Raw genomic sequence first — 68818 nt, 5'->3', positions numbered from 1 at the left:
GCTGTGGCTCCTTCTTCCAAGCGCTCAGTGGACGTCAGATGGTCACCGGTTAGATGTGATGTGTGTAAGGAGATCGGTCTGTCCACTCACGACCTAACCTGGCATTGAAGCAGAACCTGTCCTCCCCCTTCTCTTGCCTCTGGAAGAAGAGAAAGTGAAAGTTTCACATGCCCAGAGAAAAACAGATGCTACAGAGATGAATTTTTTTTTTTAAAGCAAGCTGAACTAATCTGGGGTTGGATCACCACGAAGAATGTGCTGCTGTTTCATCATTGAGTGTCTTGCTCAGCCTTCCAGCTCACACCTGTGCAGCAGGTGGCAGGCAGCTCCTTCATCTCTCAGGCCTTCTCCTTGCTGCCGGGCACTGTTCCTCATTCAGACTTGGGCTACTACATCCCGGGACACCCCTGTGTCCTGAACCCTCCCTCTGTACCTGCCAAAGGCAGAGGGATTGGGGGGGCGCTCTCAGGGCGATTCGAGGCTTCCCGAGGGCCACTTTCACCCCTAGCAAGGACTTCTACTTGGTGGTGTCTCTGAGGAGCCCGGGAGGTAACCGGTCGGGCTTCAGTTGGGAGGGAGCGAGCGCAGATTGCTGAGCTACCTGGTCCAGCTAAGTCGGCCCGGGGAAGGGCAGGTCTGTGTCTCCCACTGGTCTGGGGGTGGCAGAGTGGCACTGGGAACTTTGGCACCAAGAATTCTTTGGATTTTATAATGATTTCCCCAAGATTCCTTTATCTTAAGATTTTTGCCCGCCAACCAGCATGCACAGGAGTAGGGTTTCTCTTCTGTCCTGGTTATACCCTCAGAAGCGCAGCAAACCCGTAGCAACGAGCTCACGCAGGAGGCGCAGGCTGCTGGGGCAGATGCCGGGAGAGCCCAGCTGCTGCGGTGGAGGAGTCCGCCCTGGGCTGAGGAGAAAGCGGCTGTGTGACTGTCAGGGAGCAATTCCCTCTCCGTGCCCTCATCTGGGAGAGAAGGAATGGAACCAAGGACTTAAGTGGGAATGTATGTGGTTGCCCTAGTTATAAGATGGTTTGATTAACAGATAGTCCCGTGGTGTGGGTCACACATAGCCTGGGGCTCTGGAAAAGTGGAGACAAAATGTTCAGCAGCAGGCTTGTTCTAGCTTAGTCTCCAGGCTTGCCTGGATCGGAGAGAGTAAAAATATTGAAGTGGCGTCCCAAACATTAGTTCCCAAGGACAGACTGGAAGGGGAGAGCACCTTTAGACCCAGCCAGGTGGCCAAGCCCCAGGTGAATGATGTCACCCACGTGTGCCTCCCGGGAGCCCCTGCGGCTGTTTTGGATTTGTAGTCATAGGTGGGACAATACTGCTGACAGCTTGGCTTCCTGCGTTGGACTTACCCTGTCAGCAAGACTCTGTTTACGTTATTTGTTTGCCAAATTATGCTAAATGTACAATATCTTTTAAGTTCAATTAAATTAATGTTTAGAAATACTGTAGTTAGAAAAGGCTAGGACAGCGCTGCAGCGAACAATGATTACTGAGATTAGAGTGCTTTGAACTTGAGCACGAGAGAAGCTTGTGCATTTGTAGGAATTAGCCAGGACAGGTATCCATCTCTTGTAAGAAGGATGTGGGCTTCTAACGGGTATCAGCACTGTGTAAGAGCTATTTCAGGGAGCGGACTAAGGAGGGAGGGAAAGAGAACAGTCAGAAGACACCTTTGATACCAGAAGTTGTCATCTTCCTATAAGAACACTGGAGGCTGAATGTTTGGGTCAGTTACCTGGGCAGAAGGATAAACTGTGAGGAAGAAATGCGTGGGGCAGCCTCTGGAAGGATGACTGTCCAGTAGCAGCCTCTTTGATGTCAAAGGTGAAATAGTTGAACCCCAGACCTCAGTGTAAGATGTAAAGAGTCACTCCAAGTTTATAAGCTCATTAAACTCGTATTTTCGACTGTCTACACTTCTGGCTTTAGGGAAAACACACAGAAGGCTTCTAGCCCCGCCTTCCCAAACCACTTGGCTGACTGCTTTTTGTTCTAATTACTCTAGTGAGCGTCTCTGTTATTTACAAAGTTTGGGTAAGGCAGGGCAGGGGGATTTGTACCTTCGAATCCTTTCAAGAGGCGTCAGATTCAGCCTATCTTTTGAAATCAGCCTGAACACACACACACTCACACAATCAGCTATCTGTCTGATTTTCTACGGCAATGGGGCAGGGCCAGGGTTTTTGAGTTTGTGTTTCTTTATTGACTTTCTGGGTGAATAGCGGCTAGTTCGCCTAAAGGCTCCTCCTCTCCTCATTCTTTTGTTGTTGTTAAATCGGAAGGCTTCTAACTTTTTCCTTTCTTCCCTTTCTTGGATGTTGGTAAGATCAAGATGATGGTCATACAGTACTTTGCATGCCTTCAAGAATAGTGCAACCTGACTGGCTATTTCACTGGGGCAGTTCACAAACCCCCAGGTCCAGGGCTTCCGTCTGCTACCCTAGGGAGGCTGCCCAAGAGGAAGAAGGAGATGCTGTGGACACAGCACCTCACGGCCCTGTTGGTTGGAGTTGCTCATTCCTGACCTCGGCATCCACACTCCTATCTCCAGAAGTAGGTCAAACGGTAGTTGGGCCACTTGTGTCTCCTCATCATGCAAGCCCTCTGTCATCTTTAGCATGACCTGTTGGGCTGCATAGTTCCAGCCTGGTCCAGGAACTAATAAGAGGTAGAATGAAAATATTTCTTCCTCTGATGCACATTTACAAGATGTTTTCAAAGATGAGGCAAGCTCCACCTTCCCAGAGACCTCTTGTTCAGGACAGCCAGTTACATGGCCAGGAATCAGAGAACGTCAAGGTGACCACGAGCCACGTATGCTAGATCTTGTGCTGTGTAGGCTGGTGATGTGTAACCCACAGCAGGCAGCAGCTGACTGAAGGACACCTGTGGCTTGGGCAGGTGGCCCTTTCCACACCAGCTCTTCCTGGCTCTTTGCTAAGCCTGTGCTGTTTAGGGGCTGTCAAGCTTCTTTGCCCCAAGCACCTTTCCCTGTGGGTGGTAAAGGAGTTGGGTTTTTATGGGAAGAAAGTTAGGTCCCTGCGCCCAGAGGAGGAACTACCGTGCCCCATGATTATTCACCCAGAGGAGAGCCTCAAGGACAAAGGCTTGCTGGAGACCCTGTGGGGGAGGGGACTGGAGTGAACTCAGTCTTGGTGGGTCGCATTCAGCCCTTGCTGAGAGGAGCCCGGGGGTGGTTTGAGTGAGGAAAGGGGAACAGCAGTGGCCGTGGAGCATGACAGGAGGAGAAGTTTAATTATGCTAATTATTAGACTAACTGCAAGGGAATATAACATTCATTTGGTTGCCAAAGGAGTTCTTAGCAGAAAAACTTGTGAATTCCCGCCCTGGGGATTGACGAAGGCTTGGTAACCAACATACTGAGAAGGAGAGAGACAGCAAACTTTGCAGCTATAAAAGGATAGTCTCTGTCTCTGCCACCCGAATTTGCCAATTTGATGTCAGGTGACTCAGTGTTTGTGTGTGTGTGTGTGCTATTAGACGACTGCCTTGTGAGCAATTCTGAGCTTTAAGAAAATGGGTGAAGTCAACAGCCGACAATTCCAGGAGCCCAGGCTCCACCCAGGCCTGCTCAGGGAAGATGAGGCCCTTCCTCCTGCCATTCACTGTGTGGCGCTCCTGTCATCCTTCCACCCGGACACTTGTCCTTCCTCCAAGAGAACTGGGCTCCTGCCCTGGCGCACGCCCATGTGCGTGCGTGCGTGTGCATGTGTACGTGCGCACAGTAGAGGTAGGAGGGAGGAGAGAGGGTTGTCTCCTCTGTGATGATGGCCACCAAGTCTGAAGGCTTTGAGCTGAGTCAAGGTGAAGCAAGAGTGACACCAAGTGCCAAGAGCAGGAGTTTGCTCTGGTGTCAGGTGTTCCTCTCAGATTGGAGGAGCAGAGAGAAGGGCTTTGTCCGAGTCCACAGCACTCACCTCAATGAGAGGGTGACGAGAGCCTCAGGCCGGATTGACATCCACCTTCCACTCTGCTCATTTGGACGAAGGGGTTGGCTCTCTGGGACTTAGTTGCAGAGCTGGGCTTTGAATCGATTTTAAAAATAAAAATCAAGTAGACTGTCTACCTGGCTAGAACATGATGTCGAGACCCAGGTTGCTATTTTGACCCCAGGCCCCAGCTGGGACTACAGGCCGACCCTCCTTGCTGGTGAGAGAGCTCTCAGGTGACCAAGGCAGGTAGTCAGGGGGTCACCTTTGTATGCAGGGAACACCCGTTTTCCTTGGTTCAGAAAAACACTGGCCCACTTCTCTGTGTTTGTTCTAGAGCAGTGGTTCTTAACCTTCCTAATGCCGCCACCCTTTAATACAGTTCCTCATGTTGTGGTGACCCCCAACCATAAAATTATTTTTGTTGCTACTTCATAACTGTAATTTTGCTACTGTTATGAATCGCCATCGGAAATATGTGTTTTCACAGGGGTCTTAGGTGACCCCTGTGAAAGGGTCGTTCGACCCCCAAAGGGGTCACAACCCACAGGTTGAGAACCGCTGTTCTAGAGGCTGCTCCTGGCTCAAGGTCCTTATGGCCAGTAATCCACCCCGTTAAGCCATGGGCAGGAACTAAGTTTCGTGTTCCTATGGAATGGCCCCCGAGAGGGACTGGGCACCTCTGAGGACAGAGAATGCCATGGGCTGCCGGGAGAGGACTGTCCGGGTGCAGCAAGCCCCCCACCATCTCCCCAGGGGAAGAGTATGGCCAAGTTGGTGTCTGCCTTCCAGCCAGTTCCTGTTCTCTGCTGGGAGCCTGCCTGCTTTCTTCCTTCATGGGAGATAAGGAAGGAATGTTTGTCCAGGTGTCACTGACTGTCTCGGGCACAGGAGTGTCTTCAGGGTGCAGTGTCAGAACCGGTCCCCCCTGACGTCTATATTCCTGATCTGGGTGTGCTGTAAACAGCAAGTTGATTCAAAGCTGAGAGGTGTTGGGAAACCCCTTGGGCAGGAGATTTCGAAATGAGATTCAGATTAGAAAAAACACAGTGGGGTGAGGTTCTAAGGAATGAAGGAGACGGAAAAAGCCCCATCCTGGCACTTGGCTGGATAGCGGGGACAGACAAAGAGCCTAGGATGGGAGGGAAGCAGCTGAGCTGAGCACCAGCTCCTGTCCCCACTGCCAATAAAGACAAGGAGGCCCGCTGTGCTCTGTTCATTGGGTGAAACCACACCCCGAGCGGGCTCAGTCTAGGGCATGTCAGCACCAGCAAGGTGTAGCTAAATCAGAGGGCTCCGCTGGAGGGGGAGGGGCCTGGGGGCTGGGGAATAGGGTTGGCAGGAATAGTTAGAGGAAAAGTTAGTTACAAAAAGATTTTGAAAGACTTGTTGGATAATCGAGGAAGGGACTAGTGAGGAAACGAGGAATAAATCGCAGGAAGTCAAAGCCTTGGTGGCCCAGGCAGGAAGGGGCAGCCCCTCACTGCTGACCAGGGCCATCCTGCTGTCTGCACCCCTCATCACGTAGCCCTCCTCTGTGTCCAGCTCGGGGCACCCGGCATCGGCTGGCTCTGACTGGCGGTGCCTGTGGCATGAAGAGCACAAAGGCGGATGTTGGCTGGATCTAGAACCAGAGAGGGGGCATGAGGAGAAGGAAAGAGAAACTGAGGATCAAGGAGAGGAAGAGCAATGAAAACAATCTGAGAAAGACAAGGGAAGGAAAAGTGGAGGGGAAAACCTAGAAGGTGCAAACAAGGAGGACAAGAAGAGTGAAGATTACGCATCTCATCTGGTGGACAGATGGACTTGGAGTGGTGCAGTCAGGAACGAGTCTCCAACGTGGTCCATACTTAGAAAGCTTGTCACCAATGAATCCCTCTCATCTAGTGGAATAAAGACAGCAGTTCTCTTTGAGGGCGTTTGGGGACATGCTGCGTGACAGCCGTGAGTGGCACTGGAAGAAGCAGCTAACCAGTTAAGAACAAGAGGGGCTCATGATTCATGAGCATGCCTACCACCTCCGCCCAGAAGCCATTTCTTCCCCTGTGTTGTGCAGGGTGGGGACCCATCTAACCAGAATCACCACCTAGCCTCTCCCTGTCTCCTGAAATGACAAGCTGTGGCATCCTTGGTGCACCCAACTCAGCCCCCAAACATTTTGCCAAAACATCAGTAAACAAGAATAGGTGAAGGGGGTCACGGACCTCTACATTTTGTACCATTGTCTCCTCCTTCCCAGAGCCTAGCATGTGACTATCCAGGGATTTCTCATCACAGGTTATATATTCTTTCCTAAAACAGTAGTCAGAAGGTCTCCAAACACCTACCTCTAAGCTCAGGGTAAGTTTATTTTATTTTTTCTATTACTATGAACCAGGAAATCCAAGGCTTTTCCTGAACCTCCAGCACATTCGGAATTCTCATCAGCCAGTGCAAACTTGGCCACAGCAGATGGCCACCTTTCTTGCTAAGGTTGATTCAGAGATTAACGTTATTAACTACAACATCTAACATTTGTTTGGGGCTTTATTCCATGCAAAGCAAATAATTTTTGTATTTAATCCTCACAATAATTCTCTGTTACTGTTACTTCCCTTTATAGACACGGAGTTTCAGAAATTAAAGCATCTTCCTCAGTGCCAACTGGTAGACCTAGGATTCACTCATGTCCTCTGACTCCCAGTCCTCGGTGCCTTCTATGCAAGGTCATGGCTCCCCTGTAGATTTCAGAGTATTATCAGAGTTGGGATTCCTGGATCTCTTTCCTCACCCCACCTCTGCACCCTAGGTGACCTCAGACCCCAGCCTTCCTCCCACCCATTCCCATCTCACCCCAACTTCTATGATTAAGAGGGAGAAGACTCTTCACTTCCTGGAGAAGAATGTACACATAACACAAGTGATTCTTGCATTTACTCTGCCAGGGAAAGACTCTTTCAAAGTCACCAAGGTTTCTTTTCATTACAAAAGCAATGTGGGATTATTGTGGGGAAAAGTACAAAATATGGACAAACAAATGAAAATAAAAATCATAATTCCACCACTGAGTAATGACTTAGTATTGTGAACATTGCGGTATTTAGTCTTCTTTAACGTCTATGATGTACACATGGACTTACTTGTATTTACAAACATGGAAAATGTGCATACCCATAACACTGTTTTGGGACCTGCTTTTAAACTTAATGTATTGTAAACATTTTCCTGTTGGTAAATATTTTTATAACAACATATTTAATGGATACATAATATTTCCTTTTCATTTTAATGGCATTCTAGTGTTAAACATTTAGATTGTTCCTATTTTTCATTCTTATAATGTTTTATGATAGACTTCTATATCCAATTTTTAATTTTAATTTCTTTGATTATGAATGAAGTGGAATTTTTTTCATATAATTTTGATCATTTGAAGTTCTTTCATGAAAAGCTTCTCCACACCATTTGCCAATTTTTAATGGTATATCTATTTTCTTATTGATATGTAAGAACTTTATCTAAAGCTAAAATTTTACCTGCCAAAAACTCATTTTGACATCACATTATAATGCACTATGTTGAATTTGGATACATGTTGACTTTCCCTGACTCTCCCATTCAGACCACGGATGCTTTACCCTTTTCCCTCGACTTTCTCTTTAACAAGTTGCCCCCAAACAAAGCAGACTTTGTAGAGGCTCTTCCTCTGGTGCTCACCGTCAGAGCACCTTGGCCTCCTTAGGGAAGCCAGGGTCCTCCCCGCCTGGGCACCAAGCCTGTAAGGGTGACTCCCATCCCTTCTGCCCCGACCTGCAGAACCTCATCTCCTCCTCCCCTTGCACCAGCTGCTGCCTGGGGGGTGGGCGGGGGGGCCCTCGAGGCTCCTGCTAATGCTGCAGACACGCGTGTCTCAGAATTCCTGAGAATGGTGGCAGAGACGATGAGGGGTTCGGGTTAGAGGAGATCGTCTTGTTGGGGAGGAGCAAGCCCTAGTCAGGTCTGTGATGGCCGGAATGTAGAGAACCTCATTCTCCAAGGCCGTAATGGCAGGGGCTCTGGCATGGCTGTTGGTGGCCGGCCTGCCCTCCTCCCAGGCGGGTCCGCTCCTTTGCCCTGTTATTACCGCTGGCAGGTTCCTCTGTGCCTCTGGCAAAAGGGACACAAGTTCTACCAGTTCTCCTGGGTTCCTTCAGCAACTTACCCGCTGCGCTGGGGAGAAGGAGGCGCCTGGGCCTGTTACCTGGAGTCTCCCCTAGAGGCAGGGGAGGAAGGGAGGGGGCTGAGCGGGAGCAGGCTGGACTGGATGAGCCGAGGTGGTGAGGACAGGATGAGTTTCTTCCCAAGATCACTACCTTGGACTGCAGGGAGGAGGTCAGAGTACACACAGGGGCAGATGCTGGGAGCTCCTGTCAGAGCTCCTGCGGGTTTGGAACGTCCTGACCCACTCCCGGCCCTCTCTCGCCTTGTCTCCAGGTCTGACAGGACTAGTTAAGACAGCGGTGGCCGAGACTTTAACAGGAATGAGCACACTTGGCACTTCTGTGGCAGGAGCTAGACCCCGACGCTCTTGGGCCCCGTGCTCTCCCTCCGAAGGCGTTGGCTTTCCCCCCACAGTTGGGCTTAGGCATTTCCAGAACTCTCTTTTCTTGTATTTCTTGGGAAGATGGTGTGATGCCCTGCAGAGAGTCAGTCCCAGCGGCCAAGCGGCCTGGTGACTTTGGCAGTTGTGGGTCTCTTTGGGCTTCACTTTCCTGAGACCATGATAGGGGCTGAGCACACGCCCCAGACATGCTGCGTGGGGCTCCGCGGTGTCGGGGTTTCTCCCTCCTTCCCCTTCTCTCAACTCCGTTGACATGAATGACATTTGGGGGCTTCAGAGATCTCGACTCAAGGGTGGAGCCAGGGACAGCCTGGCCCCCTTCCTGCTGTCTTCAGTTCTCACTCGCTGCTGCTCCTGTCCCTTCCACCCACCGACTGGCCACGCCTGTGTCCCCCACTGCACGGGGGACTTGGGAACGTGAGGCCCACGCCTTATTCATCGTTGTATTCCCCATGCCTCCGCACGGTGCTTGGCACACAGCAGCTACTGGGTGTTGGTACATGAAGAACCGAAAGAAAAGGGTCTCCCATTCCTCGGCTATTACTAATTGGAAAGACAAGAGGCCCATCTCCAGAGTCCAACAGCCCGCAGGCCAGAGGCTGGCGGTGCTTACTATCCCCATGACCTTGAGCAAGATTCTGACTCTCCCCAGCCTCAGCTTCTTTGTCTAAAAATAGAAACAGTAATAACTACCTCCCAGGGTTGTTGTGGGGGTTAGAGGTGACGTCAGAGGGAAGCTCAGCGTAGCACAGCGGCGTGTAGTAGGAGCTCAATAAATGGAAGGGGTCATTAGCTGCTGTTACAGGACTGTTTACCTGTGTGCCTGAAACCAATGCTCACCCCAAGGACTCTGCGATTAGTAGTGCGTGTCTCCCAGCATCTCTCTCTCTCTTTTTTATTTCTCACCTGAGGATATTTTTCTATTTATCATTAGCTAGAGTGGGAGAGAGGGAGAGAGAGAGACAGAGAGAAACATCAATGTGATAGAGCCACATCGACTGGTTGCCTCCCACACAACCTGACCAGGGCCAGGGATGAACCGCAACCGAGGTATGTGCCCTTGGCCGGAATTGAACCCGCAACTCATTAGTCCGAGGGCCGGCGCTCTAACCGCTGAGCCACACCGGCCAGGGCTCCCAGCATCTCTCAGGGCCCAGACCTCTCCTCCCCCAGCGCTGCAGTCTCTGCTCCGGGAGACCTGCTGCTGTGCTGCTCATGGCAGGGTGGCCCGGTAGCCTGGACCCAGAGCAGCCGACCGGTGGCACTCACTGGCTCTCTGCCTGGGGCACCTCTGCCCAGGTTTCCTCTTGATGGTGGTGGTGGCAGGTTAGCTGCCCCTCAGCTCCGAAGTCAGAGGTGGGGTGTGAAGACAGGTGGGGTGCTGCTGTTTGAAATGTCAGCGGGGTGTGTGGTGCCACTGCCCCCGACCCGCACCTGTCTGAGCACACTTTTCAGCCAGCTGATCTGTGTTTTCTTCCGTCTGAAAGGCGGTCAGGAGGGCTAGCCCTCCCACCCATTTTCTGTGGCGGGAGCAGGTGGGGAACGGAGGAAATCCTTCACTTGATACCCAGATCTTACAGCAGGAAACACCTGGCAGGCTGTCTCTGCGTGCCACCCTCGCCCAGCACCAGACCCTCCACACCGGACTCACCCCCCACTCCCCGGCCCTGCGTATGACCTGAGCCCCAGGGGTCAGCGAGTCTGCCCGCAGGAGGAGGGCAACGTCGTCGGGGATCCAGAGAAGTGGACTGATTGGTTGCAGGAAGGAACTGAAGGAGCTGGGAGGGGTTGGCTTGGTGTTTGGGGGCTCAAGTTTCAAAACAGACTCTAGAAACTTAGAGGGGCTGGCATGAGGAAGGGAAGAGGGCAGATTGGCCTGGGACATCGTGGGTCTGGCAGCTGCCATCCCCTGAGAGAGTGGACTGGGCTTGGGTGGCCCCAGAGGACAGGCCAGAGCCAGCGGCAGTGAGGGGGAGCCCGTCACCCCAAGCCCGGAGTACGGAACAGCTGCCCCCTGGCGTCGCTCTTTCTGGTGTCCCTTCCACTTCGTCCTGCTCACCAGCGCTTTCACGCGCGCTCCGCTTCCTTGGGAATGTGGTCAGGCCTGGAGTCATGACCACCGCACTTGGCCTGACTTTAGAATTGCATGGGTGGAAGGAGCCTTGAAGGTCATTTGTCCGGCCTTCAGTCCCGTGATGGAGTCCCTTTAGAAGTTCCTAACAAATGGCCTCCCAGCCCTGCCAGCCACCCTCCCGAGTGCCCAGGGTTCCTCCCCCGCAGCCGCTCCAGGCTAAGCTAGGCCAGGGCTCCCTGCAGTGAGTCTGCGCCTCCGATGCTCACGGCTTGGCCAGGGTCTGCCCACTGGCACTGTCGGAATAAGCAGAAAAAGCCTTTCCCCTCAAGCCCCCAGCCACGTTGTTTCCACTCAGAGCAGCTTCTCAGCCTCACAGCCTCCTCATCCCTGCTGCAGTTTGTCCATTTCTTCAAGGGTTTTATGGAGATGGGGGCCTGGAGACATCAAGTCTTCTTTCTATTAATCCTCACCAAGGATATTTTTCCACTGATACTTAGATAGAGTGGAAAGGAGGAAGGGAGAGCGAGGAACATCGAACCTGCAACCCAGATACATGCCCTAGATGGGGAATGGAACCCGAGACCCTTCGGTCCGTGGGCTGACACTCTAACCACTAAGCCAAACTGGCCAGGGTGAGACATAAAGTCTTTATAACAGGAAGGGACTTTGGAATGTAGGAACCCACCTTATTTTATAGATGAGGAGACTCAGAGGTTAGGTCACTTGCCCAAGGCCACGCAGACAGCACGAGGTAGGGCTGGGCCTCAAGCCCTGACTCTGCTCTTGCCCTGCCACCCGCTGACTGGTGGCCAGCACAGGGCGAAGGGAGCTGGTCTTAGTTGCCACCTTCTGTTATTGTCCAAGATCACATTTACCTTTTTGGGGGGCAGCCCCATCTCCCTGTTGACGTGTTGAATTTCAAGTCGACTAAAACCCTAAACTGTTTTATACTTTATTTTCTTCTGATGGTAAAAATAATATATGCTCATGGTAAAAAAAAAAAAAAGAAAAAAGAAAATACATAAAAATATAAAGTATAAGCCTTTATGGCACTTCCCATTGGAAGGTTTCCCCACCCTGCACTTGGTTGCTTTGTTTTTCGGTATAAAAATACTACCCTACCTTCATCCTCCGTAATACCCTCTTGCCAGGTCCTAGCCAGCTCCCCTGTCTCTCAGAATCTTGTTTCGTTACCCGTTCTTACTGGCACCTGGGCAGGCCTCAAAAATACCCGGGGTGGCTGAGTGAATGGTGCAAGCATCCATATTGCCGATGGAAATACAGGCATGCCTGGTTTTAGTGTTATTATTATTTTTATTCCTCACCCGAGGATATTTTTCTATTTACCATCAGATAGAGTGGGAGGGAGGGAGGGAGAGAGAGACAGAAACATCAATGTGATAGAACCACATCGACTGGTTGCCTCCCGCACAACCGACCAGGGCCGGGGAAGAACCGCGATGGAGGTACGTGCCCTTGACTGGAATTGAACCCGCGACTCATTGGTCTGTGGGCTGACGCTCTAACCCCTGAGCCAAACGGGCCAGGGCCAGGCACGCCTCGTTTTATTGCACTCGCTTTATTGCGCTTCACAGATACTGCCTTTTTTTAACAAATTGAAGGCAAGGCCCTCCACCAGCAAAAAGATTCCCACTTAATTTACCGAGAAGGCCTGGAGCCGAACCCATCGTATCTCTGAGGCATGCCTGTGGTGAGATTCTGCCCACCTCCTCTCTGGGTCTGATCCCACTTTTTTCCTTCTCAAAACACCTCTCTTCTTCTGTTCTATTCACATCTTCCCATTTTCCCAGGCCAGCTGGATCCTACCTCTTCCAAACAGTTTTTATTCTTTCAGACACAAAGGTCTTTTCTGGGTTCCCCGGCAGCTGTGGCCTGGCCATACCATTTGTCCTTAGTTATATATCGACTGGCACTAATCTCCTCTCCTGGCAGGGCCCGGATGCCAGTCGGCGGGGGAACCCCACGCTACTCTCCCTCGTGGCACTCATCCTGTGGTCCGGAGCCGATGAGGAGCCCTCAGAGTGACTGGCTGAGCCTGTTAGGGAAGGGCTCGGGAATGATGTCCCACCCTCCAGCTTCTGAGGAGTGGGGGAAAGAGCTCAGAGGGGGTCCCAGGACCCCACCCCCAACCCCATCCCTGGCTTCCTGGAAGTCTGTCCCAGCTCCTCCTAAAGTTTACATAGCAGTTAATCATCTGGGCTCCTAACAATGGGCTCTGCTCACTGTGGGGCATGTGAAGATGAGATTTGGTTTGTCTCTCACATAGCGGCTTGCAGAGATAGAGAAACCCTCTGTGCCTGTCCTGAGACACAAGGAGCATGAGCAGTCATCTCCAGTCCTCTGGGCTTCTCACTGGGAGCCTTTGAGGTCAGATCAATGTTTTCCTTTCCCTCCCAGTACCAGAGCACCAACCGTTTTCAAGCCCTCTGGACATCATGCCAAGGGCCCCGGCCTGGCAGCTCCTTCCTTGTCCATCTGGCAGGGACACCGTGGACATTAAACTGGGACTCAGGGGCCAGGGTCCCCAGAGCAACAAGGTCTTCCTGAGCGATCCTGAGTAGGTGATGGAGACCAAGTCATCTCTAAATTTCCTTCTCCTCTGAATTTCCATGCAGTCTCCTGGTCTCTGCATCACATAGTTCTTCCAAGCATAGACCCTGAGCCTGTCTGGTTTGTGTCCAGCTCCACTGCTGGTTGGTCGGACAGCTTGGGCCAGCCACCTACCTTCTCTCTGCCGGGTGGTGATAAGCCCCCACCTCAGAGGGTGGCCAGAAGATTGAGCTCATGTGCACAAAACACAAGTGTGCCTGGCACAGAACAATGCTGTGCAAGTGTGGCCCTCCCTACAGCTAGGTGTCTGACAGGAAGGGACATGAACTTTGTGCCCTATTATTTGCAAATGCGGCTCTTCCTCCTGTGGTCCTGGCAGGCTCCTGGGAAGAGAGGCCCGACTGGACTTCTCGTGAGTGTACCCGCCCAGCAGACAGCCATGTGTCAGGATGTGGGAGCACCAGGCAGGCTGAGAGCCCCAGAGGAGGCCCCCCGGCAGCCCAGGGTCAGCAGGCATCGACTGTCGAGACCACAGGTAGGCCACCTAATCTGCTGGGGTCAGGTCCTGTCTGAGCCCACAGGTACCCATAAAAGGGTAAAGCTTGGAATAGAACGCATCAATTGTTTTGATTAATTTTCCTGCAAGTGGAAAAAGAGGCCTATAAGACAAAAAAGCAGAAACGGAAAAATTTTCTTTGATTTTAATAGTTGGGGAGAAAGATATAAAATAGATAACACGGAGCCTTGTGACTCCCTTAGATTGGCAACGAACACAGGGATACAGAAATGTAAACAAACAGAGCTACCAGATAATGTTATTTTGTCCTATAGAACTTCCAGAATACAGCAGCTCCTACACACTCTAACGTAAAATAAAATAAGAGTCTTTCATTCGGAGGGAATCAGCGAGGCTCCTGGCCCTCAGCTGGGGCTGTGCCTCCTCTCCCCGGGCATTCTGCCTGGGGTGTGGCTTCACGAGGGCCCAGCTGGCTGTCCTGGGGACCTTTCCAGTGCCTTCTCGTTCTCCGGCAGGCTGGCTCCAACCCCTGCCCAGCTCTCCCCTTTGACTCGCACCCCCTTCCTGTTAGTAGCAGGAAACCAGCCAACCTAAGAGAGCCTGCCCGAGTCCCTCATGTGGAGCCACTGGCCCAGAGGTGATGCCTCTCTCCTTAGATGTTCAAGACCCAGCCTTGCTATTTGAACAATAGTCAGAAAAAAAGCTATAAATATAACTTATTAACCATTTAATGCTGTCCTCCCTCTACAGGTTTCTGATATGTCTGGTTATTATTCTGTCCCAATTTTTTGCTGCTGTCCTAGGTTTTTGTTTTTGTTTTTAATCCTCACCTGAGGACATTTTTGCATTTATCTTCGGATAGAGTGGGAGGGAGTGAGGGAGGAAGAGAAAGAGAGAAACATTGATGTGATAGAGACACATCGACTGGTTGCCACCCACACGACCCCAGCTGGAGCCGGGGGCGAACAGCAAGATACGTGCCCCTAGCAGGAACTGAACCAGGTCTCTCTGGTCCGCAGGCTGATGCTCTAACCGCTGAGCCAAACTGGCCAGGGCTGTCCTAGGGTTTCTGACTCAACCAGGAAAAAAGCAGGCCTTGCAGCCTAGGCCTGGACTCCCTCAGTGCCTCAGGCCATGGGCTCTGGGCTCTCAGACTCATCCCACCTGGCTTACCCCGAACACTACAGCTGGACGAGCCCTTGACCTCCACGATGTCTGCAGCAGGAGACAACACGGCCCTTGGTCACCCCGAGGCTTGCCTACAAAGATGGGGGCAGGAGGCAAAGCCGCAGGCGGAACGAGCAGATGGGATGTGCTCTCCCGGTGACGGGACAGACAGAAAAGGCAGTGCATCCTCCAGGCAGGGCCGGAGGAAGGACTCAGGTTAAACATCTCAGGCAGCACGAAGTGTGGGGAGGGTCAGGGCAGCCACCCCAGAGCCATGGCATGGAGGACGTGTGAAATATCCAGGATAAATAGAACCGTGTGGGGAGGGAGATAAGCCAGCTCCACCCTCTCTTAAAAATAGTCGCCATCAGCACCAAAAATATATTAATATCTATACATTTGTCATCTTTTAAAAAAAGGAAATAAAACCTCCTTGGCACCTTGTCATTGATTTCTTAAGTGAGGTGATACGTGGAGAGGCCTCTGCGTGTGCAGGCGCACACGTCCGCAGCTGTGCACACACGCGCACCCTGCCGGAGGCAGAGCCCCCAGCGGCCCTGAGCATCAGGAGCAGAGCCCAGCAGGTCATCGCCCAGCGCCGCCGCCGCAGAGTTCACAGGATGCTTTCAGCCAGTGCTCCTCACTGCCATCCACGGGGGACCAGTAGCCCCCGGCCGCGCTGCAGAGGCGGAATGAAGGTCACAGGGTCACCCTCACACACCTGCTCTCAGAAGAAAGTGCTATCTCTGCAGGTGTGCTGCTTCCGGTCGAAGGCAGTCCTGGCCTGGCCCCTGCCCAGACTTACACACATCTGCCCATCATTTGGGCTTCGATCAGCCTCTGCCCGAAATACAAAAATGCAAACACAAGCAGAGGTCATGCAGGGCCTGAGGGAGCACCTGTGCCTGGGGGCTCCAGTCCCGATCACTGGTGTTCCAGCAGGAGGCCGCAGGAGGGTGGACTGGCTGGGCAGCAGGGTGGTGACCCTTGGCCCCCCGGCCTGCCCAGGCTGGGCCGGTGCTCTCAGAGGTGGTGGTTGCTCTGCAGCAGGGAGGTGACGGTGTTCTGCAGGGCCACGGCCACCTTCTTGGAGGTCTTGCGCAGCAGCGGGCTGTCGGGGTGGTGCTCCTTCAGGTGCAGGACGTGGCCCTCCTGGCTCTCGGATGTGCAGCCACACTCCTCGCACACGTACAGCTTGGCGCGCCGCTCCTTGTATGCGTACTTCTGCTGCACGCCGTGGATCTTCTTGAGATGAGACTCCAGAGAGCAGCGCTGAGTGAAGGCCTTGTCACACAGGCTGCATTTGTAGGGCCTCACGCCTGCAGAAGGACAGGGCTGGGCGTCAGGGACCTGACAGCAGCTTCCCCGACACACCAAGGCCAGGCTGCCTACTCTGGGGAAGAGGAAGGGACGGAGGCCTGTCCATCTCCAATGCCCTGAGTGACCTAACGGATGAGCTGACGAGGACTTCTGCCCTGTGCTCCAAGATTCCCCCCAGGCCACCCGTTCCCCAGAGAGCAGGCCTTGCTGCAGTGTCCCGCGTGGCCTCAGGCAGGTGCCCAACCACGGGGCTCCTCTCACCAGTGTGGGTGCGGACATGTCTCTTCAGGTCGAAGGTGTCATTGAAGCCTTTACCACAGTAGGTGCAAAGGTGCCTCTTGACATCGTTGTGACACTTCATGTGGCGATTCAGCATGCGCTGGTAGGTGAAGGACTTCTGGCAGATGTGGCAGGTGAAGAGGTCTCCACTGGGACTGTCCCCCAGAGTCACCTGTGGGCAAGGACAGTCTTTGTGACAGATATCCAGGAGTTGGGACTACAGGTTGGCAGATCAGCAGGACACAAATGCTAACCCCCAGACCTCCAAGAAAATCACTGCCCACCCCAGAGGCCACAGCTCTGCTATTGGCTCACAGAGGTCAGCGGGGACCGGGCAGAAAGAAACCATTAGATCAATGGTCAGCCTCCTGTGGGGATCCCAAGTTCCCTTTCAAGGTTGCCACCCAGCCCCTTCTCTTCTGGAGACGGGCAGCCAACTCCCTATGTAAAGCCAAACACCCTCGGTGACTCAATCTGCTAGAAAGTTCTCCCCTTCACCGAGCCCAGTTCTTTCCCTGTAATGTCTGCTCTCCATTCTCATTCTGTGCTTTGGACGGGGAGAAATGTCCTCTCACCAGTGACACGGTCTCCTGGGCAGCCTGAGCCTGGAGTCCCCTCCAGGTCAGCCCAGCCCCCTGGTTTTACTTGAGCCAGGCCTGACATGATATGGTTTGAGTCCCTTTGCTACCCTGGCGACTCTCTTGCTTATAAATATTTTTCAATTTCTTTTTTTGTAATTATGGAAAATCTCAAATTTATTCAGAAATGGAGATGTGGGCTCAATGCTCCACCTCTGCTGATGTTCTGAGGCTGCTTGTACTTTGTGGGTGGCCATCACTGGCTCCTCCTCCTGAGCTCCCTGGGCACCAAGTGCACCCTTCACACTGCACCGCCTCCCTCTCTCCTGCTCTGGCATCGAGTAAGTGCCCCTCACAGCCAGCCAGTCAAGACCAGACCACTCCAGTCCACCCGCTCTCCCGTGCCCTCTGCTCTCTGCACTCCCTCCCTACGCACTGGGGCCAAGGCTGGGAGGAAGGCCGTGCGGGGGACCAGGGATACTGACTGCTGGCTTTCTGGTCAGCCTGGCACACATCTTGGTGGTTCTCCTTTCATTACAACACTCACTTGGCCTCCACAGGAAACAGAGGAAGGAATAGTGTTTATTCCTCTGCCAGTTTTCTCCAGTCTCTTGGCACACAGGCTAGCGCTTTGAGAAACCTTCCACTAGATCGGAGCTGGCAGGTGCCTCCACGTCCGGGAGCCAGGGCCAGCCCTGCTGTGTGAGCACTCCTCGAGAGCAGAGGCATCTCCATTGCTGAGCGCAGCAGAGTGCCCACCAGGCCTGCCCTGGACGCGAGGCCAAGAGAGACTGTACACGCCTCAGCGGACAGCCAACCACCAAGCAGACTCCAGGCCTCACTCGCGATGCAGCCCGGACAGGGGCCCAGGAAAAGATGTGGAGTCAGCCTCATGTCTCCCTGATTTTCTTAGGACGTTGGTGTAAAGAGGTGTCCCCCTAAGGCCAGAAATGAAACCAAACCCCCAAAATAGACTCCAAAGGGTTCAATGTCTTTTGAATCCTAGGACTTCTTCCCAGTGCATGACGTTCTCACCCTGTCTAGGCCCCAGCGAGTTTCACTTCTCTGCAGAAATCTGGACCCAGAGCCAAGGCCTCTCTACCTAGGTCTCGTTGGTGCCACATCTCCTGGGCTGTACACAGGGCTACATATGCCCTGTTGCTCAGAGACAGTGGGAGGGTCTGTACCTTCATTTTGGTGCGTAAGAAGCCATGGTCTCTGCTCTGGGGGTCCGCTAAGCGGCCCACGTCTTCAGAGGGCAGCTGGGCCACCACGCAGGGTCCGGAAGTCACACTATAGCTGGAGTCCCGAAGGCTCATGTCCAAAGCCAAGGGGCAAGAAGGGGGTTCAGCCACTGATGGCTCCGGCGCCGGCTCCGGGTAGGGCTGTGGTGGACAGAAGCCCAGGCTGACTGCAAAGAGAACAGCCAGGTGAGGGGCTTGGCGGAGAAAAGAGGATTCAGTGGCATTTCAGGAAGGTTCCCTGGCGATTAGCTGGCTGGAACTTGGAGCCTCCATTCCTCCCCTTGTAGGCATGTGGCAGAGCAGGGCTACCCCCAGCCCACTACACACTGCGCCTCCCTCCTGCCCCATTAAGGTAATTACAGGTGACGCCAGCCAAGCGCCACGACCCACAGGCCTGCCCGCTGAGTAATTTGTGTCTTAGCGGAACTGGGAGGACCAAGCCTGCCCTGTCAATTACCCCTCCAGAGCTGTCCGCCTGCCCCACCTGGGCCAGTCCCCCTGGATTCCAGGCCTCATCCAAGCTCCTGCAGGAACAAAGGGCACCACGGGAGGCCCTGCGCCCAGGAACCTATCCCTGCCCCAGAAGGGTTCCTGGTGGCCTGGGCCACTCTGGACCTCTCCTCCAGGCAGATTTAGCTGCTGGCCTGGGAGGACCGGGTGCTCCTAGCCCCTCCTCCTCCCGACTGGCCAGCCCTGCGGTTGTAGCCCACGAGGGCTCCAGGCGCTCCACTCCCGCTGGCCCAGATTGGCAAGCAAGCAGGCCAGGTGGGGTGGAGCAGGGAGGAGGTCAGGGAGCAGCAGGTGGATGCTGCGTAACAGTCTCCCGGGCGGCCTGCCCAGCTGTTACGCAACCCTCCCCCACAGCAGGGACCGCTTGCTGTGGCCCAGTGAGGGCTGGGCTCCCGCCCTCCTCCTGCCCTCCTCCTCGCACCGATACCTGGCAGCCTTTGACGTGACCACTCCCCACGACAAATGACACACACCTCACACTAAACGGGGCCGAGGAGGCTTGGCCCGGGTCTGACTAGGAAGGAGGAGGAAGAGTTCTGAGCGATACAGGAAACAAGTCTGAGAGCTGGCGGCTGGGGCAAACAATCTAATGTTTCAGTTTAGTCAAAAACGTTCTTCCAAAAAGGCAAAGCTCTGTACTTACAACATATAAGCTAGGAACACTTTCCAACCCTCAGAAGGAAAAATCAAGAAGGGCAAGAAAGAGACAATGAGTGAACTTCAGGGAGAAGGACTTAGAAGGTTGAGTCGGGGTGTCAGATTCATGACCGGGTCCTCTGCACCTGCTGCCCACAGCTGGTGAGACAGAGTGGACCAGGCCCCAGGGCAGGGCTATTGCCCTCACCTCCTCTCCCAGGACACTGCGACCAGGCGGGGTGTACAGACGGACATGGGGAAGGTAGAACATACTGGAGGGTGAACAGGAGAGCACCGAAGTTTCGGGCGAGGCCCCGGCTTTCGCCCCCTCAAAACACAACAAAGGTCTGACAGGGGAAGAATGCACCGGACCGCCGCCCAAAACCCGTTCTGCTGGCACTGGCGTCCGTCTGTCCGGGGGACTTTAATGAGCCACCTCATTCTGGGAGTTGATTCACCAGTGCCTGGCCCTGGCCTGGCCTCCGAGATGGTGTGGTGCCTCCCCAAGCCCTGGAAGGCTGGACATCAGGCCCAAGCTCTCGGGGGTCCCTCCTGTATGTGTACATGGGCTGGGGGGCTGGGGGGCACAGGGGCGTGTCCGAGTGTTGGCAGCTTCTGTTGCCAGTTTAGCAGCTATTAGAGATCTTGGCCAAGAATTCTAAACTGAATGACAATTTCCATTTCTCACTCCGGGTAGAGACAAACAGGAACCTCGACCCTCTTCTGTCTTTCGGTATCAGAGAGCGTGAGTGAGGCTGCGGAAGACTGGGGCTGGGCCACACCTCCCGACACGGGGCACCAGAGGGGCAGGTGAGGCCTAACTGCTTGTGACTCTTGGTTCCCCTGCTCCAGTAAATGAGGGGGTCATGGTTGGGGTTCGAAGGATCCAAGCCAGGTTGGGGGGAGACTCTGGACCTGCGTCTCCCACTACATAGAAACCTCGACATGATGGTGCTCGGCGTGGGCCCGGCGTGAGCCTGCCTGGCCTCGGAGCCTCCTCTCTCCGCAGCGAGGGGAGCCTCAAGGCTGCCAGGGTGGGGATGTTTGCCTCATCCCAGCCACCCCGCCAAACCTGTCTTCCCACTACCCTGCGTGTGTCCCTGATGCTGCACGCACAGGGAGTGCTCATCGGCGTGCCGCTCCTGTCACTGGGTGTCACTCGGTGGCAGGAGGCAGGAAGCAGAACTGGTTGGGCCCTGCTTGTGCGCCTGGTCCCCTAATTAGATGTTTCCGGCAAGGCGGTGGCTGCTGTGGCTATTCATTGCCCGCCCACAGCGTGGAGTGTGGCAAGGCCAAACCAGCCTGGCCCTCTCCTCACCCCCTCGGGGTTTGTGGGCTCCCCTTCTGTTGGCCTCCACCAGCATGGCATTGAGGGCAAAGGCCCGGAGCAGCCTCCCACCCAAGGGCCTCCCCTCTCTTACCCTCAGCAAGTCTTGTCTTTCTTGGATTAAAAACAACTGGGCCAGACTAGGGTGGCTCAGTTGGTTGATGCGTTGTCCTGTGTACCGAAAGGTGGTGGGTTCCATCCCACATCAATGTTTCTCTCTCTCTACCCCCCATCCCCTCTCTCTAAAGTCAATAAGCATAGTCCAGCCAGTGTGGCTCAGTGGTGGAGCGTCAACCCATGCATCAAGAGGTCGCCGGTTCGATTCCCGGTCAGGGCACATGCCCAGGCGGTGGGCCAGATCCCCAGTCGGGGGCATGCAGGAGGCGGCCAATCGATGTTTCAATCTCTCCCTCTCCCTTTCTCTCTCTTTAAAAATCTATAAAGAAAAATAAATAAATAAATAAAACCAATAAGCATATCCTCAGGTGAGATTAAAAAAAAATGTTTTCTAAATCCTTACCCGAGGTGCCCAGGCCAGTCTGGCTCAGCGGTTAGAGCGTCGGCCTGCGGACCAGAGTCCTGGGTTCGGTTCCCGCTAAGGGCATGTACCTCGGTTGCAGTTTGTCCTGGCCCCGGTTGGGGTTGTGCAGGTGGCAACCAGTGGATGTCTCTCTCACATCGATGCCACCCCCCAACTCTATCTGAAGATAAATGCAAAAATGTCCTCTGGTGAGGATAAAAAAAAAAATTAAATTCTTACCAGAGGATATTTTTCCATTCATCTTCAGATAGAGTGGGAGATAGGGAGGGCGGGAGAAAACGAGAGAGAAACATCAACGTGAGAGAGACACATTGGTTGCCTCCTGTACCACCTGGACCAAGGCCAGGGACCAAACCGCAACGGAGGTATGTGCCTCTAACCAGAATCGAACCTGTGACTCTTCCGTCCATGGGCCAATGCTCCAACCACCGAGCCAAACCGGCCAGGGCAAAAAAATTTTTTTAAAGCTACTGGGCCAAATACTGGACCGAGTGCCTGGTCCTGCTCTGTCTAAGGCCTCAGGCCAGGGCTGGGCATGAGGTCTAGTCCCCAGCTTTCTGGGGAGAGAGTGCAAGTGAAGCAGAGGCCTGGACAAATAGCCTTTGACCATGGGGCTGCGGCTGGTGCTGACCTGAAGGGGGTGCTCTGAATGGGGTGGGGGGGCCCAGTGTGTCAGTACAGCCCAGGTTGGTATCAGGCAGCCTGACACCCTAATCAGCAAGGGCGGGGGTCTCGTGCGCGTCTCCTCCAGCCCCAGCAGGTCAGCTAGCAATGCCCGAAAGGATGCCAGTGCCAGCCAATTGGCAGAGGCCACACCCTGGAAACACAATGGGTCTGTCCCTTGGCCTGGTGTTTCCATTCTGTGAATGCCACGTTTTCCTCTCGGGCAGTATCTTTTCCCCGTTCCCCACCACTTTTCGTACGGTGCCCACAACGAAGGTGAAAACTGTGCACCGCAGCCCTCACACCAGGTGGGCAGTCCTGACCAGCGGGAACTATGCTCCGTTTTCGTCCTTCCCACCCTCCCTCCCTTCCAGCACAAGCCTGGGCACCCTGTGGGACACCATATGAGACTTGTTGGAAGTGAACAGTGTTCAAAAGAAACCCTGTTACCGACAAAGCCCACACCTCACTCCCATCCCATCCCCCCCCAGAGAACCGCCCTCATCAGCTCTCTTTCTAGGACAAATGATCTGGCAGGATTCTGCCTTGGGCCACCCTTGGTTAGAGTGTTGTTCTGATACGCCAAGGTTTCGGGTTCGATCCCCAGTCAGGGCACATATAAGAATCAACTTGTAAGAGTCCAGTCGGTGTGGTTCAGTGGTTGAGCATCGACCCATACACCAAGAGATCGCTGGTTAGATTCCTGGTCAGGACACATGCCCAGGTTGTGGCCAAATCCCCAGTAGGGGGCATGCAGGAGGCGGCCAATCAACGTTTCTCTCTCTTTCCCTCTCTCTGTAAAATCAATAAAGGGGGAAAAAAAAAGGGGGAAACGCTAACCTGAAAAAAAAAAAGAATCAACCACTGAATGCATAAATAAGTGGAACAGCAAATCAATGTTTCTCTTTCTCCCTTCTTCTCTCTCTAAAATCAATAAATTAAAAGAAATCATCATCATCATCATCACCAGAGGTGTAATTTCTCCCCACCCCCACGCATGTATTCTGGGGCCCAAAGCTGACTTTCTCAGCCTTTCTAAGGTTCCACACTGCCCAGTTAGGGCCAGGCTGAGGAAACACCAGTCTCCCACTTAGTAGCCTGGCTGCCTCCCCAGGTGGGCACGAGCTGATGAACTGGCAGAACAGAAGGCAGAGGCTCAGATGAGGAGGGTGGCTGGGGGCCTTGCCAGACTGCACTCAGCGGGCTTGGAGGACCTGCTTGGAGCTTCTCCTTCAGTCTAGGAAATGGAATTCTGCCCCCGGGGTACAAGTGGCTGGGTTCATCCTCAAGAAACCAAAATACTCCCAGCATTCCACAGTCAATATTGACATAACAAAGGAGGAACACCACGGGAGACCATGGGGCAGAGAGGAGTAAAGGGCCCAAACAGGTAGCATCTTAACCTTAACTGCAAACCCTTTCAACACTCCCAGCGTGAGTGGAGCCATCTTCTAGCCCCCTGTGGCCCTCCAGCCACTTCTGGGCTTTCCCGGCTTTGGGAGGGCAGGGGGGCCCCCGGGAGAGGTTCTGCCTGGGGTCTGGGAACCTCTTGAATTGTGCCTCAGGGAGAGGCTGGAGTGCTGGTCAGAGCAGACAGACTGGGGCCCAGGGCCTTCAGTCAGTAAAAATGACTCCTTCCAGGTGCTCTCGGGTGCTGTGAGGGTCTCACAGGGCCTGGTGGGAAGGTCAGACCTCAGGCACTTCCCTGTTCCCAGCCCTTCCAGTGCGCCTCTGGGGGGGATGGATGGGGTCAGTGCTCAGCTGGTCAAAACGTGCCCAGTCTGTGAGGTGGGGTGAAAGAAACGTGCCCAGCCGGCTCCTGGGGTCACAGCCGACTGGTGATGGATGGCCCAGCCAGGGGACAGGCCACCACAACCCCCTCCCCCCCACTCTCCAGCCATCTGAGGCGCCCGAGCGTGGCCCCAGAACATTCCATTTCTCATTTCCAAAAACTGTGGGAAAACTCTCCAGTGGGCCACATGGCTTTTGAGGCAAAATTAAGTTCTTTAACTTCTACCCTTTAATTGACCCCACAGGCTTCTCCCTCGCCAGAGCAATGAGGACAAATTCTGACGTGCCCCGTCCAGGTTAGACCCTCACCCGATGTCTGAAGGCCATCCTGCAGAGTGAGTGGCCTGCCGGCCTCCCTCACCTGGACAGCAGCAGTGGGCGACACACCCAGAAGCCCTCCTCTACACCCGATGGGACAGCCCCTGGGATGTGAGTCTCCTCAGCCACTCCCACTATGGCCACCAGAAGTGTGGTGGGGAAAATCACTAGGCAAATGAAAGTCAATGATTTCAAAAAACGGAATTTCTTTGTCCTTTGTAAAAGTCAACACATGATCTGTTCCTGATTGGGATGTGAAATAAAACTAAAAATAACAGCACGCTGAGTGTCCCAAAAGGCTCTCAGCTCACCTTTACCATAGTCCAAGTTTATCAGATCCCAAAGAGCAGCTAAGCAGCAAGTCAAACACAGGTGAGGGAGGAGGCAGGAGAGAGGAAACCGGAATACCAGCCAACTTGCCAGGGAACTTGGGGAAGCAAGAAACTATAAATAAGCTTGGGCCCACACTCTAAGCCATTTCAAGTGAGGAGGCAACTCACTTTCCTTTTTGTCTCAGTTTCCCAACCAGAGTCATCAAAGATTTGTGGCACATTCCCTTGTTTTAAGGAGGCTATAGAAAAGGGGTCTCAAGGCTTGAGATAAGCTTGAGCTATGAAACATCCCGTCAGCGTCTCAGGCCTTCGGATCCTGCTGGATCAGGCCACAAAGATCTCACCACTACACCGTCTCCCAAAATGTATTCAGGCGAAAACGGAGGCAAGAGCCCTCACAGGGCCCCCACCGCCCTCATTTCTCCACTTTCCTTCAAGGCCTGGGGTGGTGCCAGCGGATCAAGGGTCAAAGTCGGTTGGTTAATTACAACCTCTCCCCCCTTGGAGGCGCTGGACAGGGTGTTCGGCACACCCCCGCCCCACCTCCAAGGCCTGGGGAGGGGGCGTTCCGAAGGAAACTGGCTTTCTCCAGACGGAAGATTTTGGTGGGGGTGGGGAAGCCCACTAGGAGCAGAAGCATTCTCAGGGCTAAGAGAGGAAGATGCCACTGGAGGAAGAAAGAACTCAGGTTACTCATTCAAAGTGGACTCCGACGCCGCGGTCAAGGCGTCTTCCAAAAATAAACTGCACCCTTTTCCCCGAGGCCTGGTCCCCTGGCTGTGGCTGGACTCCTTAATTCCACTCTCAGCTCGACTGTGTCCTCCGCAAGCTTGGAGGAGGCGCGTTTCTGACAGAGGTGAGACCTGATCCCACCTTCGTCTCCAGGGCAAGTGGGGTGCAGCCCAGCGCCTTCCCCCTGGTCCCCGAGCACCCCGCCGGCCCGACCCTCACCGCGGCGACCTTCTGGCCACTAGTGTTGTTGGGAGAGGGAGAGATCAATGAAGGCAGCTTACACTCTGGATCTTCTTTTACATTTTACACAAATCTCAGCCGAAACTCCAGCTCGCACCCTGCCCCCCAAAGTGGCATCGTTCCAGTGCCCTCTTCCCGCCTCATAAAAGTCCCGACTTTCTGGATTTACGACGCCAGAGTGGAGGGTCGCCTCAGCGGTGACACACCCCGTTGCCTCCCCTGCGCCGCGGCCCGGGCCGGGGGAGGGAGGGCAGCCCCGCCGAGCCGAGCGCCTAGGACCGGCCTGCTCCCCGCCGGCTGCTGGGCCTGGGAACTGCGCTCGCCCCCACCTGGCGGCCCCCGTCCCCCGCCCCCACCCAGCATCCCCTTCCGCCGCCCCTGCCCTCCCCTCCCCCGGTGCCGCGGGTTAACGGGCTGCGGCCGCTTAAACATTAAATCGGGCGCCCCAACTACGCGGGCCGCCGGGCTCGCGCCACTGCGCCCCGCAGGTCCGCCGCCTCGACGGGGCCTCGGGCTGGAGGGCGGCGGGACCGGGCCCGAGGCCGGGCCTCACCTGGCACGTAGATCTCGCCGCGCTCCTCGTCCGGGAGCTCGCTCCAGTTCCTCTTGCACGTGGAGACGCACGGCTTCTTCACTAGAAACGCGCGGGGCATTTTCGAAGCCCGCTCGCCCGGCACGCCCGGTTCCGTAACCAGAGCCGGCGCGCTCCCACCTCTCCCGGGCGCGCTGGAGGCGGCCGGGCCAGGAGGCAGGTCGGGGAAGGAGTCGCAGAGGCGCCCCGCGTTCCGCGGAGAGACCGTGCCCGGGACGCCGCGCGCGTTTCCAACTCCTTCGAACGAGGTCGCTGCGGCCAGGTGCACGGACGACGGGGAAGCGGCAGGTAAGCGTCTCCCGGCCGGACTGGCGTCCCCCGCGGCCGCTCGGGAAGTCCTAAAGTGCGAGCCGGACGGACGGGTTCACGCTTTATTGGCTCGCGGCGGTGTGTGTTGGTGGCTGGGGCGGGGAGCGGGGGTGATCCGAGCTAATTAGCTAGGAGTGGCCTGGGGAGCGACGGCGCATGCGTTGGGAAATAACGGTGACACCTATTTGTTACCTGTCGAACCGGTTTTCATTCCGCTGCTAGTGAGGTGGCCTGGCGGCCTGGGCGGGGTGGCCGGGCGGGGGCGGGGGCGGGCGTAGGGCACCCAGCACCCGGCTGCCCAACCAGCCCTGCCGCCGCCGCCCGCCCGCACCTCCCCGCCCGGGTGCAGCGCTCCCCAACGGGAGTTTGGGAGTTTCGGAGGGAGCAGGGGAGGGGAGGAGGCAACGTTATTTGCACCGGCGCTCGCACGCTCTGCGAGTGATGAAACGAAACTTGCCCAACTGGGTCCGGCCCGGCCCGGCGCGCCCCGGGCGCCTGGGGAGGCGCGAAACCGTCGGGCGGGAACGAGCGCCCGGCCCACACTTGTTGAACCCGGCCTGGGCCCAGGTAGCCCAGGATCCCAAAGGCCGGCTGAGCAATTCGTGGTTCAGCTCAGAGGTATTTGCTGGGGCGGGCTCGGGGCGGGAGGGCACAGGAGGCTGCAGGAGCTCGCAGGCCGCTGGGCGGACCGGCGGCTACACACAGGGCCGCAACAGAACACTGGACACTGAACACTGGCCGGAAAGCGTGGAAGGCTTCGTGGAGGAAGGGGGAAGTTTAAACCGCTCTGAGTCCACCGAGATCCCGAAAGACCCCCAGGGCCTGAATACACATACCAAACCCTCATCTTTGTCCCACATGGATGCATTTCAGGTGCAGCAAGCCAGGAGAGCCGTGGACTCCTTAGGATGTCAAGCCCCGCCTGGCTGCAGCCAGGACAGGAAGCTCATGGAGGTATCCCCCCATAGCCCACCCTTGGCTGAGGTTCTGCCTGGGTCCTTCCGTAACCATTCTTCATGCTCTGCCCAGTCCTCAGGCCCAGCTGGAGGGAGACCCACTCTCAGAACCTGCAAAGCACTGGTGGCCTCCATGAGACTTGTCACTGACAATTTGGCCTCAGCTGAGTTTGTGTTACCAACTGACATAGTCAGAGCAGGGATTGGGACCCCATCATCTTTTTAGCTCTCTCCCTGCCCCCATGTAAAATAAACACCTCAGAGTACCTGCCACAGACGCACCTTCATCACCTATTAAATGTTTGCTGGAAAAGATTAGGAGGAAATGAGACTGAAACATGAATTCACAGAGTTCAGAAGTCACAAGTGAAAAGAAGGGTAGCCTGCTGATGGTGTATTTTGAGGCATCCAGTTGAAGAGAATAGTTTTTCAAGGGGGTGGCTTCCAGCGGCCCTTTCCGTCCCCCAACAGGATTCCCGTGGAGCATCTGGCTGGTTGGGGAGAGTGTGGACCTGGGGAGCAAATGAACCTCCTCCTCCACTCCTTCCTGGAACCTGGAAGTTTAGCTAAGGGGCTTTCCTTTTCACCCTATTTCTTTGTCTGTCACCTGAAAATCCTATCGCCTACCTCTTAGGGTCCCTATGAGGGGGATATGGACTCTGGAGGAGGACATAATATTCACCCCACCCTTCCCTTTCCTTTCCCAGGGCTGTGCCTTCAGGCAGCCCATGCCTGCCTGTCAGCCTTTCACTCTTACCCCAGACTGTTTCATTCAACTGGCATTAAGTGAGCACCTACTATGTGCTTATCTTTTGAATATATCCTGGAGAAACAACATTGACTAACAGTCTGTCTAGGAGAGAGGTGAATTTAGTTTGTTTACTCAATAAATATTTATTGAGCACTTTGGTTGTGCCAGACTCTGACAGGGGCTGGTACACAGTAGGTGTTTAGTACTTAACCAGGGTCTTCAGGGATGACCCTGGTTAAGAGAAGCAGTCTTGCCCTGGCCGGTTTGGCTCAGCGGTTAAAGCGTCGGCCTGCGGTCCTGAGAGACCCAGGTTCGGTTCCCGCCAGGGGCACGTACCTCGGTTGCAGTTTGTCCCCGGCTCTGGTCAGTCGTGCAGGTGGCAGCCACTCGATGTGTCCCTTTCACATCGATGTTTCTCTCTCTCTCTCTGTTCCTCTCTCTCCCTCCCATTCTACCTGAACAAAAAATGGAAAAATGTCCTCGGGTGAGGATAAAAAAAAAAGAGAAGCAGTCTTTTTCATGGGTGGAGGCTGGGAAGCAACTCCAATGTCTCTACTTGTGGAAAGAAAGTTACACAGTGTTTGGAATGAGGCCACAGGAGGGAGGGATGGATGTTTGTCCATGCTGTCTATGGCTCTCTCCACAACCTACTTTGTGCCTGGCATAATGGGTTAGCAGTAACATTTATTGAATGAACGAATATCCTATTTTTCTTAACTCATATGACCCATTCAGCCTTTCATGTTCCTTTGGTATAGGCATGGATACAGAACAAAGTTCTTTTTTTTTTTAATTAATTTATTTTTGTTACAGATGTTTCTTCTTTTCCCCCCACTGATTCCCCTCCCCCTCCCTCCCTGCCCTGTCCCCAGCTTTGTTGCCCATGTCCATTGTTCATGCATACACGCATATAAGTTCTGTGGTTTATCTCTCCCCCATCACCCCCTCTTCTGGGGATTGTCAGTCTATACTCTACTTCCACGTCTCTGGGACTACCCCATTCCTCAGACTGTTATGTTCATTATATTCCACAGATAAGTGAGATCATATGATACTTGTCTTTCTCTGTTTGGCTTGTTTCGCTTAGGATAATACTTTCCAGGTCCCTCCATGTCATCTCAAAGGATAAGAGATCTTTCTTTCTTACAGCTGCATAGTACTCCATTGTGTATATGTACCACAGCTTTTTTATCCTTTCGTCTACTGATGGATATTTGGGCTGTTTCCAGATCTTAGCTATTGTAAATAGTGCTGCTACGAACATGGGGGTACATATATTCTTTCTGATTGGTGTTTCAGGCTTCTTAGGGTATATTCCTAGAAGTGGGATCACTGGGTCAAATGGCAGTTCAATTTTTTGAGGTAACACCCTAATTTTTTCCATAGTGGCTGCACCAGTCTGCATTCCCACCAGCAGTGCACTAGAGTCCCCTTTTCTCCACACCCTCGCCAACACTTGTTGTTTGATGATTTGTTGATGGCGGCCATTCTGACAGGTGTGAGGTGATACTTCATTGTGTTTTAATCTGAAAGTTCTTTATTATAAGGAGGACAATTAGTGCAAGTTCAGTGATAAAAGGTGATTGGCGCTGGCTGTCAGGGAGAGACTAGAGAGTGGTGGGGACTATGGAGAATGTACCTATTTAAAGGGGTAGTGACAGTTGTGCCATTTGAGCACAGAAACCCAATGGGCCACATCTGTTCATTTTCCAAGAGAAGCAGAAAATCCAGGTTTGTATATGACCACAATGAGTTTTTAAAAGTTGACTCAAAAATTTTTAATCCTTACTCGAGGACATTTTTTTACATTTATCTTCAGATAGAGCAGGAGGGAAAGAGGGAAGAAGAGAGAGAAACATCGAAGTGAGAGAGACACATTGAGTGGCTGCCACCCACACAACCCCAACTGGGGCTGAGGACAAACTGCAACCAAGGTATGTGCCCTTAGCAGGAACCAAATCTGGGACTCTCCGGTCCACGGGCCAGCGCTCTAACTGCTAAGCCAAACCAGCCAGGGCGACTAAAAAAATTTTAAAACATAGAATGAGTCAAACAAAATACCTATGTGGCCCGGCCGGTGTGGCTCGTGGTTGAGCATCGACCCATGTACCAGGAGGTTGCCGGTTCGATTCCCGGTCAGGGCACATGCCCAGGTTGTGGGCCAGATCCCCACTGGGAGACATACAGGAGGCAGCCAGTTGATGTTCTCTCTCATCAGTGTTTCTAGCTCTCCCTCTCCCTTCCTCTCTCTCTCTAAAATCAATAAAGAAAAAAAAAAATTTAAAAAAAAAACCCTACGTGGGTTAGATTTGACTCAGACTGCTGGCCCGTTGTTCATGGGCAGCTCTGGAATAATGTGTGTGAACTTGGGTGAACACCAAAGCCAAACTATGGGATCCGTGAGGGCACTGTCTGCTCTGTTTGCACAGTGCCAGTTAGATATCATTCATTCGTTCCTTAAATTAATCAACAAGTATTTATTGAACACCAGCTATACACTAGGCACCTAACCTGTTAAGGTAAATTAAAAACTGAGGACACTATTAGTGTGACACAGGACTTTAACTAGTGATGGAATAGTGACAGGTGGGGGTGCTGAGATCTGAACAAGAGGTAGGAGCCAGCTGTGTAGAGCAGGGAAAAGCCTGACCTGCAAAGGGAACAGCTGGTGCGAAGGCTCCAGCGTGGGAGTAAGTCGTGTGTGTGTGTGTGTGTGTGTGTGTGTGTGTGTGTGTGTGTTGAACCGCAGGGTGAGGTGGCTGGATGCTGAGGGTGTGGGAACTGAGGGTGCAGAAGCAGGTGGGCTGCATCATGTAAGGCTAGTGTGGTGGGAAGGTTCGGGGTCTGGTAATGGGACAATGGAGTGTGTCAGAGTGGGGGTGGTGAGGGTGGCAGTAGGGAGACCAGTGAGGGAAGCAGCAGGTGATGTGGCCTGGGTCAGCTGCCAACAGAACCATGAGCGCTGACTCTAGGTTCTCAGTGGGCACCTCTCCTAGGCGTAGTGGACAGGGGTGTGAAGGAAGGTGGAACACCAGCAGGCAGGTGAAGACTATGCTCCCCAAAGAGTGCTTGGCTGCGGTCCATCCGGAGCAACCCAGGGAAAGCTAGAGGAGTGGGATGCAGGGAGGCAAAGGTTTGGAACCAGCCCTTCCTGACCTAGAGAAGGCTCTTCCGGGAGGAGCCTGGCGGTATGGGGCTGAAAGAAGGAGGGCTTCTGGAAGCTGAGATGTGCTGAAAGGACACGCAGTAAGGAGCCCTGGGCCAGTCAATGCTCCAGACTCTTGGTCTTGGGACCTGGGCCAAGCCACCTAACCCGTTAAGGCCTCAGTTTACACATCTGTGAAGTGGGGTTTCTAGTTCCTGTTCTGCTCCTTAGAGCTGTCAAGTGATGCTGCCAGTCAGTTTTTGCCCAGAAGGCTGGCAGCCCTAGAAGATGGACTCAGCCTTAAAGCAGGCCAGTGGTGCCCCTGGCCACCAAGGCCTCTGCCTGGCTCAAACGATGGCCTTGCAGCCCAGTCTGACAGCATGCTGTGGAGGCTGCAAAGCCGCTAACACAGTGTCAAATGTTGTGGGTGCCCATGAGCCTCTCAATCCACTGCCAGGTTGAGCCTGGGCCCCTTAGAACCTGGCAGGGGTAGGGGGCTGCATGTGAGTAGAGGTGGCGCTGGGGGCCTTGGGCAGAGGAGCATGCTCCCTGGGCCAGCTGGAGCGTCGGGATTGGTGCAGGGGGAAGCCCTAGGTTCCTGCTGGAGGAGGCCCAAAGCCTGGATAGGCTCACCACTGTGGCCGCATAGCTGACCTGCCAGACCTCATTTCATTGTCACCGTTCTCACAGCCTTCTCCATCTCGGATACTGGACCCATCTCTCGGATCCTCGGGGCCAAAGCCTGGAGTCACCCTGCCTTCCTCTTCCCTCAGCCCACACAGCCACCCACACCTCCATCTCCATGGCTACCACCCTGGTCCAAGCCCCTGTCACATCTCACTTGGACCACATACCAGTCTTCTGACCCAGCTAGATGTCTCCCCTCAGTTCAAACCCTCTGGTGGAATAAAGTCCTCAAGGCCTGTCACACTCTGGCCCCTGGTGGCCTCAGGACCCTCCGCCTCTCCCTTCCCGCTGGTTCTGTGAGTTCCAGCCACACCACCTGCCCTCTGTCCACTGAACAGGCCAAAGCCTGTTGCCAGTTCGTGCCTGTCCTCTGCTATGTCCTGGGCCTAGAATGCCCCTCCCTACCTGATGGCTGGCTGCCTCTCGTCACTCAGGTTTCAGCCAAATATCCCCTCTTCCGAGAGGCCTCACTGACCTACCCAGCTAAATCCTTGTCCCCTAGTCACCTCTGTCCCATTACTCTATTCTGTTCTCTTTGCAGCATCTTTTTTTTTTATCCTCACCTGAGGACATTTTTCTATTTTTTGTTCAGATAGAGTGGGAGGGAGGGAGGGAGAGAGAGAGAGAGAGAGAGAGAAACATTGACGTGAAAGGGACACATCAAGTGGCTGCCACCCGCACAACCCAACCAGGGCCGGGGACTAACTGTAACTGAGGTAGGTGCCCTTAGCGGGAACCGAATCCAGGTCTCTCTGGACCGCAGGCCGGTGCTCTAACTGCTGAGCCAAACTGGCCAGGGCTCTTTGCAGCATCTTTGTTGTCTGTTCCCCTGCCCCCCAAGTAAGTTCTATACAAGAGGCACCTCTTTTAACACCATGTTAGTAGCTTTATTTAGATATAATTCATATACCATAAAACCAACCCTTTTTAAAGTATACAATTTAGCCCAGCTGGTGTGGCTCAGTGGTTGAGCATCGACCCATGCACTCAGAGGTCACCAGTTCAATTCCCAGTCAGGGCACATGCCCAGGTTGTGGGCCAAATCCCACATGCAGGAGGCGGCCAATCGATGTTCTCTCTCATCGATGCTTCTATCTCTCTCTCTTTCTCTCTCCCCCTTCCTCTCTCTCCAAAATCAATAAAGAAAAAAAAATTTTTAAGTATACAATTCAGTGGTTTTTAGTATCTTCACAGAGTTGTGCAACCATCACCCCAAATGAAATCCTGTACCATTAGCAGTCTCTCCCCATTCCTCCCAACCCCTGGCACCCACTACTCTGCTTTCTCTCTACAGCTCTGCCAGTTGGCATTTGTATGTTTGTTTTAATCCCGGGGATATTTTTCCATTTATTTTTAGATAGAGTGTAAGGGAGGGGGTGGGGGAGAGAGAGAGAGAGAAACATGGATGTGAGAGAAACACATTGATTGGGTGCCTCCTGCACGACCCCAACTGGGGCCAGGGATCGAACCTGCAACCCAGGTACATGCCCTTGACTGGAATTGAACCCACGATCCTTTGGGTCCGACGGCCAACTCTTAACTGCTGAGCCAAACTGGCCAGGGCTGGCATGTTCGTTTAAAAACATCTGCTCAGTGGTTAGAGCCTGCGGACCAGAGAGACCCTGGTTCAGTTCCCACTAAGGGCACGTACCTCGGTTTCAGTTCTTCCCTGGGGGTCGTGTGTGTGGCAACCAATCGATGTGTCTCTTTCACATTGATATTTCTCTCTCTCTTCCTCCCTCTCTCCCTCCCGCTCTGTCTGAAGATAAATGCAAAAATGTCCTCAGGTGAGGATTAAACAAACAAACAAAAAACATCTCCTGTTGCCTGGCCAGTGCCGCTCAGTGGATCGAGTGTTGGCCCATAGAGGTCCCGGTTCAATTCCCGGTCAGGGCACATGCCTGGATCGTGGGCTCAATCCCCCTACTAGGGGGCATGCAGAAGGCAGCTGATCAATGCATATCTCTCAATCGATGTTTCTATCTATCTCTCCCTTCCTCTGTAAAAAAAAACACATTTCTTTAAAAACATCTCCTGTTAACCAATGTCACCCAATACATTTAATTTTAAAAATAATAAAATAAAACATCCTTAAATCCTCAGTACCCAGTGCTGAGGATGGGTTGGTCATATCCCACATTTTACAGATGAGAAAACAGGCTCAGGGCCCTGCAGGAAACTGTCCCTTTTCCAAGCCTTGTGTTTAGTGTCTCCCCAGAACTGGCTACACTGGGGAGGGTGGACGCCCGGCAGGAAGAGAAGCAGTGAGGCGTGGGCATCCAGTGGGGAGTGCCCTGCTCAGCTACCTGCTGAAGCCCACACTGGGAGGTTACTTTTAGAAGCAGATCTGCAGAGAGTGTAGCCTAGTTCTGGGGAGACACTAAACACAAGGCTTGGAAAAGGGACAGTTTCCTGCAGGGTCCTGAGCTTGTTTCTCACCTGTAAAATGCCCTCGGTGCTGGTGAGCTGAGTTCAACTCTATGCCTGGCCTGTGCCAGGGATAGACCAGCACCACCCTCCCACCAGGAAGCAGGCCAGGCAGGTGAGGGCAGGGTCCATCCCAGGATCTGGACACCCAAGAGGGTTGAAGGCAGATAGCGTGGGAGGAAGGCCAAGTCAGGGGCAGCGAGGGGCTGTGTAAGTCCAGGCTCCACATTCGGAGCTCTGTGACTTTGGGCAAGTGACCGCACCTCTCTGGGACTTCCTTTCCTCATCTATGGATGATACCCATCCTTGGGTCCCTCAGGGTTGCTGTGAGCCTATGAGCCCGTGGATACACCCATCAGAGCATGGTGTGCCACATGTGGGTGCCCTCCCTTCAGACCCTGGGCCCCAAGGAGCCAAGGCTCAGGAAGGCTGGTGGCTGTCAGAGGCTGAGTGGGGGCCAGAGCTAGCGTCAGATTTCCTAACCCTTTGAAGCCTGTCTCTTCAACTGTAAAAGGGGTTTAATAACCATTCCTCCCTCCCTGTGAGTGTTGAAGGCTGGGGATGTGCAGTTATCAGCACCCTCTGGGCCTCAGACAGGGAAACCAGACAGGCTCCCTCCCAGGGCTGCTCTCATCCTGGCCCCTTTCATCTTAGGCTTAATTAGCCAGGCCACCCAACCCCACCCACCCCACAGCCTCTTGAGCGGGAGTCATCACTCCCATTTTATAGATGGAGAAACTGAGGCACCTAGAGGGAAGTGGTTTGCGGCTGCCGCCTGTGAGTCAACTGTGGAGCCAGGGCCCAGAGGAGCTGGGACTGGGCTTTCCCGCTGGACCTGTCTTTGTGGTGGATCCTTGTCTCCATCCCCTGGCACCCAGATAGCCTCTTTTCCAGCTACCCCACCACTTCCTACCTCCTCCCATCTGGAGGGCAACAGGATGGGGTAGGGAGGGAGGGACCTGTGAAACCTGGAGGAAGGAGAGAAACTAGTTGGCAGCTGCTAGCATGGGGGCTCAGGTCTGTTTCATCTTCAAAGCTGGCTAATTAGAGCCAGAGGCTTAGGTCAGCGGGCTGTGGGGTCTGGATGCTGCAGTTCTGTGCCCTGGAAACCTGCAGTCACTGGGGCATCAGTAGCCTGGGCCCTGAGCCCAGAAGAGGCTACTAGGGAAACCCCTGGCCCAGCTCCCTCGGCGCCCCCAAAAGCCTTGATCCAGCCCTCTGGAAGTCAAGAGTGCTGGGTTACTGCACTGCTTGGTCCCAGGTCTTCCACCGCCAGGCCTCACTTTCCCGGTCTGTGCTAGGTGTGCCGGGCCATGACCCCGTGACACGCCAGGCCCTGCCAGTCCGCACATCTGCATCCCGTTGTTCTCAGCCTTCATCACGGTTTTTGGTCTTGTTCCTTCAGCTTTACCCTGGCCTGCCAATCGGTGCCGCATAAGGCAAAAGTCAGCAGCTTCCTCCCGCCTTGACCCGGGCGCCGGCTCCGCGCCCCAAGCCGAGCGGGTGGGGGGCCCGGGCCGGCGTCAGAGAAGCGAAGCCAAGCCCTGAGGCGCCCGCCCGACCGGTTCGGCCAGGGCTGCGGCGCGCGCTTCCTGCGGGTGCCCTGGGACCGCACTTCGCACCCCCCCCAGCGGCCGCTCTGGGAGCGCGAGGACCCGCACCCTACATCCCCAGGGACGCGCGCGGCTGGGCGGGGTGCGGTGCGCCCGGACGCCGGCGGGGGCGCGCTGGTTGCCACAGTCGCCGGCCCAGCGGTCGCCGTCCACCCGAGGGCCCCCGGACCGCAGCTTGCGCGCGGAGGACCGCGGCATCTGGCAGCGGGGGCCACCCAACTCCACCGCCTCTGCCCCGGCCTGGGGCGGTTTCGGGGAAGGGGGGCCTGCGCGCCGCGGAACAGTTACTCAGCCCCAGCGAAACCAGCGAGTCGGCACCTGCCGGCGGGGGTGGGAGAGGAAGGCGGCGGCCCGTTACCGCCTCGCCCTGCCTCGTGCGGGGCCGGCCCGCCCGGCCCGGCCTCCCACGCGCTCCGAGCCCCGCCCCGCGCAGCGCGTCCCGCCCCGCGCCGCCCGCCCGGAAGGAGCCGGCTGGCCCGAGCGCTGGCGGCAGCTGAGTCAGGCGAGGTAAGCGCGACTGGCCCGTTACCGCAGGCGCTAGGGACCGGGGCGGCGCTGTGGTTTCGGTGCCGGCCGCGGGCGGGCGAGCTAATGAGCTCTCGGCACGCACCCCGCGTGGGCGGCCCGCCCCGGCTCTTCCGCGTTTCTGCCCCCCGGGGATCCTGGCGGCCCGCCCCGGCGTCTCCCCCGAAACCTCTCGGTTTAATCTGGGGACCCAGGCACGGGGTCCGCGCTGACGTGTGCGTGTAGCCAGGGGTGGCTGAGATCTGTAAAGGGCTCTAGGTGACGACGCCTCCTCCGGGTTTGGCTCGTCTCGCGGCCACCGGCCTGATGTCCCCTCGCTCCTTCCTGCAGTGACCCTCGTGCCTGACCATGGGGGTCCTGAGCCGGGAAACCTGGACCCAGCGCCTGGGCGCCTTCCGGGCCAGCCCGTCCACCTTCATGGCAGCTTCGGAAGGTGAGGATCTGGGTCGTCACCTGCTGAGCGACCTGAGGAGTGAGAAGCTGAGCGAACTGACCAAGGTAGGCTCTAAACGCCTGCCCTGGCCCATGTGGTCACCTCAGCCCACTGTGCCCTGAACTCCATCTTCTCCACATCTCCCATCCCCAGGTTTCCTTGCTGGCCTTGAGCTTGGAGTACCCAACCCAGCTGTGGCCAGACGCCCCTACAGCTGAGGCAGCTGCCACTTCCCTGTTGGACACCCTGGTCCTTCTACCCCCACGGCCATCAGCTCTGCGGCGGCCCCTGTTGCTGGCAGCAACCACAGCCCTGGTGGCAGGAGGTGCGCTGGGTCCCACCTCCACAGCCTCCCACCGGCTCCTGCCCTTACTGCTTGGCTTGGCTTCCGGTGGCGATCTGGGGCGAGGCTTTGGCCCCTCCTCCGAGCAGCGGCCCCTACGGGCCACTGCGTGCGAGTGCCTGCGGGAACTGGAGAGCTGCAAGCCTGGGCTGCTGGGGGGCTGCCTGGGGCTGCTGCGTGGCCTGCTGGGGCAGGAGGGCCCGGTGGCCCCTGTCCAGCCACTCAGCTTGCTCCTGGCACTTGCCCTGCGCAACACCTTGGTGATACAGGCAAGGGCCAGGGCCAGCCTGCAGGGCCTACTCACGGTCAGGGCCTTTCCCACTGAGGGTGATCCATGGAACTGGACACTGGCTCAAGAGGGTGATGCCCACCTTCAGCCACAAGCGCCAAGTTGGTCGGCAGCCGAGGAGGAGTGTGACCTTTCAGCACTAGAGCCCAGTCCTGAGGAGGCCCGGGAGCTGCGGGCTACAGTGGCCCAGCTTCTGGACACCTCTTACCTGCTCACTCCTGTGGCCCAGGCCCAACTTCTGTGGCTGCTGGGCTGGGCCCTGCGGGGTCTGCGGGGACAGCCCCCAGTGCTCTTCAAGCCACAGTTGGTACGGCTGCTGGGCACAGCACAGCTGACACTGCTGCATGCTGTTCTGGCACTGAAGATGGCCTTCGGGGAGGCACTGTTCACAGCCCAGGACGAGGCCTTGTTGCTCCGCCGGCTCACCTTGGCTGCACAGCACCCAGCCCTGCCCCTGCCTGCCCATCTCTTTTACCTGCACTGCCTCCTGAGCTTCCCGGAGAACTGCCCGCTGGGCCCCACAGGTGAGGAGTCTGCCCCACTCCTGCTAGAGCCCCAGCTGTGCCGTGGCCTCCTACCCAGTCTCCTTCACGACCCAATGGCCCTCCTGGCCCGCCTGCATCTGCTGTGCCTGCTCTGTGCTGAAGACGAAGAAAAGGAGGAGAACGGCCAGGGTCACAGCCCCCGGCACTACTTGGAGGAGCTTCTGGCCGGCCTGCGGCAGAGGGCAGCCCTGAATGGGAGCCCCCGGACCTTGGCTACACTCTGCTTCCAGGCCTCTTACCTGGTTGCTCACTGCCTGGCCGGGCAACCTGCATTGCTGACATCCTTAACCCATGGACTGGCCCACCTGTACCGATCCCGGCCTGCACTGGCTCCCCATTTTGTTGACCTCTTGGATCGGGTGGGCCCTGAGCTGGGGGAGCCTCTTAGGGTCGTGTTGCAGCAAGAGGTGGTATCCAGGCCCAGTGAGGATGAGGCCCTTCGTTGGCACCTGCAGATGCTGGCAAAGGTGGCAGATAGGGATACCCAGAGAGCCACCCTCAGCTTCCTGCAGGCTGCAGCTGCCCACTGCACGGACTGGGGCCTCCAGCAGGCCTTGCTGCAGGTCTGCCGGGCCCTGCTGCGGGCGGGTGTTGGGGAGGGCCTGGCGGACTTGCTGCAGACATTGGCCAAGCAGCTGGACGACCCTGATGGGCGGGACCACGCCCGCCTCTATTATATCCTCCTGGGCCACCTGTCAGGGCCCAAGCTGGGGGTGGCCCTGAGCCCCTCATTTGCTGCACCTGCACTGGCCTCTTCACTGGTGACCGAGAACCAGGACTTTGCCACGGTACTGATGGTGCAGGAGGCCCCAGCCCCAATTCGGCTGAGTGTGGGGCCCCAAAGGGTTGAGGGCCCAGTCCCAGTGCTGCAGCTCCAGGTGGAGGTGCTGGAACCAGTGTACTCTCTGGAGCTTCGCTTTCGAGTGGAAGGACAACTCTATGAACCCCTGGGGAGTGTCCATGTGCCCTGCCTATGCCCTGGCCGCCCCGCTCGCCCTCTGCTCCTACCCCTGCAGCCCCGGCGCCCAGCCCCTACCCAACTGGATATCCGTGCTCTTTATACCAAATCCACTGGCCTCACGTGCTATGCCCGCCTGCCACCCCTGCCTGTGAAGTTCGCTGACCTCTTCCAGCCTTTCCCCCAGCCCCCTGAGGGGGCCAGGCTGGGCTTCTTTGAGGAGCTCTGGGACTCCTGCCTGCCAAAGGGCACTGAGAGTCGCCTGTGGTGCCCTCTTGGGCCACAGGGTCTGGAGGCCTTGGTGTCCCGCCACCTGGAGCCCTTCGTGGTGGTGGCCCAGCCCCCCATTAGCTATCACATAGCCATCCGCCTGCCCCCAGACTCAAAGCTGCTGCTGCGGCTGGAGGCAGCGCAGGCGGACGGAGTGCCGGTGATCCTGCGGACTGATGACTGGGCTGTGCTGCCCCTGGTGGGGAACTACCTCCGGGGGCTGTCGACTGCTGTCTGAGCCTGGGCCAGGCCAGGTGGGAACAGGACTGTGGCCCTTGTAGGGACTTGTTAAGAGGGGCAGCTGAAGAGCAGGACACAGTCCTGTGGCTCCTTTCTGTAAAAACCTATGTTCACCAGTGACCCTCATGGTTTGTTTTTTTCTGGTTCCTAATTAGGAGCAGAACCACTGGGATGGGGGTCAGAGGCTCCCAGAAGGCTCCTAGAGTAGGAACCCCCAGACTGCGGGACTCCAAAGTTCCTTCCTATCTAAATAGGCTGGGGTTCTCCGGAATCTATGCCCAGGAGGCAGGAGAGAAAGCCCTCATCTCTGCTCCTCAGAGGGTCTGGTCTTGCCCAAAGCCACCCAGCAGTTTAGGAATGAGCCTGGAGCTGGCTTGGTCCTCCTGACCTGTGGGCCAGCGCTTTTCAACCTGAGGTGTGCAGAGTCCCTGCCCCTGGGAGCTTAGGCTAGAAACACCGGGGAGGTTTCAGTGGCCTCTTCCCTGGGGAGCAAGGCTCCACCAGGCTGGGATTGGAGTCAGCTCTAGGAAGGGCCTGCTAGCGAGTATGGTTTCAGGGCTGAGGGCAGACAGCAACACACGGTCTGGTCAAAACCAAGCTGGCTTTTTTCACCCCATCTGGGAAACCCCACCAGTGGACCTAGGAATCTTCCCAGGTAAGAACCAGCTCCCCCAGTTCTCATTCCAGATATGTAAGATACTCAGGATTCCGATGTATTAGGCCAGCTCTGCCGCCAGGCACCAGGCTGGTGTTTTCCATATCCGTTGCTTCACTTGATCCTTGCAACAGCTCGGTAGGGCCCCACAGAGGAGGAAACCTGTGAGCCAGAGGGGTCAAGTGGTTTTCCACTGGTCGCCCAGCTGGCTGGTAATCATGTTTTGGGTTTTTCGTGTGTTTTTGGTTTTTTTTTTAGTTCTCATCTGAGGACATTTTTTAATATTTTGTTCAGATAGAGTGGGAAGGAGAGAGAGAGAAACATTGACATGAAAGGGACACATCGAGTGGCTGCCACCCACACGACCCAACCAGGGCTGGGGACAAACTGCAACCAAGGTACGTGCCCTTAGCGGGAACCGAACCCGGGACTCTGGACCACAGGCCGACGCTCTAACCGCTGAGCCAAACTGGCCAGGGCTTGTGTTATTTTCTAATTGTTGACAGTAACTGAGTTTTGTCACTCCAGAGCAGATTTCCCTTACCAACCATGAGAGCAAAGCTCTGCACAGGCCACGGGGACAGAGTCCCCACCCTCTGCTCTGGGCCAGCCCTGGAGGCCACAGGAGTAGCAGTCAGCAATGCCAGGTGGAGAATGACCAGAGGCTTGGGACTTCTTGTCCTGGGAGAGGGGCCTCTTCTGCCATCCCTTAATCCTTTGCTTAAGATTAAGATAATTGGCCCATGTAAAGACTCCCCAGCCATCCTTTCATCCATCCCTACCCATCCTGCCTCCGTCCCATTCTATCCACCCATTCGCATAGTGCTGGGCACCAGGTGACCTCACCCCACCCCACACCTCCACCAACTGCAGTGGGCATTCTTACAGACCTATGGGACAGTTTCTCTAGGATACATACCAGGAACAGGATTGCTGAGTTGTAGGGCATGTATGTTTTCATTTGACTAGGGGAAGTCAGAGTACAGTTACTAGCTTTGCATCCTTAGTATGCAAACAAGCAGCATCTGGCCCCAGTGAGCCCCATACCTCTCGTTAAGTGGTCCCAGGCCTGGCACTAGAAGCAGCCAGCCTTGGTTCACAATTTGGCTTTTCCTGGACACCTCCAAGCCCAGCACAAGAAGCAGCTATCTGCAGATCACTGTAGCTTATGCCTGGTGGCCCTGGTAGAACACAGGCAGAGGCTGACCTTGCCCCAGAGCCAGCACACCCAGTGGACAGCTTCAGACCACATTGAAGCACCACCACCAACCACCTCCACAAGTGACATACTCAATGAGTGGACTCAGTGGGGACCAGAGCCCTGCTGAAGTAAGTCTTGCTCTGTGTGTTGGGCCCCTACATAGCTGATCCTCCACGGGAGTCAGAGGCCAGTGGTCAGTGGGCACAGCCAGTCCTTGCAGCTGATCAGCCTGAGTAAATCCCTCCCACTGACATGCCAACAGCAGTCAAGACTCAATTACAACAGAAGAGTGTACTGTCCACACTAGGGGTGCACCTCGAGAGCCCAGCTGGGGTGATCAGGAAGGCTGTGCCACTGGACCCTACAGGACACCTACAGCAACAGGCCACCCTGTTGAAAGCATAGAAGACATAGCAACTCTACCTAATACATAGAAACAAACACAGGGAAGCAGCCAAAATGAGGCGACAAAGAAACATGTCTCAAGTGAAGGAACAAAACAAAATTCCAGGAAAAGAACTAAACAAAATGGAGATAAGCAGTCAATCAGATGAAGAGTTCAAAACACTGGTTATAAGGATGCTCAAGAAACTTAGTGAAACTTTCAAAGAACTTAGTGAGACCTTCAAAGAACTTAAGGAGAACTCCAAGGAACTTAGAACATCAACATCAAAAAGGCCCAATTAGAAATGAAGGATGCACTAATTGAAATAAAGAATAATTTACAAGGAATCAATAGCAGAGTAGGTAAAGCCAAGAAGCAAACCATTAATTGGGAATATAACGAAGCAGAAAACACCCAATCAGAACAGCAAAAAGAAAAAGCATCAAAAAAAAAAATGAGGGTAGTGGCCCTGGCCGGTTTGGCTCAGCGGTAGAGCGTCTGCCTGCAGCCTGGAGAGACCCGGGTTCGGTTCCCGCTAAGGGCTTGTACTTCGGTTGCAGTTTGTCCCTGGCCCTGGTTGGTTGTTCAGGTGGCAGCCACTCGATGTGTCCCTTTCACATCGATGTTTCTCTCTGTCGCTCTGTTCCTCTTTCTCCCTCCCTCCCACTCTACCGAACAAAAAATGGAAAAATGTTCTCAGGTGAGGATAAAAATAAATAAATAAAAAATAAAGGACACCCTGCTGACGCATTGTTAAGCTTTGTCGGCAGAGGGCGCAGAGGAGCCATTGCAGAAGGGCATTTTCCTTCCTCAAGCGTCTGACTAGGTAATCTCAAACTTGCTGGTACCCAAGTGTCCAAGAGCAGCAAGCAGCTAGTCAGTGCTCATGGCTTCCCCAGCACCAGGCTCCTGCAGTGCGTGACAACCAGCAGTACAGCAGACAGCCCCTGCACCCCAAACCCCGCAGGAATTATTTAAGCTAGCTAACCCTAAACTGTTTACCTAACCCCACCGTATCTTTCCATCAGAAGCCCCAATAAACGCTGTGGCCTATACTGTCCCCTTTCTTCTTCCTGCCTCCGACCAACTCCAGTGCTTACCCATGTGGTTTTGCCATGCCACTTGTCTCTGGGGGGGACTGTAAGGAACTCTGAAGTTTTCTTTCAATGGCATTGACTTCTCTGTGCCATCCCTGGGTCATCTCTATAAATTAAAATCCATGGGTACAGTTAGGACAAGGACAACTGTCTGAAACTAACTAGCAAGGTCTTGTCTCCCGGTGGGTGGCATAACTGAGTCTTCAATAAGCACTCCACTGTTTATTCAAGCCTGCTGTTCTGGGAGAAACACCCACGGCAAGGCCAGTGATGCCCATGGTTCTGGTCCCATCACTTCTTTTGTAACCAAAAGAGTTACCACACTAGGAAGCTATACTGTGGGGCAGAGTGGGGGAGTGGGGATACTGCCATGAAAATATTGGCTGAAAAAAGAAAAGAAAATATTGGCTGGGGCACTATTGTCAGGGAAGACAACACCATCCAGAAGCAACAAATGCTGCCACTTTCATAATGGAAGAGATCCGATGTAATCACTCTGAAACTGAGTGGCTGGCTGGTCTCTTGGGTTATATTCTGCTGTTTTGGGAGCTCAATAGTGGTCTCTCCTGGACATTAGACTTTTATCTGTGGCAGTAGTTAGAGCTGCCTTGCTGAGGAGAAACTCATGTTGAGCTCGCCACGTATCACTTTTATCCCTCACCCATGATGACTTCTTTACTGATTTTAGGGAGAGAGAACAAGAGACACATCCATCAATTTGTTGTTCCACTTATTTATGTAATCACTGGTTGCTTCTTATATGTGCCCTGACCTGAGATTAAACCACAATCTTGGAGTATCGGGACAGTGCTCTAACCAACTGAGCTATCCGGCCATGATGACTTATTTCATGAGCCTGTTGGACAATGATAGGAATGATTTGGAGAGAAAGGTGCTGCTGCCCTGGCCGGTTTGACTCAGCAGTTAGAGCGTCGACCTGCGGCCCAGAGAGACCCAGGTTCAGTTCCCACTAAGGGAACGTACCTCAGTTGCAGTTTGTCCCCGGCCTCGGTTGGGGTTGTGCGGGTGGCAACCACTCGATGTGTCCCTTTCACATTGATGTTTCTCTCTCTCTCTCTCCCTCTATCTCCCTCCCATTCTATCTGAACAAAAAAAATGGAAAAAATGTCCTGGGGTGAGGCTTAAAAAAAAAAGAGGTCCTGGCCGGTTTGGCTCAGCAGTTAGAGCGTCGGCCTGTGGACCAGAGTGTCCTGGGTTCGGTTCCCACTAAGGGCATGTACCTCGGTTGCAATTTGTCCCTGGCCTCAGTTGGGGTTGTGCAACCACTCGATGTGTCTCTCTCATGTGGATGCTTCTCTCCCCCCACCCCCCTCACTGTCTGAAGATAAAAAATGCAAAAAAAAAAAAAAAAAGGTGCTGCCTTCTACCTGCAGAAGGTACTCATTGGTGAACATTCATAGGACAGTTAATATTATACTCTGGACCCCTTCCAAGAAGCCTACTAATACCAGAAATGAAAGATCCCATGAACATAAAAAAGGAATGAAGACCTGGCCGGTTTGGCTCAGCAGTTAGAGTGTCAGCCCGCAGACCAATGAGTCACGGGTTTGATTCCGGTTAAGGGCATGTACCTAAGTTGCGGTTCATCCCCGGCCTTGGTCAGGGTCATGTGGGAGGTAACCAGTCAATGTGTCCCTCTCATGTCAGTGTTTCTCTCTCCCTTCCTCCTTCCCTCCCTCTCTCCCACTCTATCTGTAGATAAATAGAAAAATATCCTTGGGTGAGGATTAAAAAAAAAAAAGGAACGAAATATTATGAACAACTCTACGCCCACAATCTGGTAATTTAAATGAAATGAACTAATTTTTTGAATAGCACAAAGGTATATCCGAACATATTCCGAGTTTGGTTCCAGACCACCACAATAAAGCTATTATTGCAATAAAGCTATTATTGCAATAAAGGGAGTCACACAAATGTTTTAGTTTCCCACTGCTGGTTTTTGCAAATAAAGTTTTATTGAAACAGCCAAATGTTACAAATATCTAGGAATAAACTTTAAAATATAATAACTACTGTGTGTGAAAAAAACCTCACAACTATACAGTTAGACATAAAAGACCTAATTAGTATTATATATTTTATTCATTTTTTAAAAATACATTTTTATTGATTTTTTAGAGATAGAGAGAGAGAGAAACAGAAACACCAATGAGAGAAACATCCATGGGCTACCTCCTGCACATCCTCTACTGAGTGCACACCCCGGGCATGTGCCCCGACTGGGAATGGAACTGGGACCTCTCAGTCCATGGGATCATGCTCAATCCACTGAGCCACACCAGCTGGGAAGGAACATTTATTTATTTATATTGTTGAAAGTATTAACAGATGCCCCTCTTTTTTGCCCATTAACCCCCTCCTCCTCACTCCAACTTCCCTCCTGCTTTCCCCAACCTAATGTCTGTGTCCATTGGTTGTGCATATAAGAAAAGTTTATTTTTTGGGAGAGGGGGATCATTTTCATTTTTAAAAAGAAGAATGTACAATTGTACACCTGAAACTAATATAATATTGTATGTCAACTGTTATAGAAAAAATTTTTGTTTGCATTTATCTTCAGACAGAGTGGCGGGGGGGAGAGAAACATCGATGTAAGAGAGACACATTGACTGGTTGCCACCCACACAACCCCAACCAGGGCCAGGACAGACTTTAACCATGGTACGTGCCCTTAGTGGGAACTGAACCCCGAAACTCTCTGGTCCATGGCCTGATGCTCTAACCGCTGAGCCAAACCGGCCAGGGTGAAAAAATTTTTAAATTAAAATAAAAATTATACCATTGAGCCCAGCCAGTGTGGCTCAATGGATTGAGCACCATCCCATGGACTGAATTTGATTCCTGGTCAGGGCACATGGACGGGTTTTGGGCTCAATCCCCAGTAGGGGGCATGCAGGAGGCAACCCATCAATGTTTCTCTTTCTCTCTCTCTTTAAAAAATCAATTAAAACACATATATATAAATGTAAATAAATATATAAATAAATGTCAAGGCCAGGTAGTTCGTTTGTTAGAGAGTTGTCCTCCTTATGGCCAAGGTTGCCAATCCATCAGGGGTCAGGGCACATACAAAAATCAAACAATGGATGCATAAATGGATGAAGCAACAAGTTGATGTTTTCTCTCTTTTTAAAATAAATAAATAAATAATAGAATTTTTAAAAATAAAATAAACCTCAAGAAAAAAAAAGTTGGGACCTGAACACAGGGAGGCGGGCCTTGCAAAGGATACTGAGGACTACGCTTCCCAAGAGGCTCTGCGCTGAATGTTCACAGCCTCCCAATAGGCTTCGCGCGCTTTTCGCGCCAGCTCTGGCCTTAGCCAGCAAGCCACGGAATCGCGGAAGAGGATGGACAGCGAGAAGGAAGACATCGGGAAGAACCGCATCCACCTGCGCCCGGTCACTCTGCTCAACGTCACCCCTGTCACGCTGCACCTTCTGCCCTGTGAGGTCCGGGTTAACCGGCCCGCTCCGGTGGCGCGCTTCTTCACCCCGGCCATCCGTCAGGGTCCCGATGGTGAGCGCTCGCAGCCGGACTACGGCTCCCGTGAGCCCCCGCGCCGGCGCCACGCTCTCATGGCGAGGACGGGCGCGAGGGCTCCTGGGAATCGTGGTCCGCCGGAGGCGGCGGGAGGGCCGCCACTGGGCTTGCCCCGTTGGGCCAGGAGCAGGCCCTCACTGAAGTCCTGCGCCTACCTCCTTCAGGACTCGAAGTGTCGTTTCGGGGCCGCAGCCTACGGGGCGAGGAGGTGGAGGTTCCACCCGGCCTCGTGGGATACGTGATGGTGACGGAAGAGAAGGGAGAGGTGTCGATAGGGAAGCAGGACTTCTCAGAGGGTTCACACAGTGACGAGCCGGAGCAGGAACTGGTGGAACCCCCGGAGGCGCTGGAGCGGGACTTCGTGAGCACAGGGGGATAGGGTTGGCAGGGGGTGTGGCGGGACCGGTGGGACCGGTGGGACCTGCGGCCCCGGTGCTGAATCCGGCGCTTTCCCCAGGACCGCTTTATCAGCGCCTCCGCCAGCTTCAGCCGCTTCACCCTGTGGGGCCTGGAGACCATCCCTGGCCCGGATGCCAAAGTACGAGCGGCCCTAACCTGGCCCAGTCTCGCCGCAGCGGTGAGTAGATAGGCCCCCTTCTTCCCAGGCTTATGCTTTCCCCCTTCTGGCTTCAAAGTTATTTACTGGGTTGTCCAGAACCTTGCCCGTAAGTGGATTTGGGGCTTTAGGGTTGCAGAACACAGTGGGGCTGGTGGAGCCTGGCTCTAACTGGAAAGTTAGGCTGGGTAGGGCAGAGTGGCTCCCCCCCCACTCTTCTCTGGCCTGTCGGAAGGGGCTATCATCCTGAGCAGCTGGGGCCCTCCCCGAGTATGTGTACCACCCAGCCACTCCATCTCAGAATTCCAGTAGTAAGGGTGACTCCTGTTGCAGATTCATGCACAGGTGCCGGAGGACTGAGAACCAGAGCTTGAAATCGAAAGCCACTGATCTCTTCACCCCAATAAACCAGCTCTTCACTTTGGACCAGTTGATTCCATCACCCCAATAAATGGGCTCTTCACAGCACCCGTGAGTTTGCCCACACCTTGAAACCCCTAAGCCGGCACTGCTCTTTCCCAACAAGAACCTTTCATGGCTCTGGCCTATAGAAACAATTTATTGCCAGGGGGCAGCCAGGCCAAGAGAGGCCAGAATTTCGCAGCCAGTGCCCACCCCAACCCCAACCCCTACTTTACAAAAGAAATTTTTTACAGCCATCAGCCCTCTGTACAGAGTGCCCCCGCCCCCACCCCACTGTACACATCTGCTTGGCTTCCTCTGGTCCCTGGTTCACAGCAAGCCTGGGCCTGCAGCCAGCTGACCTTAGAGTTGACCTGAGCCCTGAGCTCACTTTGGTGCTGGGCACCAACTGGCCCCTACCAGGCCCTACCAGGCCAGTCCTCTCCTTGTGGAACTGTCCTCAGTCTGGTCCGTCTCCCTTAGCGACCCCCTTAGGGGCCCTGGTGGGGGCAGGGTGGGCTGTCAGCTCCAGTTCTGCTGGCTTTGTTGGTACTACCATGGGCTGTGCCTGGTCACCACTTTCCCCTCTTGCTCCAGTCTTTGGGAGTGAAGTGCAGACACTTGGAGTCAATGCGGAGCAGTCGCTTAAGCATAGCCCGTTCGTGCCCATCCACGATGTCCTCTGACAATGTGAGGATATACTGGCCCTGGGCAGAAGATGGGACAAGGCAGGTTAGCCCATGGGGCCTACACTGCACACCTCCACACACCCATCTCCCCCTGCCCACCTTCCTACCTTGTAGTAGTTGATGAGGTTGAGGTACTGTAGAGTGGAAATGACATCCTCCTTCTTGATGCTGGTAATTTCACTAATCTCACTGTGGGAGGACAAAGATCAGTCCCCTGGGGGCCTTCCTCTTTGCCCCTTGCCCCCAAGGAGCCCCAGGGTGAGAAAGCCTGGGAACAGGTCATGCCATGCATCCCCAGGTAGGTGGGGCCAGGCTCACTTGATGGTGATCTGTGGCCTTTCCCCACTCTCAGACTTCAGCCCCATCAGGATCTCCAGGATGGTCTGGGACCAGTAGCTTCGGTAGGACAGGAGGCCAAGATCCGAGAGGGGCTTCTCGGGGGTCCCTGTTTTCCCTTCCACTTTGGAGAGTTCATAGCCTGAAGTAATGGAGAGAGAGGGGATGGGTAATGGGTCACAGCTTCACATAACCAATGCTGTGAAAGAGCACAGGTTGCAGAGGCAGACTGCCTGCTTCCCACCCTGACCCTGCTGTGTGGTAGTTCTGTGACCTGGGGTGTGTGGCACGTCTGTTCTGTGCCTCAGCTTCCTCATAAAGGACTAATGAGCATTCACTCTTCACCTGTGTGCCAAGTGCAGCGGAGGGTACTGAGGGCACAGAGAAGTGGCTACAATCAGCTGGAAGGGGTGCTCATGAGCCAGTGAGGGCTTAGAGGCGGGGCAGGGAGAGAAGAGAAAATGACTTCTAGAAAGCACCTCCAATTTTCCTGTCATCTCACACTCTCTGTACTTGGGTATGTGAGGAGGGAAGGGGGGCAGACCCCACCTCTGATCCAGGCTTGAGATGCTTTCCTTAGCTGTGACCTGAGGAACATCAGCAGCTCTAAGACCAGGCTGGCCTGATCAGGTTGTTGTGAGGCTGCCAAGAAGAGCGCCAAAGAGCTTCCCAAGTTAGAGGGAAGAGTTTCTCCCTCTCGAAGCTCCCTCCCTCCCACTGGTTGCTCCGCCCTCCTCTTGCCTGCTGACCACTGGGCAATTCCTGGTGGGACCTCCGGTGCTGCAGAACCCTACGTGGCTGAGCAGAGTCTTCATTCGCTGTACTAGGGCCCTGGGATGACTCCACCACTTGCAGAAGTCCTTCCTCACCCTCAGTCATAACTGCTTCATGTTGCACCATAGGCCATTCTGCTGTCCTCTCCTTGGATTGCCTTCATCAGCCAGTCTAGCCTCTTGCCCAATCTCATGACTTCCACCAACAAACCAAGTGGTGAGAGTGGTGAGAGGGATAGAGAGGCTGGTGCTCTGGAGAGAGGAAGCTCAGAAGAGGACAGGGACACACTGGGTTCCAACTTAACCTTGCTGGGTCTGTGGTGCATATAGAGTCCTGACAGATCAACTGGACACCACACTGGCTTCCTCAGCTGTAGGGAACTCTAGCCCCTCCTAACACCCACCTACCCTGTCTGCCAAACTGAGCATATCTCTGGTGACCCTGCCTGCATTCCCTCTCCAATGAGGTCTGAGTTCCAAGGCATTAAGCATCTGCCTGCTTACCAGGCTGAGGGCTTCCTAAAGATGTAACCCATCTTGGCATTGTTCTACCAATAAAATTTCTCAAATGGACCATAACTTGATCAAATGAAGCCTCTATCTTTACCAGACAGCTAAGACTCCTTCTCCGTCTTCCAGCTCAGAACTTTGGAATAGAGTGGGAGGCTGGGAAACAAGGAAGACTTGAGGTTGGGGGGACACTGAAGAGTTCGTGAAGGATGAGGAGCAGAGTCCCTTCTGACCTTCAAGAGACTGACCTGACAGAATGCAAGGAATATAGGCCATATCCAGGCAAGTTAGTGCTACATCTCTTTGCTGAGTTAACAGCATTTTTTTTTTTATCCTCACCTGAGGACATTTTTCCATTTTTTGTTCAGATAGAGTGGGAGGAAGGGGGAGAGAGAAACATCGACATGAAAGGGACACATCGAGTGGTTGCTACCCACATAACCCAACCAGGGCCGGGGACAAACTGCAACCGAGGTGCGTGCCCTTAGCGGGAACCGAACCCGGTCTCTCTGGACTGCAGGCCGACGCTCTAACTGCTGAGCCAAACTGGCCAGGGCATTAACAGAATTTTTAACATCTATTGCCTACCAAGCTCAGGAAACAACTGGCCCTCAACCAGGAACTTACATGACAACACAGTAGAAGAGGGATAAGCAACAGTGGCTCATTTGGCTTCAGCTCATGGCCGTGGGCAGGAGGTGAGTCAAATGTGGGGAAAGTTGGGTGATGCTTAGAATCTTGAACAAGGAACAGTGAGGGGCTGAGAACCTAATCCAGACAAGCAGGGCAGTTCCCCTGAGAAAGGAAAAATCTTGGAAGAGTTCCATCTGGGCTTTGGGCCAAGGTGACTGGGCTGCATAGCCAGAGCTGAGAATCACCGCAACCCAGCATACCTGTGTGTGAGGCCCCGATGGGAGCACCAGCACTGGGTCTGCGCCTGCCACTTACCCACCCCCAGTCCCTGGGCCCGAGCCGGCGTAAGTACTCACTGAATTCAATCAGCAGCTTGCCGTAGCCTCGACGCTGGTAGGGAGGCAGGGTCAGGATGCACGCCACATTATAGTCTTCTGTTGATTCCTTCTCCTGGAAACAGCATGTGAGTGTGAGGGAAGGCACCTGGCCCAGCACAGGGCTGAGAAATGGGCTGGATAAGCGCTTACCTTAGAGAAGTAACCCACGATGTGAAAGCCCTTACAGTCATACTCCGTCATGACATAGAAGAGGAAAGGGTCTGTATCATAGTATAACGTCTTGTGGTCGAGGAAACACTTGGCCAGAAGACACAAGTTCTGGGAATAACTCTGCAAAGGAAAAGGCCTGTCACTGCTCTGGGTACCCTGCCTCAAGCATGGCCACTGGGCCAGGGTCATCCAGGAGCCTCTCTGCAGCCCAGGCTGAGAGGTGATGAGCATTCCTTCCTGAGGCCTGACCCATTCCATCAATCAGCCTGTCCCTGCCGCTCAAGGCATCTTCGAAGTGTCAAGCCCATGGACCAGCCCATTAGAAAACTTGCCTCCTGGTGAGTTGGGCAGGTTGACCGCTGCTCTCCATGCCTCCACCTAAGTCGGCCCTGGGGGCCTCCACTGCCCTCTACTATAGTTAGCAACAGTCAGCAAACTGACATGTACCTAGAAGGCTTATGAGAGAAGCTCTTCCCAAGTGGCAGTCTTAGTCTGGCTGTCAAAAAATACAACTCTTCTGCCTATAGTCATACCTCTTGGGAACTGGGCTGGTAATCTACAACTGAAGTAAGGAATTCTGGAATTTAAATATCAGTCATAGGAGCCTTTATCCTCCAAAAATACTATTAATCTTGCTATTTTACCTCTGTACACATTTAACCTGCATTTCAGCCTGACTTTCTAACTACATGCTTGGCACTGCCATCTGGATGCCAAGTCCACAATTAATACAGAATTGTGAGTGGTTAAAGCAGCACCCTTCCTCTCAAGTTCCCCTAGCATCCAAGCCAGAGCTCTCCTGCCGGTCAAGGTGCCTGCCTCTCCCTCACCACCCTCGAGGCCCCGGGATTGGGGAGAATCTCACAATGGTTCCTCCAGGTTACTCCTTCCTCCCTACAGCCACAGACTAAAGCAGGTTTAAAGCTCCAAAATTATGGTGTCCCCAACTCCTGCCCAACTGACCTCAATCCCACCTCCCTTATAAGGGAGCTCTGTCCCTTATAACAGTCTTTCCTCATCCTCTCTGCCCTTCAGCCAGAGGATCTTTGCCTTTCACACACACTACTCTGTATATCCATGCCTGCCCTTCAGAACCCCACTGCTTGGGAGTCCCTTACCCACCCTGTCCTTCATGTCAAGGCTCAAAAATCACCTCTTCTGTGAAGCTTTGCTGATTACCTCCTCTGGGCCCTAATAATCCACCCTTTGCTTCATGACACTTAAAATACTGGGATCTAAAGTGGCCATTGGTGTGTCTGTTTTCCCCATGAACTAAGCTCTCAGAGAGCAGAAATTTTGTCTAATTCCGGGTTCTATTTATATTTCCCAGCATCTTCCCTTCAGCAGGAACTCAAAAAAATGGGGTGAACCAACTTGTTGGCCAGACTGGTCAGTGTTTTCCTGAGTGGGAAGAAGCAGCTCATTTGATTTTCTCCAGACTCCAAGTTCCAAGGACTCCCTACTGTCCCTCAGCCACTGACCTTATTCTTACGTCCATCAATCTCAAAGAAGGAGATGGTGCCCTTGCGGTAAATCTCATTGCCTGGAGGATGTCGAAGGTCACACTTGGTCTGAGGAAGAGAGGAGGATCAGCAGTGGGAGAAGGGTGGGGTACTAGTAGGGCAGCACCTGGGACTCCTCGTACCAAGTGACGCTGCAGACACTTGAGGCTACGGCCATACTTGAGGCAGAACTCGCAGAGATAGAGAACTGGCAATGTGGTGAGCTCCTGTGGGTACGGGGAGAAGTACCACGGCTTAAGGCGGTGCCGGCCCAGCTCAATACACTCAATGTTCTTCATCCGGGTAACGATGTCGTCGTGGCTCCGGTCAGACACCAGACTCCCAGTCATGCGTGGAGCTGACGGTATTCCATCTGAGCTGTCCTGGGAGTCCTGCCCAGGGCCAGTGGAAGACACGAGGTTACAGAAGACTACAGCTTACATAGCCTCCTCCCTACACCAAGTTCTTGTTTAAGCCTAACAGCAACCCTATGGGGGAGGTACTATATTATCCCCAGTCTCTCATAAAGAAACCAAGACTTTAAAATAAATAAATAAATAAAAATAAAAATAAAAAAAAAGAAAGAAACCAAGACTTGTAAAGTTTTCATTCAACACTTGGGAAAGATCACCGAAGACTGACCTCGGCTAGCTCTGCCTAGCTCCAGATTTTACCACCACCCACTGTTTATTTATTTTTTATTATTTTTTTAATCCTCAATTTTTTCATTGGTTTTTAGGTAGAGTGAAAGGGAGAGAGGGAGGGAGAACGAAACATCAACATTAGAGACGCATCGATTGGCTGCCTCCTGCATGACCCCAACTAGGGCCAGAGATTGAACCTGCAACCCAGGTATGTGCCCTTGACTGGCAATCAAACCTGTGACCCTTTGGTCCAAGGGCTGATGCTCTAACCAGTGAGAAAATCCACCAGGGCACGCGTTTATTTTTTTAAAAATATTAGTGGGTCCTGGCTGGTTTGGCTCAGTGGTAAGAGTGTCACCCGCAGACCAAAGAGTCCCGGGTTCAATTCTGGCCAAGGGCATGTACTTCAGTTGCAGTTTGTCTCCGGCCCCGGTTGGGGTTGATGTGCCTCTCGCATGTCAATGTTTCTCTTTCTCTCTCTCTCTCTCTCCAGCTCTATATGAAGATTAATGTAAAAAATATCCTCAGATGAGGATTAAAAAATATATACATATATTAGTGAACTTTAATTTTTACCTTTTTTAGAAATTTATTTTAAAGAGAAAGGAAAGGAGAAAGAGAGAGAAATAGAAACATCAATAAGAACATCGACTGGCCACCTCCTGTATGCCCCCCACTGGGGATTTGGCCCACAATCTGGGCATGTGCCTTGGCCAGGAATCGAACTGCCAACCTCTTGGTGTGTGGGTCAGTGCTCAACCACTGAGCCACACCAAGCAGGCTGAACTTTATTTTTTAGTTAATCCTCATTTGAGGATGTTCTTTCATTTTTAAATTATTTTTTACTTTTTTTAGAGAGGGAGAAAGAGAGCAAGACATCTTTGTGATAGACACACATAGATTGGTTGCCTCTTGCACAACCTCAACTGGGGCCAAGGCTCAAACCTGCCACCTAGGTACATGCTCTTGACCAGGAATCAAACCTGCAACCCTTTGGTCCGCAGGTTGATGCTCTAGTAGCTGAGCCAAACCAGCCAGGGCACCCATTGTTTATTTTTAAACAAGCCACTAAACCCTCCACTCGTCTATGTCACCTGCTTGTCACTCAGCCTCCCACTACCTGAGACCTACCTCATCAGTGCCCAAGCAATTTGATTTTCGCTTTCGTCCTGGCTGAGCTGCCACCGCTCTGCGGGCTGATCCATTCTGTAGATGAGATGACAGGAATAGAAGAGGTGGCTGTGAGATGAGTCTGAAGGTAGAAGGAAGGAAGGAAAAGGCATACGAGATGGTTTGGAGGACTCACCTGAGGAAAAACTGAGGCTGGAGCTGTCTCGCTGGGCACTGGAGTAGCTGGTGAAACCACCTCCACCTTCCGTTTCTGCAGAGAGAAACCAAGAAAGGTGGGTCAGAAGGTAGAGAAGGTGGGACCTGAGAGGAAAGCAAGGTCCCTGGAATTGCTGAGGGTACCGTTGAGCGGTGGTTGGGCTGCAGGCAGGAGCTGGAGGAGAGCGGCTGGTCGGGCTCACCACCGGGAATGGCCTCCCGCTCCTTGGGCAGGTTGAAGCGGAGTGTGATCTGGACCGGGATTGGCAAGGTCTTCCCGCTGGCCTGTGCGGAGGCCGGCTGTAGAGATAGGTCCAGGGTCTTCCTCTGGGGTGGGGATGGTGGTGGGATGGGGAAGGGGAATAGGGGCCCCTCAGCATGGAGTGATCAAACCCCACCCTCTCAAGGACACAGGAATAGCCGCTGGACTCTGGAAGCTACATGTGCAATTGGTCCTCATCCTCTGCAAGCTGAAGCCAGGGTGGGAGGGTGCTGCCTCCAGCCCATCCAGGGGCCAACTGAGGCCAAGAGATGAGAGAAGTAGGAGGCAGGAGAGAAGAGGGGAAATAGGGGACCTACTCACCACCTCTCTCTCTGGAGAGCCGGGGCGGGACCCAGGAAGTCCGTTCTTGGTGGGGGTCTTGGCCTCTTTCTTGGGGAACTGGATCTTCTTCAGGTCCAGCCGTTCGTGGGTCACCCATTCATCCAGGCGTTTGTTGACTGCAGCAGTGGGGATGGCTCAGGAAGGAATGCCAGAGACCACTCCCCAACCCTACCCTACAGTCCCTTCTCACCCCAGCCCAGCACTCACAGTCAATGTAATGAACGTAAAAAAGCTTCCGGCCACTGATGTCCTTCACGCTCAGGATCTCGGCCAGGGCTGTGGGAACAGCAAAGGGGCATCAGAAGGGTCAGGCCATGAGGCTCTACCCTCCTATGACCTGAACTCCACCCCCCAAGCTTGGATCCCTAAGCCCCAGCACTTGGAAGCTTTCGCTCAAACCCCGTTAGTCACCCGTGCCACCCCCCTGGCCAAGCCCCGCCCTATCCATCTCGGAGCGGCTACAAGCCACGCCCCTCCTGTGTATCCGCGCCCCGCCCGCCCCAGAATTATCGAGGCCCCGCCCCTCCCGAGGGTTCGGTTGACTCCCTCCCGCCCCTCGCCCTCAGATTCCTTAGCCCCGCCCCCCTACGTCACTCACGCCACTCATCTTCGTTGTCCTGGTTCCGCCGCAACACCGGCAGGCGGCAGCCTTCGATTATCTCCCCCTGGGGAGACAGCGCGGCGCCAGGGTCGGCTACTGGGGGTCCTCGGGCTCTACCCACCTCCCCTGGCTCCCTCCGCCCCGCCCCAGGCACCGGACTCACCACCTCCGCCATCTTCCCTCCCTCCACTGCCACTTCCGGCCTCTCTGGAAGACGTCACTTCCGGGACTGAGCGCGTAGTAGGCCCAGGGTTCCCGATGCTATTGTAGACTAGGACCCTTGAAAGACACCACCGACTTTCTGGAAGCGGGAGTCCGGCCCGTTTGGCTAACAGGAGAATGGGGTGTTTTAAGTCTCCGGCGGGGTCTAGGTGGAATCCCCACAACGTGCGCAACGATTGGAGGAAAGCTGAGTCCGTCACGTGACGCTCACCAGGTGCGACGCTGGTCACGTGACTGCAACACGGGTCACTTGGTATTAGTGTTTGTGCCTTGAGGGTGGCAGTGGGCGGTGTCTCTGGAAGTGAACTGCGCGTGCTCGGCGACGGTGGGGGGCGGGTCTGGAAGGTTGCGAGGCTGGAGAAGTGGGTGGGGCTATGAAGCGAGTTCAATGCTAGGCCAACTTAGTTTCTCACTTCTGGGGACTCGTGAATATTTCTAGGTTGTTTTGTTTATTAGGTTTCTAGTTATAAAAATAATACAACATTATTCATTCAGACATTCAACAAATGTTTCACAATATTTTGCCATGTGCCAGGCACTGTTCTAGGAATCTGGAAACCATCAGTGAATAAAGAACCTTGCCTTCATACAGCTTATATTCTTGAGGGTTGGGAGGAAAAAGAAGGGTTTATGTAACAACAATAAATATATTAAAAAGTAAGTTATATTGCCCTGGCCGGTTTGGCTCAGCGGTTGGAGCGTCGGCCTGCGGACCAGAGTCCTGGCTTCAGTTCCCGCTAGGGGCACGTACCAAAAAAGAAAAAAAAAAAGTAAGTTATTGCCGGCCGGTGTGGCTCAGGGGATTGGGCGTCCTCCCATGGGCTTAGAGGTCCGATTCCTGGCAGGAAGAGGCCCGGGTTGCGGGCTCCATCCCCGGTAGGGGGCGTGCAGGCGGCAGCCGATCTATGTTTCTCACATGGATGTTTCTTTTTTTTTTAATAACTTCATTTGTATTTATTTTTTACTTTTAGTATTTTTTATTATTTTTTTAAATTTATTAATTTTTGTTACAGATGTTTCTCCTTTTTACCCCACTGATTCCTCCTCCCTCTCCCTCCCCGCCCTGTCCCCAGCTTTGTTGTCCATGTCCATTGTTCATGCACGCATGCATACAAGATCTGTGATTTATCTCTCCCCCACTATCCCCTCTTCTGGGGATTGTCAGTCTGTACCCCACTTCCACATCTCTAGGACTACCCCATTCCTCAGACTGTTATGTTCATTATAGTCCACAGATAAGTGAGATCATATGATACTTGTCTTTCTCTGTTTGGCTTGTTTCGCTTAGGATAATACTTTCCAGGTCCCTCCATGTCGTCTCAAAGGATAAGAGATCTTTCTTTCTTAAAGCTGCATAGTACTCCATTGCGTATATGTACCACAGCTTTTTTATCCATTCGTCTACTGATGGACACTTGAGCTGTTTCCAGATCTTAGCTATTGTAAATAGTGCTGCTATGAACATGGGGGTACATATATTCTTTCTGATTGGTGTTCCAGGCTTCTTAGGGTATATTCCTAGAAGTGGGATCACTGGGTCAAATGGAAGTTCAATTTTTAATTTTTTGAGGTAACACCATATTGTTTTCCACAGTAGCTGCACCAGTCTGCATTCCCACCAGCAGTGTACTAGAGTCCCCTTTTCTCCACACCCTCTCCAACACTTCTTGTTTGATGATTTGTTGATGGTGGCCATTCTGACATGAGTGAGGTGATACCTCATTGTTGTTTTAATTTGCATCTCTCTGATGATTAGTGATGTTGAGTATTTCTTCATATGTCTCTTAGCCATTCGTATGTCCTGTTTGGAGAGGTGTCTATTTAGTTCCTCTGCCCACTTTTTATTTTATTTTTTTTATCCTCACCTGAGGACATTTTTCCATATTTTGTTCAGATAGAGTGGGAGGGGGAGAGAGAGAGAGAAACATCGACGTGAAAGGGACACATCGAGTGGTTGCCACCCACACAACCCAACCTGGGCCGGGGACAAACTGCAACGGAGGTACATGCCCTTAGCGGGAACCGAACCCGGGTCTCTCTGTACCGCAGGCCGACGCTCTAACCGCTGAGCCAAACTGGCCAGGGCCTCTGCTCATTTTTTAATTGGGTTCTTTGTCTTCCTTTAGTTGAGTTGTATGAGCACTCTATATATTTTGGAAATTAACCTCTTATCTGATGTATCGTTGGCAATTATGCTCTCCCATAGAGTGGGTTGCCTTTCCATTTTGGTAGTTGTTTCTTTTGCTGTGCAGAAGCTTTTGAGTTTGATGTAGTCCCAAGTGTTCATTTTCTCCTTTGTTTCTGTTGCCTTAGGTGATGTATCAGTGAAAATTCTGCTGCGTATGATGTCTGAAATTTTGTTGCCTACATTTCCTTCTAGGATTTTTATGGATTCATGAGTCACATTTAAGTCTTTTATCCATTTTGAGTTTATTCTTGTGTATGGTATAAGTTGATGGTCTAGTTTCATTTTTTTGCATGTAGCTTTCTTTTATTGTTTAAAGTATTACAGATGTCCCCCCTTTTTTTCCCATTGACCCCTCCTTCCCATTCCCACCCACCTCCTGCATTCCCCAGCCTAGTGTCCGTGTTGATTGGTTGTGGATATACACGTATAAGTTCTTTGGTTTATTTCTTACTTCCTCTCCCACCTTCAATAATTTTATTTTTAATTTTTTTCTTTATTGATTTTAGAGAGAAGAAGGGAAAGGGAGAGAGATAGAAACATTGATGAGAGAAAACATTGATATGCCACCTCCTGTACGCCCCCCACTGTGAATTTGGCCCACCTAGTGGGCATGTTCCCTGACCAGGAATCCAACTGGTGACCCCTTGGTGCATTGGTCAGTGCTCGACCGCTGAGCTACACCGGCCAGGTGTAAGTTGCAATTTTAAATATGTTGTTCAGGGCAGGCCTGGCAGGAAGTGTATTACTTGAGCAAAGGTTTAGAGGTGGAAGGGAAGAGCTATGCAGATACTTGTAGGGGAAAACTGTTTCAAAAAAACAGACCACAGTAAGGGGGGGTGGGGATCTAACTTCAGGTCACCTTGGGGGAAATGTCCACAGTGAACATTTTGGTTGTGTGTCCTGTAGTGTAGGGGTGGGCAATCTATGGCCAGCTGGTCAAATCCAACCCTCTGCTGGTTTTCCTACATCCATTGAGCTAAGAATTATGCTTATATTTTTTAATGGTTAGGAAAACAAAAGAGTATTTCCCAACACATGAAAGTTATGAAATTCAAATTTCAGTGTCCGCAAATAGTTTTATTGGAATGTAGCCACACTGGTTCACTTACATTTGACTGACTCTTTTCACATTCAAGCTGAATAATTATCTGAAATACAAATCTGGCCCACACTGCCTAAAATATTTACTATTCGGCTCTTTTTTTTTTAATCCTCACCTGAGGACATTTTTGCATTTATCTTTACATAGAGCGGGAGGGAGGGGGGGAGAAAGAGAAACTTTGATGTGAGAGAGACACTTAGACTGGTTGCCACCCATACAACCCCAACCGGGGCCGGGGACAAACTGCAACTGAGGTACGTGCCCTTAGTGGGAACTGAACTCAGGACTCTCTGGACCACAGGCTGATGCTCTAACCGCTGAGCCATACTGGCCAGGGCGGCTCTTTTTTATAAATAAATTCTCACCAGCCCTGGCCGGTTTGGCTCAGCGGTTAGAGCATCGGCCTGCGGTCCGGAGAGACCCGGGTTCGGTTCCCGCTAAGGGCACGTACTTCGGTTGCGGTTTGTCCCCGGCCCTGGTTGGTCGTGTGGTGGCAGCCACTCGATGTGTCCCTTCACGTCGATGTTTCTCTCTCTCTGTCTCTTCCTCTCTCTCCCTCCCACTCTATCTGTACAAAAAATGGAAAAATGTCCTTGGGGATAAAAAAAAATAAAAATAAATAAATTCTCACCAGAGGACATTTTTTTCCCATTTATCTTCAGATAGAGTGGGAGGTGGGGAGGGAGGGAGAGAGAGGCAGAGAGAGGGGGGGAGAGAGAGAGAGAGAGAGAGAGGGAGGGAGAGAGAGAGAGAGAGAGAGAAACATCAGTGTAATGGAGATGCATGGATTGGTTGCCTCCCAAATGACCCTGACCAGGGCTGGGGACCGAACTGCAACTGAAGTATGTGCCCTTGACCAGAATAGAACCTGCAACTCTGGTCCGTGGGCCAACGCTCTAACTACAGAGCTAAACCAGCCAGGGCTATTTGGCTCTTTATAGAAAATGTTGGCTACCTCAAATTATTATGCTATGTTGAATACAAAAATAGGTTCTTACTGTATATATTGTTCTGTGACCAGTTTGTTCACTTAGCAACATAAATTGAACACTTTTCACTGAATATTCTATAGTGCTATTTTTTTTTTTTTTAATCCTCACTTAAGGATATTTTTTCTACTTATCTTCAGATAGAGTGGGAGGGAGGGAGAGAGAGAGAAACATCGACGTGAGAGGGACACATCGACTGGTTGGCTCCTGCATGATCCCAATCAGGGTTGGGGACAAACCGCAACCCAGGTATGTGCCCTTGACCGGACTTGAACACTCGGCTCTTTGGTCCAAGGGCCATGCTCTAACCGTTGAGCAAAACTGGCCAGGGCTATAGCACTATTTCTTTTTTTTTATCCTCAACCGAGGACATTTTTTTATTTTTTATTCAGACAGAGAGGGAGGAAGAGAGAGAGAGAGAAACATCAACATGAAAGAGACACATCGAGTGGCTGCCACCTGCACGGCCCAACCAGGGCTGGGGACAAACTGCAACCAAAGTATGTGCCCTCAGTGGGAACCCAACCCGGGCCTCTCTGGACCGCAGGCCAACGCTGTAACCGCTGAACCAAACCGGCCAGGGAAATATAGCACTATTTTAATGGCTACATATTGCTTTGTTGTTTAGATGTACCTTAGCTACCACAACCAACTGCCTGTTGAGTATTTGTTATTTCCAATTTTCCTCTATTGCAAATAGTGTCACAAGGAGCATCCTTATATATACAGCTTTTATATATTCATCCCAACATGATTGAAGATATATAAGTGGAGAATGATTATATCTGCATTTCAGAAAGATCACTTGGTAACTGTGTCCTTGGATTGAAGGAGGTAATACCAGAATAGGACTAATTAGAAGGCTGTGAAATCAGCCACTCACTGATAATAGTCAATAAATGTTTATTCAGAACCCACTACATAGAGCAGTTAGCACAGTTTCAGTCCCTGCCTCCTTGCCATCTGTAAGCTGGAGACCCAGGAAAGCTGGGGTATAGTTCCAGCCCAAGTGTGAAGGCCTGAGAACCAGGAGAACTGATGGCGTTAAGTTCTAGTCCAAGACGGAGAGCCTGAGAACTAGAAGAACCAGTGGTGCAAGTTCCGGACAGAGGGCGAGAGAAGACTGATGTACCAGCTCATACAGTCAGGTAGACAGTAAACTCTCCTCTTCTGCCTTTTTGTTCTGTTCCAGCCTATGACCCAATCAAGTTGACACCTAAAATTAACCATCACAGACTACGTATGCATTTGTGTGAAATTATATGTGTGCTCTATGTCTAAAAACTTTTTATCCCAGACAAAAAGCTAAAGAAGTTCTTCAGCACCAAACCAGTATTACAAGAAATGTTAAAGGGACTTCCTTAAGTAGCAGAAAGAAAAGATAAAAAAATATGAATAATAAAATGGCAATAACTACATACCTATCAATAATTACTTAAAATGCAAATGGCTTAAATGCTTTAAGACATAAGGTGGCTGAATGGATAAGAAAACAAGACCCATACATATTCTGCCTACAAGAAACTCACTTCAGCCCTGCCAGTTTTGCCCAATGGTTAGTGTCAGCCCTCGGACCAAAGAGTCACGGGTTCAATTCTGGTCAAGGGCATGTGCCTCGGTTGTGGTTCAATCCCTGGCCTTGGTTGGGGTTGTGCGGGAGGCAACTGGTTGATGTGTCTCTCTCACATGGATGTTTCTCTCTCTTTCTCCTTACTCCCTCCCTCCCACTCTATCTGAAAATCAATGGAAAAATATCCTCAGGTGAGGATTAAAACAAAAAAAACCCACTTCAGACTAAAAGATGCAAAAAGTAAAGGGATGGAAAAAGATATTTCATGTAAATGGAACTGGAAAAAAGCTGGAGTAGCAATACTTATATTAGACGAAATAGACTTTTTTTTTTATAATCCTCACCTGAGGACATTTTTCCATTTTTTGTTCAGATAGAGTGGGAGGGAGAGAGAGGAAGAGAGAGAGAGAGAAAAACATTGATGTGAAAGGGACACATTGAGTGGCTGCCACCCACACGACCAACCAGGGCCAGGGACAAACTGCAACCAAGATATGTGCCCTTAGTGGGAACCAAACCCGAGTCTCTCTGGACCGCAGGCCGATGCTCTAACCGCTGAGCCAAACCGGCCAGGGCACAAAATAGACTTTAAAACAAAGGTTATAACAAGAGATAAAGAAGGACCCAGCAATTCCACTTCTGAGTATTTATCTGAAGAAACCCAAAACACTAATTTAAAAGGCATGCACCTCTATGTTCATTACATCATTATTTACAATGGCCAAGATATGGAAGCAGCCTAAATGTCCATTGATGGACTAATGGATAAAAGAAAAGGTAGGCCCTAGTCAGTATGGCTCAGTTGGTTGGGCATCATCCTGTACACCAAAAGGTTGCTGGTTCGATTCCCGGTCTGGGCACATGCCCGGGTTTTGGGCTCGATACCCCGTAGGGGGTGTGCAGGAGGAGCATAGTCCAGTACACTAAAAAGGTTGCAGATTTGATTCCCAGTCAGGGCACATAGTTAGGTTGAGAGGCAACTGATCAATGTTTCTCTCTTTATCTCTCTGTCTCTAAAAAACTAATAAAAAATATTCCAGGGCCTGGACGGTGCAAGTCAGTCGGTTGGGCATTGTCCCATGCACTAAAAGGTTGTCAATTCAATTCCCTGTCAGGGCCTATCTCCAGTATGGGGTGTGCAGGAGGCAGCCAACCAATGTTGTGCTCTCACATCGAAGTTTCTCTCTCTATCTCTTCCTTCTTCTCTCTCTAAGTGTGTGTGTGTGTGGGGGGGGAGTGTGTGTGTGTGCGTGTGGGTATATATTTGAGTGAAGCTTTTTTAAAAAATAAGGTGGGCCCTGGCCAATTTGGCTCAGCAGTTAGAGCGTCGGCCCGTGGACCAGAGAGACCCAGGTTCAGTTCCCACTAAGGGCACATACTTCGGTTGCAGTTTGTCCCCGGCCCTGGTCGGTGGATGTGTCTCTCTCACGTGGATGTTTCTCTCTCTTTCTTCCTTCCTCTCTTCTTCCCGCTCTATCCGAAGATAGGTGCAAAAGTGTCCTCAGGTGAGGATAAATAAATAAATACATTTTAAAAAATGAGGTGGTACATATATATACAATGGAATATTACTCAGCCATAGAAAATAATGAAATTTTGCCATCTGCAACATCTCTTTCCAGAAAGAGAAAGGCAAATACCATATGATTTCACTTATATGTGGAATCTAAATAACAAAATAAAGGGACAAACAAAACAAATGTAGATACAGAGAACATTTTGATGGTTGCTAGATGGGAGGTGTTGAGGGAGAGGTGATAAAGAGGAAGGGATTAAGATGTGCAAATTTCCAGTTATGAAAATAGTCAGGGCCCTGGCCAGGTAGTTCATTTGTTTAGAACTCCATCCCAATGTGCCAAGGTTGTGGGTTTGATCCTTGGTCAGGGCATATGTAAGAAGCAACCAGTGAATGAGTAAATAAGTAGAACAAATCAATGTTTCTCTCTTTCTCTCAATTCCTGTCTCTCTCTAGAATCAATCAATAACTAACAAAAATTTAAAAACAGTCACAGGGCCCTGGCCTGTTTTGCCTAGCGGTTAGAACATCGGCCCGTGGACCAATGAGTCTGGAGGTCGATTCCGGTCAAGGGCACATACCTCGGGTGGGGTTTGTCCCCAGGGGGCCCTACTGGGGTCATGCGGGAGGTAACCAGTCAATGTGGCTCTATCACATCGATGTTTCTGTGTGTGTGTGTGTGTGTGTGTGTGTGTGTGTGTGTCTTCCTCCCTCCCACTCTATCTGATAAGTGGAAAAATATCCTCAGGTAAGGAATAAAAAATAAATAAATAAAAATAAAAAATAGCGACAGGGATATAAGTTACAGCATGGGGAATATAGTCAGTAATATTATAATAACTATGCTGTCAGTACCCACTTATGAGGGGGATCACATCATGAGTTATATAAATGTCTGATCACTATGTTGTACACCTGAAAGTAATATATATTGTATGTTAACTGTCATTGAAAAGTTAAAAAATATTTAAAAATAAAATAAAATTAGATGTTAAAAATTTTAAATCAGCTTATCTAGCTAAGAAAACTATTGACATAACATATGTATATATAAATCTTTTAAAAATCCTAACCCAAGTATATTTTCCCATTGATTTTTAAAATTTACTTTTCTTTATTGATTTTAGAATAAAAGGAAGGGAGATGGAGAAAGAGATAGAAACATCGATGAGAGAGAACATTGATTGGCCACCTTCTGCATGCCCCCCACTGGGGATTGGGGCCCACAACCTGGGCATGGGCCCTGACTGGGAATCAAACCGGCGACCTCTTGGTGCGTGGGTCAGCACTCAACCACTGAACCACACACACTGGCTAGGCTCCATTGATTTTTTTTTTTTAGGTAGAGTGGGAGGGATCTAGGGAGAGAGAGAAAGAGAGAGAAAAAAAAAGAAAGAGGAAGGGAGGGAGAGAGGGAGAGAGGGAGGAAGGAAAATGTGAGAGACACATCAATTGGTTGCCCACTGCATGGCCCCGACTGGGGCTTGGGATTGAACCCACAACTGAAGTATGTGCCCTTGACCGGGAATAGAACCCACGACTCTTTGGTCTGCTGGCTGATGCTCTAACTGCTGAGCAACACCAGCCAGGGCCATATATATAATGTTAACTGCATAAACTTAGGAGAGAGATTAAGGAGCTGCAGCCATGGGGCTGTGCTACCCCTATGGGCCTCAGCCTCATCAAGGGCCACAAGATAACCAGGAACATAAGCAAACCAAGGCATAGCCACTGCCAAGGTACCTCACCAAGCACACCAAGTTCGTGCAGGACATGATCTAAGATGTGTGTGGCTTTGTCCCCATCATCGGGGCTCCATAGAGTTGCTCAGGTCTCTAAGGAAAATAGGGCCCTGAAGTTCATCAAGAAAAGGGTGAGAACCCAGCTGTTGTGGCTCAGTGGTTGAGCATCGACCCATGAACCAAGAGGTCACCAGTTCAATTCCCGGTCAGGGCACATGCCCAGGTTGTGGGCCCCGATCCCCAGTCGGGGGGCATGCAGGAGGCAGCCAATCGATGTTCTCTCTCATCAATATTTCTATCTCTCTCTCTCTCTCCCTCTCCCTCTCCCTCTCCCTTTCTCTCTCTCTCTAACATCAATAAAGAAAAAAAATAAAAAATCTATTCAGAAAAAAATTAAAATAAACTTAGAGGAGAATTGATATATTTGTATTGTTGAGTTTACCTTTTCGTTTGTTCGTGTATTTTTCGTATTTCTCAGGAGCATTTGGAAGTTTTATGTAAATCTTGAGCTTTACTTATCCTCACCCGAGGACATTTTTGCATTTATCTTCACATAGAGCAGGAGGGAGAGAGGAAGGAAGAGAGAGAAACATCGATGTGAGAGAGACACATCGTCTGGTTGCCACCCACACGACCCCAACCAGGGCTGAGGACAAACTGCAACCGAGGTACATGCCCTTAGCGGGAACCAAACCCGAGACACTCTGGTCCGAGGGATGACACTCTAACTGCTGAGCCAAACCGGCCAAGGCAGTTCTATATCTTGATTGTGGTGGTAGATACATGGATATATACATTGTTAAACTCACTGACCTGTATAGTAAAAATATACGCATCTATTGTATGCAAATGCAACTTAATAAAATTGATTTTTTTTTTTTTTTTTTTTTTTATCCTCACCTGAGGATATTTTTCTATTTTTTGTTCAGGTAGAGTGGGAGGGGGAGAGAGGAAGAGAGAGAGAAACATCGATATGAAAGGGACACATCGAGTGGCTGCCACCCGCACGACCAACCAGGGCCGGGGACACACTGCAACCGAGGTACATGCCCTTAGCAGGAACCGAACCCGGGTCTCTCGGGACCGCAGGCCAACGCTCTAACCGCTGAGCCAAACCGGCCAGGGCAAAATTGATTTTTTTTTAAATCCTTGCCCTAGAATACTTTTTTCCAATTTATCTTCAGATGGTCATGTTGTGAGCACTTCACAAAGGCAAATATTACTGTTGGGGGAGAGGTGTCTGGTCCCTGCTGGCACCTTTGGAAAGTCTACTTCGTCCCTTCCATTGCATCTTGTGCCACCCTGACCTGAGGGCAGGGCCACTTGAGGTCTACCAGCTCTTTTTTTTTAAATCCTCACTGGAGGATATTTTTCTATTTATCTTCAGATAGAATGGGAGGGAGGGAGAGGGAGAGAGAGAGAGATGCCTCCTGCGCAACCCTTACCAGGGCTGGGGACGAACCGCAACCGAGGTACATGCCCTTGGCCAGACTCAGACCCACATCTCATTGGTCCATAAGCCAATGCTCTAACTGCTGAGTCAAACCAGCCAGGGTACTACCAGTTCTTTTTTAAAATGTCACTTCAGCCCTGGCCGGTTTGGCTCAGCAGTTAGAGTGTCGGCTGCAGACCACAGAGACCCGGGTTTGGTTCCCGCTAAGATGCACGTACCTTGGTTGCAGTTTGTCCCGGCCCCAGTTGGGGTCGTGTGGGTGGCGACCAGTCAGTGTGTCTCTCTCACGTCAATGTTTCTCTCTCTCTTCCTTCCTCTCTCCCTCCCACTCTGTCTGAAGATAAATTCAGAAATGTGATAAAAAAAAAAGTCACTTCAAGGCCTTTGTACTTTTTTCTCCACCCATTGCCCTACCCACCCCACTTTGGCAACCATATCAGCCTGTTCTCTATATCTATGTGCCTGTTTCTGTTTTGTTTTGTTTATTCATTTGTTTTTGTTTTGTTTTTCTAGATTCTACTTCTAAGTGAAATCATATGGTTCTTGTCTTTCTCTGTCTGACATATCTCCCTTAGCACAATACCTTCTAGGTCCATCTATGTTGTAAAAAATGGCAAGATTTCATTTTTTTTTTTTTAATCCTCACCCGAGGACATTTTTCCATTTTTTGTTCAGATAGAGCGGGAGGGAGAGAGAGAAAGAGAGAGAGAGAGAAACATCGATGTGAAGGGACACATCGAGTGGCTGCCACCCGCACGACCAACCAGGGCCAGGGACAAACTGCAACCGAGGTATGTGCCCTTAGCGGGAACCGAACCCGGGTCTCTCTGTACCGCAGGCCGACGCTCCAACCGCTGAGCCAAACCGGCCAGGGCAGATTTCATTCTTTTTTATTGTTACATAATATTCCATTATACACATACCATATCTTCTTCTTATTATTATTTTAAATCCTCACTTGAGGATATTTTTCTATTTATTTTCAGACAAAGTGGGAGGGAGGGAGGGAGGGAGGGAGAGAAAGAGGGAGAGAGAGAAACACCAGTTGGTTGCCTCCCGCATGACCCCAACCAATGCCAGGGACTGAACTGCAACCGAGGTATCTGCCCTTGACCAGAACCCAACCCAAGACTCTTTGGTCTCTGGGCTAATCCTCCAACCACTGAGCCAAACCAGCCAGGGTTACACACCATATTGTCTTTATCCATTCATCTATCGAGAGACACCTAGTTTGCTTCCATGTCTTGGCTAGTATAAATAATGCTCCGGTGAACACAAGGATGCATATATCTTTTCAGATTAGTGTTTTTATTTTCTTTTACCAGTTCTTGATGCTAAATCACACAACTCTTGGTGGCTAGGGGAACCCTTCTTCTGCGCCCTGATGCCTCCCAGTGGCCAGGGACTCTGTGAAGCTCCTCTGACCCACTCCCAGGCTCTCCACTTGAGTACCTGAGTACACCCTTGAGCTGGCTCCAGCCCAGAAACACGGCACACGCATGAGGGCTGTCAGCAGCCCGTCCTGTCTGGGTCCTCTTTTCATTTCTGCACTTCAGCCGGGATGGGGACCAGTGGGGACTGAAACACAGGCTCTTCCTGGGGACATCTCAACCTCTCCACTCCTTTCTGAAACTTCTGCTGTTTCTCTCTTTTCCTCTTCTCATCTTTTCATTATCCCTCTTGGTGGGGGGTGGTAAGTTGATCAGTTCAAATCTGAGCATTCATTCTTTCAAATCTGTTGTTTATGACACTGAAACCAGTGACTTCTTTTGTTCTGCTGTGTCCTAAGTCAGTGACTAAAGAGGGAGTGTCACAGGATAAACGGAAGTGTGTGTGTGTACGTGTGTGTGAGAGAGAGAGAGAGAGAGAGAGAGAGAGAGAGACCTGTGATATGATCTCAAAATGTTTTCCTATTCCAAAGATCTGTTAGGTTGGGGAGGTGAGTAGGAAGGGTGCCGTTCTGAGGAAGCAGCGCTGCCTTTCTGTTGTTGTTGTTGTTAATCCTCACCTGAGGATATCTTTTCCATTGATTTTTAGAGAGAGTGGGAGGAAGGGAAGGAGGGGGGGAGAGAGAAAAAAACATCAATGTGAGAGAGACACATCAATTGGTTGCCTCCTACACGCACCCCAACCGGGGCTGAGCATCAAACCCACAACCCAGGTATGTGCCCTTGACCAGGAATCGAACCCACTACCCTTTGGTGCATAAGTGGATCCTGTAACCACTGCGCCACACCTGCCGTGGCAACAGCACTGACTCTTGCTCTTGGGTCGTGGCTAGACTGAAGAAAGATTTTGGAGGTGGAAGAGGCCGGAAGGCAGAGGAGGGACTGAGGTACATGTGTTTGGGGGCACAGTGAGGACGGGCCAGCGAGCTTTGGGCTGGAGAAGGGCAGAGTGTCAGTTTAGTCGAAAGCGCCCATAGGCCCTGGCTAGGGGAGGGTGGAAGCAGTTGCAGGACATAGTTGGTGGGGGTAGGGGGAGTGGAAATGGGGGTCTCTAGAATTTGGGAAGAGGGTAAGGAGGCCAGCAGAATGGGC

The 68818-nt window shown here is 52.4% G+C and overlaps 4 protein-coding genes across 8 annotated transcripts; 2 read left to right on the top strand and 2 right to left on the bottom strand.

Moving 5' to 3' along the window:
• Window positions 1-15463: 15463 nt before the first annotated feature.
• On the bottom strand, window positions 15464-26294 carry OVOL1 (ovo like transcriptional repressor 1). The gene is made up of 4 exons (XM_036259066.1): window positions 25938-26294; window positions 18238-18461; window positions 16455-16644; window positions 15464-16192 (listed from the first exon to the last, which is right to left on the bottom strand). Exons 1-4 carry the CDS (start codon window positions 26035-26037, stop codon window positions 15897-15899), a joined length of 810 nt encoding a protein of 269 aa, XP_036114959.1. The 5' UTR covers window positions 26038-26294; the 3' UTR covers window positions 15464-15896.
• A 10026-nt stretch (window positions 26295-36320) lies between these two features.
• On the top strand, window positions 36321-40259 carry AP5B1 (adaptor related protein complex 5 subunit beta 1). The gene is made up of 3 exons (XM_036260249.1): window positions 36321-36371; window positions 36720-36887; window positions 36976-40259. The coding sequence occupies exons 2-3, from the start codon at window positions 36738-36740 to the stop codon at window positions 39463-39465; spliced, it is 2640 nt and encodes an 879-aa protein (XP_036116142.1). The 5' UTR covers window positions 36321-36371; window positions 36720-36737; the 3' UTR covers window positions 39466-40259.
• A 5853-nt stretch (window positions 40260-46112) lies between these two features.
• On the top strand, window positions 46113-47352 carry RNASEH2C (ribonuclease H2 subunit C). Its single transcript, XM_036258495.1, has 4 exons — window positions 46113-46348; window positions 46537-46733; window positions 46830-46949; window positions 47262-47352. The coding sequence occupies exons 1-4, from the start codon at window positions 46180-46182 to the stop codon at window positions 47286-47288; spliced, it is 513 nt and encodes a 170-aa protein (XP_036114388.1). The 5' UTR covers window positions 46113-46179; the 3' UTR covers window positions 47289-47352.
• A 117-nt stretch (window positions 47353-47469) lies between these two features.
• Window positions 47470-55787, bottom strand: KAT5 (lysine acetyltransferase 5). 5 transcript variants are annotated; one of them, XM_036258492.1, is made up of 14 exons: window positions 55660-55786; window positions 55494-55560; window positions 55103-55171; window positions 54875-55011; window positions 54436-54591; window positions 54272-54346; window positions 54097-54171; window positions 52465-52713; window positions 52301-52390; window positions 50799-50939; window positions 50628-50721; window positions 48338-48497; window positions 48127-48208; window positions 47470-48037 (listed from the first exon to the last, which is right to left on the bottom strand). In XM_036258492.1, exons 1-14 carry the CDS (start codon window positions 55669-55671, stop codon window positions 47903-47905), a joined length of 1542 nt encoding a protein of 513 aa, XP_036114385.1. In that variant the 5' UTR covers window positions 55672-55786; the 3' UTR covers window positions 47470-47902. The 5 variants fall into 5 exon arrangements, with proteins under 5 accessions (XP_036114385.1, XP_036114387.1, XP_036114383.1 ...); XM_036258491.1 differs by having other exon boundaries at window positions 47595-48037; window positions 54436-54618; window positions 55660-55787; XM_036258494.1 differs by lacking the exon at window positions 54436-54591 and having other exon boundaries at window positions 55660-55784.
• Between the last annotated feature and the right edge of the window lie 13031 nt (window positions 55788-68818).

The sequence above is a fragment of the Molossus molossus genome, unplaced genomic scaffold (assembly GCF_014108415.1).
Source record: "Molossus molossus isolate mMolMol1 unplaced genomic scaffold, mMolMol1.p scaffold_m16_p_13, whole genome shotgun sequence".
NCBI classification, from domain to species: Eukaryota; Metazoa; Chordata; class Mammalia; order Chiroptera; family Molossidae; genus Molossus; species Molossus molossus.
The sequence above is the reverse complement of the archived record's forward strand: the minus strand, read 5'-3'. Positions and strand labels throughout refer to the sequence as shown.

Coding starts and splice junctions, on each gene's coding strand:
- OVOL1 (XM_036259066.1), bottom strand. CDS start 26,037: ATGCCCCGCGCGTTTCTAGTGAAGAAGCCGTGCGTCTCCACGTGCAAG. Junction 18,462..25,937: donor CGGCGAGATCTACGTGCCAG/GTGAGGCCCGGC, acceptor TTCTCTTTGCAG/TCAGCCTGGGCTTCTGTCCA. Junction 16,193..16,454: donor ACATGTCCGCACCCACACTG/GTGAGAGGAGCC, acceptor GTCCTTCTGCAG/GCGTGAGGCCCTACAAATGC.
- KAT5 (XM_036258490.1), bottom strand. CDS start 55,671: ATGGCGGAGGTGGTGAGTCCGGTGCCTGGGGCGGGGCGGAGGGAGCCA. Junction 55,012..55,102: donor TTACGTTCATTACATTGACT/GTGAGTGCTGGG, acceptor CCACTGCTGCAG/TCAACAAACGCCTGGATGAA. Junction 48,038..48,126: donor ACCTCATCAACTACTACAAG/GTAGGAAGGTGG, acceptor TCTTCTGCCCAG/GGCCAGTATATCCTCACATT.
- RNASEH2C (XM_036258495.1), top strand. CDS start 46,180: ATGGACAGCGAGAAGGAAGACATCGGGAAGAACCGCATCCACCTGCGC. Junction 46,349..46,536: donor CATCCGTCAGGGTCCCGATG/GTGAGCGCTCGC, acceptor TACCTCCTTCAG/GACTCGAAGTGTCGTTTCGG. Junction 46,734..46,829: donor AGGCGCTGGAGCGGGACTTC/GTGAGCACAGGG, acceptor CGCTTTCCCCAG/GACCGCTTTATCAGCGCCTC.
- AP5B1 (XM_036260249.1), top strand. CDS start 36,738: ATGGGGGTCCTGAGCCGGGAAACCTGGACCCAGCGCCTGGGCGCCTTC. Junction 36,888..36,975: donor AGCTGAGCGAACTGACCAAG/GTAGGCTCTAAA, acceptor TCCCATCCCCAG/GTTTCCTTGCTGGCCTTGAG.